This window comes from Phocoena sinus, chromosome 9 (assembly GCF_008692025.1).
Source record: "Phocoena sinus isolate mPhoSin1 chromosome 9, mPhoSin1.pri, whole genome shotgun sequence".
Lineage (NCBI taxonomy): Eukaryota > Metazoa > Chordata > Mammalia > Artiodactyla > Phocoenidae > Phocoena > Phocoena sinus.
In genome coordinates, this window is record NC_045771.1 from 99,926,341 (window position 1) to 99,998,429 (window position 72,089).

At 43.2% G+C, this 72,089-nt stretch overlaps 2 protein-coding genes across 2 annotated transcripts; both read right to left on the reverse strand.

Moving 5' to 3' along the window:
- Positions 1–1,906: 1,906 nt before the first annotated feature.
- On the reverse strand, positions 1,907–4,757 carry MRPS24 (mitochondrial ribosomal protein S24). Its single transcript, XM_032642816.1, has 4 exons — positions 4,691–4,757; positions 4,535–4,603; positions 4,291–4,402; positions 1,907–2,331 (listed from the first exon to the last, which is right to left on the reverse strand). The coding sequence occupies exons 1-4, from the start codon at positions 4,727–4,729 to the stop codon at positions 2,048–2,050; spliced, it is 504 nt and encodes a 167-aa protein (XP_032498707.1). The 5' UTR covers positions 4,730–4,757; the 3' UTR covers positions 1,907–2,047.
- Positions 4,758–12,565: 7,808 nt separating this feature from the next.
- On the reverse strand, positions 12,566–45,442 carry LOC116759270 (up-regulator of cell proliferation). Its single transcript, XM_032642814.1, has 5 exons — positions 45,129–45,442; positions 30,327–30,397; positions 17,833–17,865; positions 17,572–17,610; positions 12,566–15,869 (listed from the first exon to the last, which is right to left on the reverse strand). The coding sequence occupies exons 1-5, from the start codon at positions 45,140–45,142 to the stop codon at positions 13,276–13,278; spliced, it is 2,751 nt and encodes a 916-aa protein (XP_032498705.1). The 5' UTR covers positions 45,143–45,442; the 3' UTR covers positions 12,566–13,275.
- Between the last annotated feature and the right edge of the window lie 26,647 nt (positions 45,443–72,089).

Consider the following 72,089-nt stretch of genomic DNA (forward strand, 5'->3'; position numbering starts at 1 on the left):
GACATAGAAAGACAGAATATGACATCACTTACATGTACAATTTAAGAAAGCTAAATTTTTAAAAACAGAGTAAAAGTGATCAGCAGGGGATGAGCGGGTGGGGGGACAGATGTTAAGAGTACACATTTACAAGTAGTAAATAAGCCCTGGAGATATAATGCTTAGTACCAAACAATAGAGACAAAAATATTATAATCAACAAACTTGCTAAAAGACTATAACAATTTTTCCAACTACTAAAAAGAAAATTTTGTAATGAGATAGAGGTGCTAATTATTGCTACAATCACATTAAAATATAACAATGTCCTTAAATTAACATGTTGTACACCTTGAACTTATATAACTTTACCTGTCCAATGTATTTCGATTAAATTAAAAAGGATCAGGGTCAAGGTCTGGATGAGTCAATATCAAGGCAAAGGTGAGCCTAAGGGTCACAGTCAGGTATAGGATTGGGCCAATGTCAGGTTGAGGATTTGAATAAGATTCAGTACGTGGGTGGATCTGGGTCATGAGGGTCAGGGACATAATCGAGTCCAGCTGAGGTTCAGTCAAGGTCACAGTCAGTGTAAGGGTGAGGGTCAGAACACCTGGTCAGAGTCAGTATTATGATGCATAACGTGCAACAGGGTGAGGGTCAAATTCAGATGAAAAGCCAGGTCCAGGATCAGACGGAGTGTGAGGGTCAGTGTGAGAGTGAAGGTCAGAAGGGTCAGGGTGAGGATCAAAGTCAGGTTCAGGTTGAGGTTTGTCATCCGGGTATCAGGGTGAATCTCAGGGTCTGAATGACAACTTCAGGATTGTTGAGTCTAAGAACAGGGTCATGGTCAGGGTCAAGAGTAGGGTCAGATCTGTGTGAGGGGCAGGGTCTGGGTGATGGCTGAGTTTCAAGGTCAAGGTCACAGTCAAGGTCATAAGAGTTTGGATGAGGCTCATAATCTGTCAAAGCGAGCATCAGCGTTACCAGTTAGGATGAGTTAGGGTCACCGTAAGGGTCGAGACAGTGTTAGGATGAAGTCTTGAGTCAAGTTTCTGACTGCGAGTCAGGGTTACATAAATGTGAGAGACACAGGGTCAGGGTCATGGTGAGTCAGTCAGCTAGCACTGGAGACAGGATCGGGGCAGGGTGGGGCCTGGTTGGCACCCTCAGGTAAGAGTGAGACTGAGGGTAAAGGTCAAGTTGTGGGTAGGATCAGGGACAATCAAGGGTTAGGATTAGAGTGGGTGTGTTAAAGTTCAGGGTCAAGTTAAGGGTACCAGGATCATGGTCAAGGTGAAGGTCATCAGTGTCGGGGTGAAGCTGAAGGTGAGCAATCCTGTCCCAATTCCCAGCACCATGTGTGGCTTTTGCAGATGCCACTTTCTGAAATGTTCTTCCTCCATTTACCTGCATATCTATATTCCTCACCTGCTTGGAGCCTTCAATGCGGCCGAACCCTCCCTGTCCCCTCCACTGAGATACAAGTATTATGAAGGCAAGGATCTTGGAATGGAACGTTTTGGTCATTGATGGGTTCCAAGCTACTCAGAAGAGTGTCTGGCACAGACCAGGTGCAGTTAAGCTTGTTTAATAGATGACTGTGTGCTACATTATTTCTGGGGGAATAAAAGTACATCTGGAATTACAACAAACTGTACACAGTAGCTTTCTCTGGGGTAGAATTACAAGTAAGCTTCACGGCTGGTTTAATACATGTCCACGTTGTTTTATAATCTCCAAAAATGGCTCTTTCCATTTTAAGAGAAAACAAAGAACTTCAGGTAAAGTTCCTGACACAGTGATGGGCACAAGATACTCACCGAACCATAGCTATTGCCTAAACCTCAGGAGCTGGCAGCCTTCCTGGGAACCCTGGAGCATCCTCGAAGAAACCCTATTCTAGTTCTCTAGGCAGACCAAGAAGCAACACAACATGGAGAGTCTATTTATTCAACAGCCAACTTTGAAGACAAAGCCTCAGTAGCCTGAGGGGACGCATTTCCCCCGTCTCTACTTCAGTCCTTTTGCACAAGTTTCTGTCCTTTGCAGGCTACAGTGGGTTGTCCTAGATATACTTATACACAACCTTTGAGGGCACAGTCTGGAGGTGCAGGTGCACGGGACACTTGTAAAAGTGGGACAGCAGAGTCTCACTGTAGCCCACAAGGAAGTAGAACTTATGTGCAGGTAGCTGCCTCAGGACCAGCGCACAGATCTCCACCTGGTTAGCCCGGCGCTTTAGAACAAGCTGGTCGGCCAGGCAGCCTGGGAAGGTGCCCAGCATAAATTTACGAAGGAAAACATCTTCCACCGTTCTCTCTGCAGCATGGTCCTCCCCATCCAGGTTACCTGAAGAGAGAAGGGCACCATGGTGAGTTGGCCGAAACTCCAGAGGTTAACATCCAAGAGCACTGGGCACTCAGTTCCACACCCCACTCCAGCCTCTTCTCCTTTCTTCTGTAAGTGGCATAACGCTCTAAAGTTCAAAGAACATTATTCCAATAATCCCCAAACAAATCCTGTGAAGTACGTGTTTTCATTATCCTTGTTTCACAAAAGAGAAGAATGAGGCCTTAGGAGGGCAAAAAACGCAGATGATTCTTCTATGAAGACAGAGAGTGCCCCTCTCCTTTCTTGACTGCCTTATAGAAGCACTGGTCACCCACGGACCAGAGAGATGAGGCCACCAACTACTACTTTTTTTTTTTTTTTTTTTTTTATTTATTTATTTTTGGCTGAGTTGGGTCTCCGTTGCTGCTCGCGGGCTTTCTCCAGTTGCGGCTCTTCGTTGTGGTGCCTGGGCTTCCCACCGCAGCGGCTTCTCTTGCTGCGGAGCACAGGCTCCAGGCGTGCAGGCCTCAGTAGTTGTGGCTTGCGGGCTCCAGAGCGCAGGCTCAGTAGCTGTGGCGCACGGGCCCAGCTGCTCCATGGCACGTGGGATCCTCCCGGACCAGGGTTCAAACCCATGTCCCCTGCATCGGCAGGCGGATTCTCAACCACTGCACCACCATGGAAGCCCTACCAGCTACTTCTGACACGAGGGATGTGAGCTCTCTCACTGACTAGAGCCACGGCCTCAACCAGTGGATTCTCGCTGTGGACAACGGAACCATTGCACCTCTTTTAAAAGTCTCCACACACACACCCAGACCTTAGAACTAGAACTTGAAAAGGGTGGCGGACAGAAATCCGTATTTTAAGGTAGCTCTCTAGACAGGTGTATCTCAAACATTCAAGTTGAGAACCCTCATAGTGAACAAAACACTGCTGACCCTCATCAACTCACAGTATTTATGTTCTGTAACGTCACTCGTTATGGTCTATAAAATCACCACGAACAACGAATTAGCAAATGCTAAACCACTGCTCCTGGTGGAAATACAATTAGGTTTCTGCAAGCCTTTGGTTACCATATTTTTATCAACAAAGTGATGTGTAGCCTTATTTTCTTTTTTTGTTTAAAGACACCTACAAATGGCTGATTAACACTGCACTCTCTCCCAACAGCTCTGTAACTCATGCCTGAAGGAAGCTTTTCTAACAATCATGCCACGTAAGGTACATCACAGTCTTCTTGAAATTAGGAACACGAGACAGCACTTCAGCATTACAGGCTATTTTAAGGCAGTGGAATCACCAACAGAAAGTACAAAACTCGAAAACATGGCACTCATAGATCTCGAAAAGGGTACTTGTTTACAGCATGCGAGCTGAAACTAGAAGGCAGGGCCCTGATCAACCGCAGCTGGGAAGGTGCACGTGGGGTGCTTGCTCTGCCCACCTCTGAGAATGAATGTGAAAGCACCTAGAGTAGTCAAATTCACAAACACGGAATCTGCAAATAACCCGGGCAAACTGTACATACCGGTAGTGAAAGATTCAATATTCACAAGTCTTCCGGGTCATCGAATTCCAAGGGGTTTCACTCTTTTCACTGCCTCTGGGCTTTTTTATATCCGTAAATTACACATAACGGGCAGCGACGCAAAACAACTGTCTTTAGGCATGCAAACAATTTCTGTGGAAGTTCAACCGAACCCTTGACCCGCATGGAAAAAGCGTTTTGCGTCCCTTTCAAATACATTTTAACGATCCTGACCACATATGTCTATTTTACTCCTCTTTTGAAAGCGTCTGACTGATTCCTGAACTTCGCGTTGAGTATCGAGTTAAACAAAATCTCTGACACATGTTCACGTCGTGTTTATGTGACAGGCACAACTAAGAACGCCTTCCCTGGGGCCAGGGGTCGGGCCCACAGCACGTCCTCGTCCCCTCCCGCCACCGCGACAGGCATCGTCCCCTCACCTGTGTGCAGCGACAGCCAGCCCTTACGATGGGCAATGTGGTGCGGCGCGTGGGCCTCCTCGTAGGTCACTGGTTTGTCCCCCTTGCCCACTCGGACTCGGGCCGCCCGGTTCTGGAAAGAAAGAGGGCCCGTGACTCGCCGCGACCACCGACCCAGGGCGCACCCTGGATTACACCCTCGCCCGCAGGTCCCACTCTCCGAGGTCGCGGGCGCCCAGACCCAAGGCCTCCACGCCGCACTTACCTTGGCGCAGGCCGCGGAGGTGTGCAGGGCGCGCCAGACGCATGGCAGCTCCCGGTTCCAGGACAGCACCTGTAGGGAGAGTGGGGCATGAGACCAAAACTAGGGCTCCCCGCGCCCCCGCCTCAACCGCCGGCCCCGCCCGTGCCGCCCACTCACCAGCGGCCGGAGCCTCAGACCGCAAACGGGCGCCGCCATCTTGGGCCGAGCGGAGGGCGGGTCGGGGCGGGGCGGCGTCGGGGTAAAGGTCAGGCGCGGGAGGCGGACGCACGGGCGAGACCACACGCGAGCCGGCGCGGGGGTGCGAGCGTCTCGGCCGGGCGGGGCCGCATGCAGTCCGCGCCGACCTGCTGTGGGCGGCGGCGGGGGCCCAGGCTCCGGGCTTGCGAGGCGGGCTGTGTGGGGCCGGGAGGTGGCGGGAGCTGGACTCTGAGCCTCCCCCCGCAGCCCTGGACACGTCTTGCACCCCTCCGTCCTGCCCCAGTAGTGGTTTGCGTCGTGTTTCAGATCCGGAAGGTGGATGTTGCGGAGCGCGAGTTTTCGTGGCCCGAGAGCTCGCAGCGGCCGGGCAGAGAGTGTCTTGGCGTGGGGCGGGCCGGAGGAAGGGGGCGCCCACCGCCCCGACTGTCGGGGGAGCGGAGCGTTTCACCACATCCTAGAAATTAGGCTGCTGAGTTCTGTCTCCAAATAATATCCTTTAAAAAACAGAAGAAAAGAAAAGAAAGAAACACCCAGACTTTATCCACAAATAGAGAGGAAATATGTTTCGGTTAAAACTTTACCTAGTTCTTGGGAGGGGCAAGATAGGGGTAGGGGATTAAGGAACACAGCCTGCAATGTAAACAGAAAGAGGCTACAAGAAAATACTGTGCAACGCAGGGAATATAGAAAATTTTTTAATTTTATAGTAAGTGAAGTATAATCTATAAAAATATTGAATTACTGTATCGTACACCTAACATAATATAAACGAATATAATATTGTAAACTCACTGTACTTTAAAAATCAGCCAGTTCTTAAAAGGATGGGTTATGCAGAGGGTAGGGTTTCATATCTGACCATACCCTAGTGTCTGGCCCTTGAGGAAGGAAAATTTTAAGGGAGAAAGGGCTGATGGTCGCTTAATTCCTGGAGATGTTACAGAGCCTGCTGTACTCAAACCAAAGCATCGCCACTGTAATTTGTATCCAGTAATTATTGTCAGAGGGAAAAATAGCAACACTGGATATCCTAGTTCAGAACTCACACATAGTAATGGAAAAAACGTGGACCCTGGATTCAGGCTCAGGTGTAACAATCTTTGTGCAATTGAGCCTCAGTTCCATAATCTGTATAATGGGTTTTGTTCATAATACCACTCATAGAGCTGTTATTAGTTCTGTTAGGTTGAATCATGTGAAATTGCCAACGTTTGGCCATTTTGACTTAATCATCCACCCTAATGCTGCTTACATACTGCTGTCATCTCTGTGGAAGGGAAATGGAGGCAAAGGCAGACAGTGAGCCGCCTCAGATCACACTGGGGAAGGTCCAAGAGGGACTCTTGGCTTCAGTGCAGTACATTTTCCACGGTCAAGATTCCTCTGACCATTTGGAGCTGGTTTCTCCAGAAAGGGACAGCGTCTTTCATGTCCGCTCTACTAGGAATATTTTATTTCTAAAATTTAAACTGTGGCCTCCAGTTGTTCTGCATATTGGATAAGGGGACAAAGCAGGAATAAGATGTTCTCCAATCACAATACTATCCGAATGTAAGAACTCTCAACTTTAACTGAAGGACCCTTTTTTAAACAAATTATTTATTTTATTTATTTATTTTTGGCTGCATTGGGTCTTCATTGCTGCGCGCGGGCTTTTCTCTAGTTGCAGAGGGCAGGGGCTACTCTTCATTGCGGTGCGTGGGCTTCTCATTGTGGTGGCTTCTCTTGTTGCAGAGCATGGGCTCTGGAGCGCAGGCTCAGTAGTTGTGGTGCACGGGTTGAGTTGCTCTGCGGCATGTGGGATTTTCCCGGACCAGGGCTCGAACCGGTGTCCCCTGCAGATTCTTAACCACTGTGCTGCCAGGGAAGCCCCTGAAGGACCCTTTTAAGCTGGTAGTCATTTTTTCTTTTTGAAGTTTCCGTAAAGTTTGATAATTTGATAAAATTTTGTGGATGTGCTCCAAAGTGGTGAGGAACATGGAATCTGGTATCTGAAATACAGCTTCCTGGCTTTGCAATTTCAGCAAGTGGCTTGACCTTCCTGAGCCTCAGCTTCTCTCATCTATAAAATGGGGACATGATGATTGTTGTGAAAACCACACTGTAAAATGCCTGATGCAGTGAGCAGCTCATGAATGTTTTTTTAAAAAAAGGATAGAGTCCCTGCTATCTGCCTCCTCTTAGGGAGATGAACCAGCCATTGAGGGTCTGTGAGAACTCACTGGAACACCACCAGAGGAAAGGAGAAGAGGCTGGCTTTCCGTGCATGTGACAATGGCATGGACTTCTATCGTAGCAGCAGCAGGCAGTGCTGTCCAGCTGAGCAGGGGCTGTCGTGCTTGGGGTTCAAGTTTTGCCCCTCTTCCTTAGGCCCGAAGAGTCTCCCAGGAATTCCAAACTGATCTAGATCTTTCATTGGCCTTTTGCTTATTATTTTTGTTTTATACTATGCCTTGTTGCAAAAAGGGTTTCACCTGGTTCCTTGAAGGGGGGTGGTGCAGAATGGGGGAAGGGGGTCACGTGAATGTGTTTGCATGATTTAAATAACTTAAAAGCGCATTTTAATGCATTAGTATGAACTGTTACATTGTTTTAAATCACCAATAGAAAAATTTTAGTAGGATATTTACTTCTGTTTAGCAAAACGCTAACAGTGTTTTTCTGCACTTTTTGCTTCTCGCATCAATCCTGTAAAGGAGGCAATATTGTCCAGCTTTGGCAGATCAGAAGACGGAGGCTCCGAGGCTCCCCTGGGGTGACAGAAGTAGCCAAGGGTAGCAGCCTTCTTGTTCCAAAGCGTGTGCTCGTTCCACATCTGAGGTTCCACTGCACCACTTGGTTCAGAACCGTGCAGGATGGAGGAATGGGCTGTGTGTCTGTGGTTGGACACAGACCACTCAGGACTGGCCCTGGGGGGACTTCCTGGGCGTGGAGAAGCCACATCTGGGAGCAAGGGACTCACATGAAGAGGCTGCCTACTCCCCTGCTGGGGGCTCCAGACCAGAGCCTTGAGGAGACAGGGATGTCCAGCTGTTTATTCTCACACATGAGCCCCTGTGCTCTCCTCACGATAGCCAGGAGGGTCCAGACTCCCGCTTATGCTCTCAGAGCAGCGATTCTCCACGCCGGCCGCACGTTAGAGCCCATCGGGTCCCACACCACAAGGACAGTACTGGACAGAGGCGTGGCGCCTGTCCTTTTTCAGTGCTCCTTAGATGATACCAATATACAGCCAAGGTTGGGAACCGGCGTCCTGAACTCCAGGTTTATGTGGGAGACCCCCAGAACCTGATCCGTAGAGACCCCTTTGCAGGAGAGGGCTATTGGATGGTCCTTACAGCCCTTTCCTACCACTAGTCCTGCGAGGACATCACAGCTCTTAACTCTGAGGGGACTGGGCCACAAGACACATAGGGGGCTGCTGTGTGGTCTGGATTTTTTTGAAGACGGTCTGTCCCGAGGGCTCACCTGTATCAAAGGATAGAACACTGGACAGGCTGTGGGGTGACACTGTGCGAGAGGGAGACTCTGGGCCTACCTGGGCTTGCAGAGCACGGTCCGGCCTAGAACATAGTGTTTGTTTCCTGGAACTCACCAGAATCCAGCCTCAGGGAGCGCTGCCCCAGGCCGAGACGTCTGCCTTCCTGTTGGCGGTGAGATTAGTGGAGACAACTCCACTCATGTTGGTGTTCACGAGACGGACTTATTCTAATTCGGAACTGCTGACACTTCACATTTTGTAATCCTATGGGTTGGTTTTTTTTTTGTTTGTTTGTTTGTTTTGTGGTACGCGGACCTCTTACTGTTGTGGCCTCTCCCGTTGCGGAGCGCAGGCTCAGCGGCCGTGACTCACGGGCCCAGCCGCTCCGCGGCATGTGGGATCCTCCCAGACCGGGGCACGAACCCGTGTCCCCTGCATCGGCAGGCGGACTCTCAACCACTGCGCCACCAGGGAAGCCCTGTAATCCTATGGTTTTTATATTACTCTTGCTAATTCGTTTTCTCCTAATAACCAACACATTCACCAAGAAGAATCCGAGGTTCTCGCAACCTCGATTCCGGGAACTAAGCCAAACAGCCACTGAGACCAAAGCAGAGTCTTGAACTGTCTCCTCCCTTGCATAGGCAGCCCAGGGGCTCTTACCCCATGTTCCCCTTGAGCTCCTGCTGCGTCCTCCTACTCCCACTCTGCTTCTGCTGAGGCGCAGGAAGAAGGGTCAAGTCCCAAGCTATAATTACCGACTTCAGCTTTGGCGCGCTGAGGAGGTCCAGTCTCCCGATAGTGGAACCAATTAGAAGCACCCTTTGCCACACTGGTACCCTGGGCTGAACGTCACAACTCCAGGGCTTGGAGTACATGGACAGGAGGAGTGGGCCTCATGTGTGACAGCCATGGAGACCTCATTCCCTGATTCTCAGATGCTGTGCTAGACCTGGACACACAAAAATGGGCTTGATACCCTTCCTTCCGATGGGGAACACAGAGAAGCAGGCAAGCAAAAGGGTCTTAGATAAGGACCATGACAGGAACACATAAAGGCCCCTGACTCCCTTAGGTGGTAGAATGGAGGTGGGGCTGCCATCCAAGTCCGTCCTGAAGAAGTGCCAGCCTAACCAAGAACAGGTGGAAGGAGGCCCCAGGCAGACAGAGCATGAATGAAGCCACGGAGTCCAGAGTGTGTGGGTCCTGTGGGTGAGGGGTGGAAAGTCACAAAAGCCAGGACCAAGGGCACCTCGGCTCTCTCTTCTGTGGTTCTGACTTACTGGTACTTGTAAGGCTGCGCTCTGATGTAATTTTGTTGAAGTTTTAGGAACTCAGGATAGGTGTGTAGCGAAACTCATTTTTTTATTACTGGCTCAGAAAGAGAGAAAGGATTTTTCTTTACTGTGCTAATTCACATCTGAGGAGCTGGGGAGAGCTACCAGATCAAGTTTACATTGGTACACATTTCTCAACACCAGCCCTGCTAGATAATGTGTTTCAGTAAATCTAAGATAACGTCGATTAGAAGACATTACTTGATATACCATTAAGAAAGAGAAACAGATGCAAATTAATTTTAAGATACCACTGATCGATTACAAGATGAATCCTGTTTGGCCTGTTAAAATGTCTGAGGTCGATGTAGAAGGCACACAGCTTCCTTTGCACGAGCCTCATGGGTGCACAGACGCGTAGGCACAGCTTCGGGTGCCTTACTTATGTGCACAGCCCGGCTCCTCCAAAACCAGCTTTTGCGCACTCACCCCAGAGCAGGTGCTAGTAGTGGGGAGTAAGGCTTAGAGAAGTTGAATGACTCGCTCGAGGGCCGTGTAATTAGCGGGAAGCAAGACCAAGGTCGGAACCAGGCCTCGAGTTCCATATGCTGACCGAGCTACTTCCCATCTCTAGGGAGAGGGACAGGGGCCCTTGTGCCCAGTCTTCGACTCCCAGGCCCATTTACTCCAAGATCACTGACGTGGTTCCTGCTTTCACCAAAGTTCCTGATCCCCCTGGGAGCAGCCCAGCCACCCTTCTCTCTGAGAGGCTGTCACGTCACTAAGCTGGGCTCCAAGGACACTGCTGCCCAGTAGCCCCATGGCAAGTTCTGTGCCTTCTCAGACCCTAAGATGTCTTCAGGTCTGACGTAGGGGGACCCTCTGGCCGTGGTGAACCCGGGAATGGCTAGGGTAGACTGATGTTCAGCGTTCTGGGCTCCAGGGCACCAGTCAAGACCTGGGTATTGTGGAAATTTAATTACAAGAGCGGCACTGACCTCAGGGTCTGAAGGTGAACCCCTCTCGCAGGTCATGGAATTCCACATCAACCCCTAAAAACGGGTGATGCGAGCACCATAACTGACTCTGGAAAAATCAGTGCTCCAGGGCAACCTTTCCTGTTCCTGCACCTGACAGAGGCAATGGTCTGTGGACACTGCGCAGGCAGTTCCAGAATTCCTCAGTCGCTTGACTGTGGGTCCTCCACAGCAGTCCTGCCTGGGGCTGCCCGAGGGCGACCTCTTGCTCAAGGTCTGTTACGTTCAGTCTTCAGACTGGTCTGTTTTCAGAACTTTAAATATACTGGGCAAATGTTGGATGTGATTTCGTAGTTTCTTAGGTCCTAGGATACATGGAATAACTTCCCTGATTACTAAGCAGTTATTAATCGATCTTGGATCCTGCATCCTTTTGAAAATCTGTTGAAAGCTATGAACTCTTCCTCCCCTCTCCCTTCCAAAAAAAGCACACACCTGATTTTCAGGAACGGAGTGACTGAACCTTATCTTTGGACAATGGACCTTAGGAACCACTAAAGTAGGGAGCCACTAAAGCTGGCTTCCCTGTTTCAGATTTCAGGGATAGCTTGAATCAGTTTTTAAAGGAACTGGTTGATAGTCAACAATTGTTAAGAGAGATTTCCAGTGCCTGAACTTGGGACCCAGGAATATCCTGGGTGAAATTCCTACAGTGCTAGAGAGGCAACTGGGTAGTTTTCATGGCTCTAGGGGGAAAAAGTAAAGAGAGGTATTGGTATTTCCAGGTGAACCAACATCTTAATATTTGTGTTATTTAGTGATCCACGAAGAAATGAATATGTAGTGCCTGAGGATTAGACACTCTTTTTGAGTTTCAGAAGTGAAAAGGTTTAATGTGAATTTATTAGCAAAAGATTAGGTTTTGGGCTTCCCTGGTGGCGCAGTGGTTGAGAGTCCGCCTGCCGATGCAGGGGACACGGGTTCGTGCCCCGGTCCGGGAAGATCCCACATGCCGCGGAGCGGCTGGGCCCGTGAGCCATGGGCACTGAGACTGTGCGTGCGGAGCCTGTGCTCTGCAACGGGAGAGGCCGCAGCAGTGAGAGGCCCGCGTACCGCAAAAAAAAAAAAAAAAAGATTAGGTTTCCTGAGTTCCAGCACTTCTTCCAGCCTCCGTTTCACACATCAGAGCCAGGTTCCCGGAACACAGGGGCAACTTTCTGAACATCAGGGGAGCAGTAGTTGGAGCATCCTGGGGCCAGAGAAGGGCCTGACAGCCTTGGAACCCAAAAAAGGGTTCCAGTCCAGGGGGCTCCCTTTCCGAGTCTGGGAGGAGGAGTTCAAGGAATAGAGAGAAGCTCCTGGTTACCACCCGGGGGACTGATTTTCCTGGAATCACAAAATACAGAGGGGAGGAGGCCCTAGGGCCCAAGCAGAGATTCCCAGAACTAGTGGCACAGCCGGGACTGGGGTCTGAGGCACAGAGAGGTGACCCTGGCCCTTGGTAAGGGCCAGAACAGACAAAGGTTCCAGCTGGAGACTCAGCAGAGGAGGAGCTCCACGTTCTGGCTCATGGTGTCACGTGGGCCACGGATGATGCCAGGGAGGAGGCCTGGCCCTGGAGGCACGGAAGTGAGACGAAGGGCTGACACCCAGGGGCAAGGCTGGGGGTGAGCCCGGAAGCTGTGGAAGTTTGGGGAAGATGAACGGCCGGGAAGCTGAGACACAGAGCTGAGGGCACCGGCGTCCCCATCAGCTCCGCTCTGCCGATGCAGGTCTGTGGGCTGGGCAAGCTGCTTAACTGCTCTAGGCCTCCCTGCCTCGTCTCTAAAACGGGGTAACGATGGAGGTATTTTGGAGCCCCTGTGAAGATGCTTAGTTCGGTTTTCCAGTAACAGCCTGAAGAATGGATCTCTGCTTAAAGAGAGGGGACGTGGTGGCATTTTTAAAGACCCCTCTCTCAGGTGTCCACTATTTCAGATGTTCTAGTAAGCAACCCCCTCAGACAGACCCTGTGATCCTCTTGGAGGAAACAGAAAAATTAAGGCACAGAGAGGAAACCGCCCGTTACTATCATTTGTGCGCTCACTAGTTGCATTCCTTCAACACACATTTATTAAGTGCCTGCAGTGCGCCAGGCCCTGGGGGTACAAAGCTGGGTAGTGCACAGCCCCTGCTCTCAAGGAGCTCACAGGTCTAGGGGAGAGGCAGACACGTGCACAGGTAAGTCACGCTGTGCGGCAGAGGTGCGAACGGAGCGCTGTGGGCGCACGAGAGCCGACAGGAACCCCTCCTGAGGCAGGGTCGGTCAACACTGAGTAGCACGGTAGCCCCTGCCCACGGCAGGCCCTTTCCTCAGTGGGCAGGACCAGGTCACCGAGGCCGATGCTGAGGCTCGCTGGAGGGAAGGCCTACCTCTGCCTCCTCAGGGCAACGCCCCAACCCTGTCCCCGGTACCAGCTGCCCGGGCTGCAGCGCTCAGGAGCCACTCTCCACTCCAGAGGCAGAGAACGGGGAGCAGCTGTACGAAAGGCCAAGCCAACAGGGGCCTCGAAGTTCAGAGACAAAGGACAAGTTACTGCTTGTGTCTACCCCTCCTGCCCCAGGGTTCTTATACTCCCGAGAGCATCTCTGAGCTGATCTGTGAGGTTACATCCTTCCCTGACACTGCGTGGGCAACTCCAGACCTGGGCCCCGTCCGTCACTTGGCTCCCCTCTCAGGAGCTGGGCACAGCCCCACGTGGACACCCCCATCGGAACAGGCTGCTCGCGGCGGGCCTCTGGCAGCTGGACTCCTTCTCTTTCGATGCTTCACAGCCGTCGTACCAGCTCGATGAGCTGCTGAATGTTCTTGTTTTGGTTGGACAGGCCATTCCGGATGTTTTCCAGCAGGCATCTCTTCAGTTCAAAAATGGCCTCACTGTACCCCAAGCTCACAGCGGCCATGGGGGGCACTCCATGCCACAGGCCAGGGATGTGCCAAACGTGCTGCCTCTCAGGGTCACAAAAGGCCAGGCCAGCCAGCGTCCGGATCCCGCCACCCTGATGCTCCATCTGCACCGTGGCTCTGCTCGCATCCCTGGGCTCGTCCAGGAGCTGCTTCCTCTCTCTCGGCTTGGAGCCGGGGGCAGACGCATCCTGCAGGCTCTGGTACACGAACTGATAGTTGGGCATGTGCCCTGTTTTCTCCAGCCTCAGAAACGCATGCAGAATAGCCGGCGGAATGTCCCTCGTTTCAGCTAAACTGACCACAGTGACATTGCTCAGCCCCATAATCAACGTGGCCAGGGAAGCCTCTTGCTCAAACCTCTCCCCTGCCTCGGTCAGGACTCCGCCTATCAAGCCCCCGGAGTGGATTACCAGGATGTGGTCACAGCCCAGGTCCTGGCTGAAGCTCTCGGCCACCGTCAGGAGCTGCATGAAGGCCCCTCGAGGACCACGGCCCCTTCCCGTGGCAAACCGCAGCCCAAACATGGTGTTGAGGAGGGTGGACTTGCCTGTGCCCGGCACGCCGAGCACCGACAGGACGACCAGGCGCGACCTCCTCTCCAGGCGGACGTGCAGCTCCTTCAGGAGCCCCGTGACCCAGCGCAGGGGGGTGCTCAGGGTGTTCCCATCGATCAGCTCCAGGGGGAGCCCCTTCAGCAGCAGTTCCAAGGCCAAGCCTGGGAAGTGCGCGAACCGCCTCTGCCCCGCCGGCAGCTTCCCGGCCTCCACGAGACAGCTTTCGGCCTCGTAGAACTGCCCCATCTCCCGCAGGAAGTGTTCCACCCCCAGGGGCTCTGGCCAGAGGGGCTCGCTGAAGTCCACGGCCCCGCGGTGCTTTGCTCTCAGGGTAAGCATCGTCTCCGGAGACGCTCTCGGCCGTGGCTGGGCCGCCCGGGCCAGCCCCCACTCCATCCACCTCAGGAAGTACTGCTTCTCGCCCAGAGAGGGGCTGCTGATGCCCGAGATGAACTCCTGAAGCCCCCAGGCAGGGTCGTGGCCATTCTGCTGCGTTCGAAGTTCCAGCAGCCGATGTCTCAGCTCAGCCCTGCACCTCTCAGGAGGGTCCCCAGCCCACTGGGCCTGGCAGAGCTCCCTCTCCACCTGGGCCGCCTTTCTCCAAGGGTCCCCCTGCAGCCGCAGCTCGGCCCGGCGGTAGGCGTCCGAGTCCTTGATCTTCCTGGTGATCTGCTCCATCCGGTCCTTCGCCCGCTGGCACTCATCGCAGTCCTCGTCGACCTTCAGCCCCAGCTTGCGGGCCGCATGCGCCATGTCCTCCACGGACACCCTCCGGCAGGGGGCCCGGGTCACGTGCGCCACGATGGCACGGACCCGGCGCACAAAGCCCGCACTGTCCGTGCTGCTGACCTTCACCAGGACGTGCGAGGGGTCCATCTTCAGCACGGGGATTAACCTGTTCAGAAACCGCAGGTTTGTGTTCCGTTTCCCGCGGTAGGGGCTCAGGATGAAGTAGTATTTCGTGGCCGACCCCTTCATGGAGTACAGCAGTTTGTATTCCTTCTTATTGATGTTGTCAGTCAAGATGAACACGGCCGAGGAGATTTCTGTCAAGAGCTTAAACTGCAGCCAGTGAGAGCCGATGTCACCTCTCAGGTTCAGAAAGGCCACGGGCTCCGGGAAAATGTCCAAGTCCTCCCTGCCACTGGGAAGAAACCAGGAAATTTCCACCAGCCCATCTGCAATCTCCCGGGGGTTGGTGCCCAAGTTCAGATCCCGATGCCAGAAACAGTCCCGCTGCCTGTGGCCAGGGCTGAGCACGGCGTTGAGAAGCTGGGACTTGGAGTTGCTGCTGACCTCCATGCGCACGAAGGCGAAGGCGGGCGCTCGGGACAGGACCACGCTGTCTTCTCTGAAGCTGCCCACCGCCCTTGGGGGCTGTGACCCCCATGTCCGCACAGTCCCCCTCATGGCCCACAGCAGAAACGTGTGGTAGTGGTTTTCTGGGTCGGGCAAAACGAGAGGGAGTGCAAACTGGCAGAGGGACATCTTTAGCACGATTTCTTGTTGCAGGAAACTATCTGAGGAAAGCAGCAGGGCACAGAGAAGGTCCAAGGGGTTCACAGGCGTATCGGGTGTTGGCAGCTCGGAGAAGGAATAGATGTCCGCAGAGATGTCGTCGGCCGTGTCCCAGTAGATGATCTCCTCTTCCACCTGGCTCTCCTTCTCCGCAGGCCTGGTGTCCGGGGGTACGTCCAGCACCATGGTGGTGTTCCTGGCTTCGGCGTTGAGGGCCTGCAGCTTCCTGAGGAAATTCCAGGGCAAGTCTTTGGGAGCCTGTGGAGCCCAGTTCTTCATGCTATCACTACTGATCTGCAGGGAGTCCTGGAGGCTGAGTTTCTGTGCCTGGTACATCTCTAGTCCCAGGAGGGACAGCATTTCTTGTAGTCTGCTCCTCTCCACTGTGGAGAGAAATGAAGATATCAGCGCTTACCCTGCGTGTCAGGGACCCAGGTTAGAGGTGGGGAGGGGAGAGCCCAGCCTGGCGTGTAGGAGGTGGCCTCCTTCAGGGTAAAATGCAGGCACCCCAGGCCACCTGAGACCAAGACAGAAGTAACATCACCCACCCCAGATCCAAGTGGGGTCGGAAACATGTGACATGAGAGAGGGAAGAGAAAAGGACGTCTGGGGGCAACTGTTAAGAATTGGGAGGAAATATCTGGTTTCTCGTGAAACCTCCGAGATTTAGCAACACCAATCCCAAGTTTAATTGGCTAGAGTGAGCAGCTGTGCACCCTAGATGTGGAACACAGGCCCCATTCTCTGGCCACGCCTCCGCTCTCTCCAAGATACTCCCGTGCTTCCGGCCCAGCAGTGGACTCCCTAACCCTGTCACCAGGAATTCCCCACAGGGGACACACTCACTGATTCACTGTGGTTTTCTGGTTAATGTTCTCTGCTCTTTACAGACAAGTTGGAAAATGTGTGAAGGAAACAGGGAGTTACTACTGGGTACAGAGTAACAGAAATCACAGATAAATAACATTTTGCAAAACTGAAGCCACTGATAAAAATACTTGGTAGAGATTATCACAAGTCTGTACTTATTTGTTCAGATTTTCAACCATAACATCCAATACAGTATGAATTCTTACAAGCACTAGATGCTCAGAACAGTAAGGCCACCTGCAAAGCTTTCATCCACCGACCCCGTTCTTGGCCACGGCATCTTACCAATTTTCACTGCATATAATTAGTAAGCTTTAAATGGTAAGTCTATTAACAAAATAAATCAATACAAATCCTGCTGAGCTCCAGGATTCTCTCCATCCTCTTCTCGAAAGAGGAAGCTACTAGGCCCGTGCTGCTACCTTAAATGTGGATGTAAACCACAGGAGGACGTGCAGGTGATCAGCCCTCTTCTTGTTTCCCAGGAAGTCATATGATGGGTTCGGGACCGTGCCTGGTGAACGGCAGGACTCAAAGCACCGGAAAAGAGGTGTCTCGTTCCCCTGTAGGGGTCCACTTGCTGCCTAATGTCTCTCTTCAGAAACTCCACCCTCCACAGGGGCTGAGAGAGTTCTACGGGCTGTGCCACCACCCCAGAGAGTACAGGAGCTGGCAAACTTGTTGCAGAAACTAAAGAACTCTATGGGGAGGGAGACTGTAGTAGAAATCCATCATATAAGTAACTCGGGTTTCTGAGTGTTACCTGCACGAAAGCAGGGACACTGTTTTTCTTATCCAGACAGAGAACAACTGTTCTTATGTAGCATGGTAGCTAAGTGCAACAGGGAAAAGCCAGAGCAAACAAACCTATTAATATATGCACTCATGCCCAGTCTGGGACCCTTGGCGGATCTATTATTGAAACCACTGGATCAGACGAAAGATTCCCAAACTTGGATGTGCTTTAGAATCACTTGGGGAACTTGTTAAAAATAAGATTTCTGGGCTTTACTTCCAAAGATACAAACTCTCTGTGTTAACTCTGTATGGTAACAGGTCCCCAGGGAGTTGTCTCTCTGGCAATATTATTTATGGCACATAAAGGGTTAATGGACTAGCAGTGATTTTGATGCAGTCACAGGGGTTGGAACTACCGGCCCAGGTGATGTCTTCCTTCAATAGGACAGGCAATGAGAGCAGAGAGAAGAACCATACCTGTTGGAAAGTCACTGTCCTGAGCCTCATTCGGACCATCTAAAAAAAGCAAAGGAAAATGAAGTGTCAATCAAATCAGGTGGCTTGAATTGACACAAATTAATTTAAGCTAAACTCAGAACCCTCTCTCTTCCTTACTAAGGTAGCAACTTCTCCCAATTGTTCAAAATCTAAAATCCCACTTATTGTTCACTTTGCCCTCTTTCCCCAGTCCAATCTGGTGCCAGATCCTGTAGTTTCTCCCTCCATAATGAAACTCACCATCATCTCCTTCCATTTCTCTCCATTCCAAATCTGGAAGAAAAAGACACACGCACACAGTTAGTTTCATCAGCAAGTTAGGACCCTTCTACCAAAAAGTTCAAGTGAAGATATGGTAGCTAATGTTTATTTTGAGTACTATTATTAGCTTCGGTTTTTCCTACGTAAATTTCATTTGTTGACAACCCCAAATATGACACAAAGTTGTAATAGCTACACACAAAATAATGATTTGCTCTAGGATATACTCCTTGTAAAATTTACTAAATTTTGTGAAAATATAAATAACTTCATGAAACATACATAGATTAATCTTTGATTTTAGAAACTATTTAAAATATAAGTTGATATAAGTTCTTTGGTTTAATTTCAAGATTACCTCCTACAAACTTTATTTTTATTCTAGCATAAGGAGTTCCTGTTATCACTTAAAATGATGCACACATATGGGGGGAGGGCATAGAGTGGGGAATAGCTATAACTCACAAGTAGATGTACTTGTTCAGAGTCTCTAACAGCATAATGTATTCATCAACACTAAGTACTTTTAATTACTGAATTATTTAATTTAGTGCTTTTCAGATATTTACGTCGGGAAAAAAGACCGTAAAACTCTAGATTTGCCAGCAAAAGGGGAATGATGGGAGCAAGACTTCTCTGTACATATTTTTATTGTTTCAACTTTTGATCCAAGTAAAAGTATCACCTATTTCAAAATTTAAATTGTATTTTTAAAAGCTTATGAATCAGGAAAAAATTCTGACAGTTTCAGACTTATTCTCTCATGATTTCCATATAATCAGATAGATAAACAGTTCAGTCTTCTTTGATGACATCTCTGGGAGATACACATGAAGAGCTGGAAAGAGAAAAACGAGAAGAGGCAGGGGGCTTTGGAGAACATGAGCATGAACATACTAGAGAAGACACAGATGATTATACAGATTGAACCGCAGTGTTGAGCAGTCAAAAGATTCTTTTATTCACAGTGGACAAAAGACATCACAAGAGTTTTTCCAAGGAGCCTAAAATGCCATCTGAGAAGGTACAATGGTTAAAGACGAGAATGGGACACCTAGAGAAGCCTGAGATGGGATCGAGGTGGCTCCGAGAGAGTAGTTTTGAGCTGGAAGCAAGGAATAAACTTCAGACCCAGAGAAGACAGGGCCTTGCTTTGCTAGTAACAGGAGATAGCTCTGATTTGGAACAGAGAGATAATAGGTACATAAAGTTAAGGATGCACAAAGTGGCCGAAGGTCACACTGTCAGACTAAGAAAATTGCTGATATGGGGTGGGAGAGCTCTGAGTAGAGAGCACTGGGAGCCATGATAACCACTGGTCACCAGCAGACTACAGAAGAGGAGGCACAGAGCTTCAGCCAAGGACACAAGCCAGCAGCAAATACAGGAGGCCAGCAAGGGCTTGGTACTGTGGGCCAAGGTCTCCACTATATTTTCTGTTGGACAAGAACTGGTCAGGGTGGGACAGGCTTGGGTTCCAACCCAGTGGGGATGTTGGGCTCAAATGGAACACAAGGGGCAGAATGTGGACAGGACCTACCGCTGAAAATGAACTCTAAGTGGGGCAATTAAAACCATCTCAGCCATCAAATTGAATGACTGTTTTTTTCAATTATTAAAGTAGCCAGTACTCACGCTGTAGAATTTTTCACCACATTTTGGAATGTTTGTTATTGGGCAGTAAATGGACATTTAAGACACTATTTGACACCTTGGGGCTGTTAGTGTTAAGAATGAGCTATGGACACCGACATGCAAAAGAATGAAGTTGAACTCCTACCTCACACCATATATAAAAATTAACTCAAAATGTATCAGTGACCTAAATATGAGCTAAAACCATAAAACTCTTAGAGGAAGACATGAGGGTAAATCTTCATAACCTTGAATTTGGCAATGGATTCTTAGGTATGACACCAAAAGCACAGGCCACAAAAGAAAGAACACGTAAACTGGACTTCAAAGTAAAAACCTGTGTGCATCAAAGAACATTATCAAGAAAGTGAAAGACAACCTACAGAGTGGAGAAAATATGTGCAGATCATATGTGATTGGGTCTAGTATCTAGAATACATAAAAAACTCTTACAACTTCATAACAAAAAAGACAAAAAAAAACTCAATTAAAAAATGGGCAGGGCTTCCCTGGTGGCGCAGTGGTTGAGAGTCTGCCTGCTGATGCAGGGGACATGGGTCCGTGCCCCGGTCTGGGAAGATCCCACATGCCGCGGAGAGGCTAGGCCCGTGAGCCACGGCCGCTGAGCCTGCGCGTCCGGAGCCTGTGCTCCGCAACGGGAGAGGCCACAACAGTGAGAGGCCCACGTACCGCAAAAAAAAAACCCAAAAAACAAAAAACAAAACAAAAAAAAAAATGGGCAAAGAACTTGAATAGACATTTCTCCCAAGAGATATACAGATGGCCAACAAGCACATAAAATGATGCCCAAATTCATTACTCACTAGGGAAATCAAATCAAAACCACAGTGAGATACCACTGCACACCTACAAGGATGGTGATTTTTAAAAAGGGATGGAGGGGCTTCCCTGGTGGCACAGTGGTTGAGAATCTGCCTGCCAATGCAGGGGACACGGGTTCGAGCCCTGGTCTGGGAGGTTCCCACATGCCGCGGAGCAACTGGGCCCGTGAGCCACAACTACTGAGCCTGCGCATCTGGAGCCTGTGCTCCGCAACAGGAGAGGCCGTGATGGTGAGAGGCCCGCGCACCGCGATGAAGAGTGGCCCCCACTCGCCGCAACTAGAGAGAGCCCTCGCACAGAAACGAAGACCCAACACAGCCAAAAATAAATAAATAAATATGTAAAAAAATAAAAAAAAAAGGGATGGAAAATAACAAGTATTGACAGGATGGGGAAAAACTGGGACCCTTGTACCTTTCTGGCGGGAGTGTAAGTTGTGCAGCTGTTGGGGAAACAGTTTGGCTGTTCCTCAAAAAGTTAAACTCAGACTTACCATTAGACTGAGTAATTCCACGCAGGGGTGTATACCCAGAAGAAGTGAAAACAGGGACTCAAACAAGTACAGGTACATGCATGTCCATAGCATCACTGTTCACAACAGCCAGAATGTGGAAACAACCCACATGTCTGTCAACAGATGAATGGATAAACAAAATGTGGTCTATCCACGCAATAGAATATTATTCAACCTTAAGAAGGAACAACATGGACGAACCCCAAAACACTATGCTGGGTGAAAGAAGCTAAACAAAAAAGGGCCCATATTGTACGACTCCATTTATAGGAAAATACAGAATAGATAAACAAAGGCTTAACATAGGTTGGTGGTTCCTATAGGGACTGGGAGGAAGGAGGGATGGGAGAAACTGCTTAATGGATACACAGTTTTACTTTCAAGTGATGGAAATGTTTTGGAAATGAATAGATAAGTGGTGATTTCACAACTTTGTGAATGTACTAAATGTCATAGGATTATTCGCTGTAAATTGCTTTTTTCCCCAATATTTTTCCTTTTTAAAAATTGTGTTAAAATACACATAACATAAAATTTACTATCTTAAACATTTTTAAGTGTATAGATCAGTGGCATTAAGTATATTCACATTGTTGCACAGCCATCACCACCATCCATCCCCATAACTCTATTCATCTTGTACATACGGAATTCTATACCTATTAAACAATAACTCCTCAATCTCCCCTCTCCCCAGCCCCTGGCAACCACCATTATATTATACTTTCTGACTTTATGATTTTGTCTACTTAACTCACATAAGTGGACGCATACATTATTTATCTTTTTGTGACTGGCTTATTTCACTTAGCATAATGTTCTCAAGGTTCATCCATGCTGTAGCATACCGCAGAATTTCCTTCCTTTTAAAGTTTGAATAATATTCCGTTGTATGTATATACCACATTTTGGTAATCCATCCATTCACTGATGGACACTTAGGTTGCTTCCATGTTTTAGTTATTGTGATTAATGATGCTATGAACCTGGGTATACAAATATCTCTTTGAGACATTGCTTTTGATTTTTTTGGGTATATACCCAGATGTGGAATTGCTGGATCATATGGTAGCTCTATTTTTAATTTTTTGAGGAGCCTCCATACTGTTTTCCACAGTGGTTTCACCATTTTACATTTCCACCAACAGTGCACAAGGGTTCCAATTTCTCCACATCTTTGCCAACCCATGTTCTTTTCTGTTATTTTTATAGTAGCCATCCTAATGGGTGTGAGGTGGTATCTCACTGTAGTTTTGATTTGCATTTCCCTAATATAGTTAGTGACGTAGAACATCTTTTAGAGTGCTTATTGTCTATTTGTATATCTTCTTTGGAGAAATGTCTATTCAAGGACTTTGCCCATGTTTGAATCAGGTTTTTTTTTATTATTAAGTTTTAGGAGTTCTCCATATATTCTGATAGTAATCCCTTATCAGATATATGATTGCAAGTATTTTCTCCCACTCTGTGGGCTGCTTATACTCTGTGGATAGTGTCTTTTTGGTGCACAAATTTTTAAAATTTCCATGAAGTCCAATTTGTATATTTTTTCTTTTGTTGCAGGAGCCTTTGGTGTTACGTCCAAGAAATTGTAGCCATATCCAAATTCATGAAGCTTTTGTCCAATGTTTTCTTCTAAGACCGAGTTTTCAGTCTTACATTTAGGATTACATTCATCCATTATGAGTTAATTTTTGTATACAGTTTTAGGTGAGTCCAACTTCATCTTTTGCAAGAGAATACCCAATTTTTCCAGGACTATTTGTTGAAAAGACTGTCCTTTATCCATTGAATGGCCTTGGCACCCTTGTCAAACATCATTTGACTGTATATGCAAAGGTTTATTTGTGAGCTTCCTATTCTGTTCCATTGGTCTGTATATGTCTTTATGCCAATATCACATTGTTTTTTTGTTTTTTTTTTTTAAATAAATTTATTTATTTATTTATTTTTGGCTGTGTTGGGTCTTCATTGACACGGGCTTAGTTGCTCCGCGGCATGTGGGATCTTCCCGGACCAGGGATCGAACCCGAGTTCCCTGCATTGGCAGGCGGATTCTTAACCCCTGCACCACCAGGGAAGTCCCGAGAGTATCACATTGTTTTGATTACTGTAGCTCTGTAGTAGGTTTTGAAATCAGAAATTGTGAGCCTCTAGTTTGTTCTTCTTCAAGATTGTTTTGACTATTCACTGTCCCTTAAGATTCCATATGATTAGAATGAATTTTATATTTTTGCAAAAACTGTCATTGGGTATTTGATAGGAATTGCACTGAATCTGTACATTGCTTTGGGTAATATTGACATTTTAACAATGTTAAGTCTTCTGCAGGGAAAGGCAAGATAGGGGTAGGGGATTAAGAGGTACAAACTACTATGTATAAAATAAATAAGCTACAAGGATATATTGTACAGCACAGGGAATATAGCCAATATTTTATAATACCTATAAATGGAGTATATAACTTTTAAAAATTGTGAATCACTGTTGTACACCTGAAATTTATATAATATTGTAAATCAACTATACCTCAATAAAACAAACAAACAATATTTAGTCTTCCAGTCCATGAACTTGGTAACTCTTTCCACATATTTATATCTTCTTTAATTTGTTTGAAAAACGTTTTATAATTTTATTGTACAACTCTTTCACCTCCTTGTTTAAGCTAATTCCTAAGTATTTTATTCTTTTTGACACTATTGTAAATGAAATTGTTTTTGTAATTTCCTTTTCAGGTTCTTCATTTTAGTATAAAAATGCAATTGATTTTTGTGTGTTGGATTTGTATCCTGCTACTTTGCTGAATTCATTTATTAGTTCTAATAACTTTATGTGTGGATCTTCAGGATTTTCTATGTATAAGGTCATATCATCTGCAAAGATAATTTTACTTCTTCCTTTCCAATTTGGATGCCTTCTTCTTGCCTAACTGCTCTGGCTAGAACTTCCAGTACTAGATAGAATAGAAGTGGTAAAAGCGGGCATCATTCCCTTATTCCTGATCTTAAAGGAAACGCTTTCTGTTTTCACCATTAATGTTTATTGTGGGTTGTTCATATAAGTCTTTTATTATGTGAAAGTAGTTTCCGTCTCTTCCTACTTTGTTGAGTGGTTTTTTTGTGTGTGTGATGAAAGGACATTAACTTTTGTCAAATGATTTTTCTGCATCAGTTGAGATGATCACGTGGGTTTTTTTCTCCTTCATTTTGTTGATGTGGTATATTACATAGGTCTATTTTCATATTGTTAAATCATCCTTGCAATTCAGGAATAAATCCCACTTGGTCATGGTGTATCATCCTTTTAATATATTGCTGAATTCTGTTTGAATATTAGTGTTTTGTTGAGGATTTTGGCATCAATGTTCATAATGGATATTGGTCTGTAGTTTTCTTTTCTTGTAGTGTCTTTATTTCGACTTTGGTGTCAGGATTACGTTGGCCTTAGGAATGAGTTAAAAAAATGTTCCCTCCTTTTCAATTTTTTGGAAAAGTTTGAAAAGGGTTGGTATTAGTTCTTCTTTAAATGTTTGGTAGAATTCACCAGTGAAGCCATCAGGAGCAGGGCTCTTCTTTGTTGCAAGGTGTTCTTTTTGTTTTAATTATTGTTACTGATTCAATCTGCTTACTCGTTATAGGTCTACTCAGATTTTTTATTTTTGTGTGATTTAGTCTTGTTAGGTTAGGTCTATTCAGATTTTCTGTTTCTTTGTAAACTTTGTGTTTCTAGGAACTGTCTTTCACCTAGGGTTATCCAATTTGGGGGCATACGATTGTTCATAGTACTCTATTTTTTATTTCTAAATGTCCCCACTTTCATTTCTGATTTTAGTAATTTGAGTCTCTTCCCTATTTTATTCTTAGTCCACCTAACTAAAGGTTTGTCAATTTTGTTGATCTTTTCAAAGAACCAACTTTTGGGTCACTGATTTTCTCTATTCTCTATTTCATTGACCTCCACTCTAATCTTTATTATTTCCTTCCTTGTGCTAGCTTTGCATTTAGTTTGTTCTTCTTGTCCCAGTACAACTTAAGGTTGTAAAGTTAGGCTGTTTATATGAGATGTTTCTTGTTTTTAATGTAAGCATTTATAATTATGAATTTCCCCCTCAGTACCACTTTTGATGCAGCCCATAAGTGTTAACATGGTGTGTTTACATTTTCATCTATCTCTTCTTAACTATTTTCTGATTTCCTTGTGATTTCGTCTTTGATCCACTGGCTGTTTAAAAGGACGTTGTTTAGCCTCTGCAATTTTGTGAATTTTCCAGTTTACGTTATTGATTTCTAATTTCATCCCACTGTGGTCAGAGAAGATACATTGTGTGATATCTGTCTTTTAAAAAACCACTGAGATTTTACTCTGTGGTCCTACATATGGTCTATCCAGGAAAATGTCCCATGTGCTCTTAAGAAGAATATGTATGCTGTTGTTGTTGGGTGGAGTGTTCTGTATAAGTCTATTAGATCTAGTTGGTTTATCGTGTTGTTGAAGCCCTCTATTTCCTCGCTTATCTTCTGTCTGGTTGTTCTATCCATTATTCTTAGTGGGGTATTGGAATCTACAACTATTATTGTAGAACTGTCTATTTTCCCCTTCAATTCTGTCAGTTTTGGTCTCATATATTTTGATGGTCTGACATTAGGTGCATAAATCTTATAATTATTATATCTTCTTGCTGTTTTGAAATATTTGTTAACATGTAATGTCCTCTGTCTCTTGTAACTGTTTGTGATTTAAAGCCTATTTTGTCTGAAATTAGTATAGCTGCTGCCATTCTGTTTTGGTAATTATTTGCATGTAATATCCTTCTCCATCCTTTTACTTTTACAAGTTTGTGTCTTTGGATCTCAAAGGTGAGTCTCTTATACACTGCATATAGTTGGACCATGTGTTTTTATCAATTCTGCCAATCTCTGTCTTTTGATGGGAGAGTTTAATCCACTTACATTTAAAGTAATTACTGATAAGGAGGCACTTATTTCTGTGTTTGTGCTACAGAAACAAATTTTCTACGGACCTATAGCTTTTTGTCCCTCATTCCCTGCATTCCTCTCTTCTTTTGTGTTTAGTTGACTTTTAAGTAGTGAAATGTTTGAATTCCTTCTTGATTCCCTTTTGTGTATATTCTATAACAATTTATTTTGTGGTTGCCATGGGGATTACATTTAATGTCGTAATGTTGTAACATTCTAATTTGAATTTATAGCAGTTTAACCTCAACAACATACAAACACTCTGCTCCTTTACACTCTGTCCCCACTGCTTTTGGCTTTTGATATCACAAAATTACATCTTTATATAATGCATGCCCCCCAAACATAAACTAATAACTCTTTAAATGCATCAGTCTCCTAAATTACATACAGAACAAGATTTGGAGTTATAAACCAACAGTAATGCTAGCTATTACATTGATTTTTTAATTTAAATATATTGGTCTCTTAAATCATTTAGAAAACAAAACATGCAGCTACAAACCATTGTTACAATAATACTATCTATTATAATTGCCCATGTATTTGCCTTTACTGATATCTTTATTTCTCCGTACAGCTTAGGGTTACAGTCTAATGTTCATCTTTGCAGCACACCCTTGAGCACTTCTTCCAGGGCCAGTCTAGTGGTCACAAAGTCCCTCAGCTTTTGTTCATCTGGGAATGTCTTGATTTCTCCCTCATTTTTCTTTTTTAATTAATTAATTTATTTTTGGCATTGGCAGGCAGAATCTTAACCACTGCGCTACCAGGGAAGTCCCTCTCCCTCATGTTTGAAGGACAGTTTTGCTGGATACATGAATCTTGGTTGACAGGGTTTTTTTAAAAGCACTTTGAATATATCTGCCTACTATCTTCTGGCCTCCAAAGTTTCTAATGAGAAATCTGCAGATAATCTCTTTGAGGATCACTTGTATGTAATGATTTGCTTCTCACTTGCTGCTTTCAAAATATCTCCTTTTTCTATTTCTTTTAAAAATGTAATGATAATGTGTCTTGGTGTAGGTCTCTTTGAATTCATCTTACTTGGAGTTCATTGAGCTTCTTGAATGATTACATGTATGTCTTTCTTTACATTCAGGAAGTTTTCAGCCATTATTTCTTCAAATATTCTCTCTGCCTCTTTCTTTTCTCCTTCTGGGACTCCCACATGATTATCTTGGTCCTTTTGATGATGTCCAGTAGGCTCTATGTGCTTTTCTTCAATCTTTTCTCTTTCTGCCCCTCAGCCTTGATCATTTCCATTGTCCTATCTTCAAGTTCACTGATTCATTCTTCTGCCTGCCAAGTGTGCCCTAGAATCCTGCTAGTGAATTTTTCATTTCAGTTATTGTACTCTTCAGCTCCAGAATTTTGTTTCGGTTTATTTTTAGGTTTTCTATCTCTTTATTGATATTCCCATTTTGTTCACTCACTGTTCTCCTGACTTTCTCCATATCTTCCTTTAGTTCTTTCAGCATCTTTAGGATTGTTGTTTTAAAGTCTTTTTCTAATATATCTGCCATAGTCTTTTCAGGGACAGATTTTGTTGATAGATTTTCTTCTTTTGAATGGGCCATACTTTCCTGTTCATTTGTATGCTTTATGATGTTTTTGTTGAACACCTCTGAATGTAATAATGTGGTAACTCTGGAAATCAGATTCTTCTGCCTTACCCAGGGTTTGCTATTGTCATTTTGTGTCTGTTTTTTTGGTTTTGATTGTTGTTGGCTGTCTCTGTGCTGAGGATCAGCCTAAGGTGTAAACTTAAGGTCTTCTCTGGTCTTTTCTGAGCATTTTCCTGGAAATGCACAATCACTTTCTAATTTTCCCCATATATGCAGTTGTTTCTTGGTGGGGGTTGTTATTTTTTTAGTTATTTATTTTTATTTTTGGCTGTGTTGTGTCTTCATTGCTGTGCGTGGGCTTTCTCTAGTTGTGGCGAGCAGGGGCTACTCTTCATTGCGGTGAACAGGCTTCTCATTGCAGTGGCTTCTCTTGTTGTGGAGCGAAGGCTCTAGGGCTTCAGTAGCTGTGGCACGCAGGCTCAGTAGTTGTGGCTCGCGGGCTCTAGAGCACAGGCTCAGTAGTTGTGGCGCATGGGCTTAGTTGCTCCGTGGCATGTGGGATCTTTCCAGACCAGGGATCGAACCCGTGTCCCCTGCATTGGCGGGAGGATTCTTAACCACTGCACCACTAGGGAAGCCCCTATGCAGTTGTTTTTGAATTTTCTAGTCTTTAATGTGTGCCTTACAAAAAAGGAATAAGCAAAAAATGATGCAGAGAAGGTGTTGGCCTTTTAATTCCCCAGTAGGTCACTTCAGCTGGAGGGGGAGGGGCTTGCAACAATGTTTGGAGGTGTGACAACTGCTGCCCCCCTCTTGGTCTTCACTTCTGTGATCAGAAGCAGCAATCAGCAATTAGAGCATAGATACTTGATATTTGGAGGGCAGGGGTTTTTTGCCCACCCTCATTCCCACAAGCTGTGTCGGGGTGCTCTAAGATTGTGTGCACAGCTGCCTGCCACTTGGCTGGGAGTGGGAGATGGGTAGCTGCTACTGTGTTACGAGCTGAAACTGACCAAAATTAACTGCAGTTTACCCTCTAATTCTTCCCCTGGAAGTGGCAAGCCTTCGACAGATTCTAGAGTTCCAGAATAATTACATCAGACAGATTCTGCCAGCACAACTGTTGTCCAGGTGGGGAGAGGGATTCCTGGTGCTTCCTGCTGTGCCATCTTCCAGAATTCTCTTTAATGATTGAAAATAAATTTTTTTGAAGAATGAGTTGTGAAGTAATTAGAGTCCTCAGACTTGAGATAAGGCAAATACATTCTAGACGATGATTATATAAAGCACAAATCAGGCAAAACTAACCCTACATCTATGCTTCTGGAAGTCTGGAGAGTGGTTACCCCTGGCAGAGGCAGGGTAGGAAGTGATCAGAAGGTGGACTTCTTAGGTGATGGTTTTTGTTTGGCTTCTTCTCCTGGATGCTTGTCAACATAGGTCAGTTCATGTTTGTGAAATTTTATCAAGCTATGCACTTACAATATGGGCACTTTTCCATATGTATATTATACTTCAATACAACTTTTTTTTTAATCTTATAGGTTGAAGAGCTTACTTTAAGTCTTAAAAATAAAATATGTACTGAAGAGGGATTCACATACCTCAGAAAGAAATTTTTTAAAAACAATTACACAAGGCTTATTCACTGGAGAGACACACAAAGATAGAATTTGGGGGATGGGCCAGAAGGTCTCTGAGCCTCAGTTTCCTCAAATGAAACAAAGGACCAATAATAACTACCTTATTAGGCTGTTGTAATAGGGCAGCCTAGCTCACAGTAGGCCAGTAAGGTCGTTTCTTTTCCTCAGCCCACTCTCAAATTTTCTTGCCTGGTTTTCTATAGTAATGCCCTCTAATAGAACATCTTGTGATGGAGCAAATGTTCTACTTCCTACTTCTGCACTGTTAAACATGCAGCCACTCGCTGTATGGCTACTGAGTACTTGAAATATGGCTAGTGTGAATGAGGAAGTGAATTTTTTATTTTGTTTAATTTTAAAGTGTGTGCCTAGTGGCTAGTGTATTGAGTAGCACAACTCAAGATCTTGAGACACTGAAGGGCTTTGGGCAATTACTGCTTGATCCCAACTTTGCTATGAGCCTTGACCAACTGGCCATGAACTCCCATAGTGCCAACCTTCTAGAATTTAAGTTCCATGAAGACCAGGACTTTTGGCCATTGTATTCACTATTGTTGCCTATATTCACAATCCCTACAACAAGGCCAGCACATGGTAAATAGTCAATAAATATTTGTTTGAATGAATAAAATAAAACTGGATTAACCCAAACGTATTTGCATATTTTTGTGGGGTTATTTTTGCATAATGCTATTAATATCCAATAGAACACATTCATTGTGAGAAGCACCAAACTAATGAAAGATAGATCCAAAATGAGTTATTAAGAGAAATTAAGATGTCTAGAGTGTGGCCACCACACCTTAAAGATGAAGTCATGAGGGGCAGCTACAGCCCCACCCCCCCAAATCCCCAAAGAAAGAAAAACCAGCTTATAAGGACCATGATCAGGAAGACTACAAGTCCCAGTCTCCTAGGGACAGCCCCAATTCATACCTCTTGCCCCAACAAAACACACTGTTCACTCTCAGGTGTGCCCAGTTTAGAAACTAGACAGTTGCCCTCAACACAGCTCAGAATGGCAGGAACAGCAACGTGCTGAAATTGGAGTGATGTGCTCCCGGTAAAACTGTGTGGTAAATACCTTTTTAAAAGTGAATCCTATTTTGAATACATGAGGGAAGCTTAAAAGACCCTTAAATGGGTCTTCTTGTAAAAGGGAAAATAAAAACCTTATGCTTATTTATTTTGGAGGTCCATGATCCACAGCCCAGGGTGTTGCTGGGATCCAGAATCCCAATGGGCCAGAAGAAACAGATATGCTTCCGAGTGGACAGAAGCCCAACTTTACCTGCAATGGCCACAGCTGTTCGTCTCTCAGATGCTTTTATTTCTGGGGCCACTTCTCCCAAATCTGAGTGTCTGAAACAATTTCAGAAGAAAATTATAATTAAATTAATGAAATACCACTTTCACCTATCAAATTGGCTGCACATCAAAATCTCCTGAGGAGCCTTTAGAAACTACAAATCCTGGTTACACTCCAGATCCTCGAAACTAGAATCTCAAAGCCAGGCCTGGGCATCTCTGCTTTTAAAAGTGCCCACGCTGGTCTAGAAAAACCAGCACTCTCAAAAACTGTGAGACAGAGCAAACAGCCGTTCAGAAAAACATAAAACTATACATATCCTTTGACCAGCAATTCCACTTCTACCCTAAGGAAATAATTAAAATTTAGTTACAAATATGTTGATGACAACTTTATATATAATAGTGAAAAACTGGACGCTTTTTTCTTTGGCCGTGTTGGGTCTTCATTGCTGTGCACGGGCTTTCTCCAGTTGCAGCGAGCGGGGGCTACTCTTCGTTGCAGTGCACAGGCTTCTCGTTGCGGTGGCTTCTCTTGTTGCGGAGCGTGGGCTCTAGGCGCGCAGGCTTCAATAGTTGTGGCACGTGGGCTCAGTAGTTGTGGCTCGCAGGCTCTAGAGCTCAGGCTCAGGAGTTGTGGCGCACGGGCTTAGCTGCTCAGTGGCATGTGAGATCTTCCCGGAGCAGGGCTCGAACCCGTGTCCCCTGCATTGGCAGGCAGGTTCTTAACCACTGCGCCACCAGGGAAGTCCCCTAGATGCCTTTTAAATCAAAGTACAATAATAGGAATTATGGTACAGTCTTATTCTGCAATCATTAAAAAATATTCTATGGATCCCATTTTGTGGACGAAAAGATGTATGATATGTTATGGAACGATGTTAATGATATGTTCATTAGTGGGGGGAAAGTCAGGTTATAGAAGAGTATGTACAGCGTGATTACTATTTAATAAAACTATGTCTATTTATCTATAGGTGTATACAGGGAGATCTAGAAGGATGTTCATCAAAAGTTAATAGTGTGGGCAGGGAAAAAAAAAAAAAGTATTGTAATTTCTGGGCTTCCCTGGTGGCGCAGTGGTTGAGAGTCCGCCTGCCGATGCAGGGGACACGGGTTCGTGCCCCGGTCCGGGAAGATCCCACATGCCGCGGAGCGGCTGGGCCCGTGAGTCGTGGCCGCTGAGCCTGCGTGTCCGGAGCCTGTGCTCCGCAGCAGGAGAGGCTGCAACAGTGAGAGGCCCGGGTACAGCAAAAAAAAAAAAAAAAATTAATTCAGGATCATCCCTCCCTGCCCACACTATTTTTTTTTTTTTTTTTTGCGGTACGCGGGCCTCTCACTGTTGCAGCCTCTCCCGTTGCAGAGCGCAGGCTCCGGACGCGCAGGCTCAGCGGCCGTGGCTCACGGGCCCAGCCGCTCCGCAGCATGTGGGACCCTCCCGGACCGGGGCACAAACCCGTGTCCCCTGCATCGGCAGGCGGACTCTCAACCGCTGCGCCACCAGGGAAGCCCCCTGAATTAATTTAAGTAGGCTTGATAAAGTATAGTCTATTTAAGAATAAACTATTTTAGGTATATCATAGGAATGAGTAAATGTGTTGATTTCATCAGAAGTCAGGGTTCCATTGTTGAAGAAAGGGTGTACAAATAAGGAATGGAGGAAGTTAGAAAAAGAATTCACAAAGGTGCACTGGAACTGGCGGTACTGGTGTGTACTCGTGATTTCTATATGCATGCTCGTTGTATACATGTGTATCCATTTGTGTAAACGTGCATACATTTCCTGGCTCTGTCCACTGAAAGGGCCATGAAGCAAAGACACTATAGTACCAGTGAGCATACCAAGCAGCCTTTAATACCATTCCGCACTAACAGATACCAGGTCTCCTTGGAGAAATTACAGATTCCAGGGCTGGAGCAGCAAAAGAACAAGAGGAGCCTGAGCATCTTATTGCAGAAACTTAGGACGTGCTCAAAAAAAGAAAATGCCGGGGCATGTCACAGGACACAGGAGCCAGCTTGAAGGGGCTCCCACTACCACGTGTGAGTCAATTTGGGCTTGAATATAATTAAATATAGTAATCAATTTAACACCATTGAAAAACAGGTATTAATGAGCCCGTATAGATAACAAATAGATAAACAAACGGGGGGGCGGGGGGATGAGGGCTCTTGTTTATAAGAGAATGCTAATGTGAAGGGTGCTGCAGCTGGCACAGCACCACTTTCAGAATCATCCTAATCAAGAATGGTGCAAGCTAGCAATGAATGCCAATTCTTGCAGGAAAATGTTGACAAGGAGCAAGATACTTGCCCAGGCTCAAAATGTTTCCTCACAGATTGCTTATTAGGTGCTAGGAGAAAAATAAAACCTAGCAGTTATATACTTGGCTGGGTAATCAAAGCCAGTGACCATGGGGACAGATGGCTATGTGTGCCCCCAACTGTGGTACCCTGAGGAAGGACACATCATCACCCATACAGCATTCTGGCTGAGGATGTAGAACCCTGATCTCATCATAAGGACAAACCCAAAGTGAAATGTTATGCTAGAGGGGGAGAACAATATTATGTCAAAGTATGAATGTCACAAAAGAAAAAAAAAAAAGATTGAGGAAATGTTCCAGATTAAGGGTGCTAAAGAGACAAGAAAAAATGCAATACCTAACCCTAGACTAGATCCTGAACTAGAAGGAGACATTTTGGGGTCTACTGACTGAATTGAAATATAGGTGCTATCAATGTCACGTTTACTGATGTTGATAATTGTGCTGCGGTTATGTGAGAGAATATCTCTATTCTTAGGAAATAAGACACTGAAGGATTTAGGGATAAAGGGTGATGATGTATGCAAGTTACTCTCTAATGGTTAAGAAAAAAATTATATACATGTGTATTTATGTGTGTGTGTGTATACACATGCATACGCATGGAGAGAGACAGCAAGAGAGAAAGAATGATAAATGAGAATGGTAAATGAGCTAAAATGTTAAGAACAGGAGATTCTGTATAAGGGGACTTTTTAATTTTGTAATTTATCTCTAAGTAGAAATTATGTCCAAATAAAATGTTTTAAAATTAATAGTGGTTAGTTATTTCTGGGTAGTATGATATCCGTTTATTTTGTCTTATTTGAATTTTTTAAATAGAAGAGGCATGTATTGATTTAATAAAACGAAATGAGCCATTAAAGTAATGCTGTTAGTCCGGGTCAGGACCAGAATCAGATATGTGTGTGTCTCAAGAAAACTTGGTAATCTGGCACCCCTTCAAACCAATGTTCTTCCGAGAGTGTACAGGTTTAAACTTTAGTTTGTGGCAGGCCCCCTCAGAGACAAGCAATCCAGTTCCATTTAATTCATCAGCAAAAGAACTGTTTTGTGTTAATCAAATCCACCCTCCTGGAGGAAAGAAGGATTTCAGGACGCTTGGTTGTTATTCCAGCATGTTCCCCGAAGGTCTCATCCTCAGCCCTCTCTGAAAGGAGTTCCAGTAACCTCAGTGGTCACTGTGTTAACGGCTGTTTTAGCCACTTTATCAGTGCAGAGTACTAGGCAACTCTCTGACTTAATCTGACCCTGATGCTGATAAAAATGGGACTTTTCATTGTCTTCTCTTCATTTTTCTGCAAAGAACATATATTGCTTTTGTAATAAGAAAAAAAGGTAACCTTAAAAAAAGAAAACATGACTGGTTAAAAATAGTTTCCCAGTGGGGAAGAAGCAGGCCCGGCCTGGTGGTGGCATGGAGCCCTGTGCTGAGACCCAGGTAAGACAAGGGCAGAGGACAGGTAGTTATACCCAGGGCGTTGCCCGGCCTCTTCCCACTGCACACAGGCTCTCAGGACACACTAGCCAGAATTTCCCAGGAGAGGAGCTTAACTCCAACCCTATATTTTCCATGCAAGAAAGCAGAAAACGAGAGTGAAATTATCACAGGGACAACCCTGAGTTTGTGCTAATTTCTGAAAATATACATATAAATCTGTTCTTGATTCTTGCCAACAAAGTTCACACCTATTTGAGTCTCTGTGTTGTAAACTGGAAGCAGAGCCAAGTCTTGCAAGAGAGAACAGCAATGGAACGTCACCTTTGTGCAATGCTTTTTAATTTACAACTCTGCTTTCAATACCTTTATGGCCTGAATTGTGTCCCCTCAAATTCCTATGTTGAAACGCTTTTGCATATATGGCCTTTAAGGGAGTAATTAAGGTTGAATGAGGTCACAGAGGTAAGGCCCTGATCTGATGCCACTGGTGTCCTGTGAGAGGAGGAGACCCCCAAGAGCTTGCTCTCTCTCTGCAGGTGCACAGAAAAAGGCCAGGTGAGGACACAGTGAGACAGTGGCCATCTACAAGCCAGGGAGAGACACCTCAGGAGAAACTGAATCTGCCTGCACTGTGATCTGGGACTCCCAACCTCCAGAACTGCAAGCAACAAATGTTAAGTTACCCAGTCTGTGGTCCTTTGTTATGGCAGCCTAAGCGGCCCAGCATCACCAAGCTAGGAAGCACAGGGCCAGAACCCGAACATGAATCTTCTGGTTCCCTTCTGGCTCATTATTTGTAAGGCTCAGATAGGTTTTAGGTAACATAATTATAGCTGGTAATTACAAAAACCATAAAAAACAGCCCATCTGCCAACTCCAAGTCTTGCCAAGCCAGCTCTTGCCTCCACAGGCAGACAAGACCAAGGGAGTGAAAACAAGCAGTGCTTCCAATGGGCCCAGACGTGAGCAGAGCGGCCTTTTACAAAGCAGTTTTTGAAAACTGCGAATGTCTTTTTCTGATTCCAAAAATAAGACAAATATACAGAAAAGTACCAAGAAAATGCCTTTGCTCTTTTGAACAATTACTCAATATGTTAACCAATCCTCCCCCACCCCCGCCTCCTACTTCTGACCTATTCATCTTGCTGTAAGCTCATTGCATTAATCGATATGTAGGACTACTTTCTCTGCGTCCCGTTTTACTTCCTCATTAAGGGCTATTTAGATTTTGGTCTTCTCCTGAGGCCCGTGTTGGTCCTTTCAAGACCCCAGGGCATAGAGCCAAAAGTGGAACCCAGTGCAGGCCCTGCCTGGGGGCCACCAGCACAGAGGTCCGGCCCGGGCATGGGGTCCTGGTCTCCATGCTGCCCAGACCTGTAGCCTCGGTGCTGTGGCATCACGGCTCAACTTCCCTTCTGGGGGCACCACCCCACACAGACTTCTCTCCAGGGCAAGAAGCGATCTGAATGCCACCCTGAGGGCCAAGTGTGTCTAACAGTTCTTTCTCACGAAGTTAGGAAGCAGACATCCTGGTTTGTGCACAGGGCTCCCTTCAAGTCTGGCAGGCAGAGTCAACAACCTGACAGCCCTAGGCCATCCGCCTCACTGGCTGTCAGTCCTAGGAGACAGGGCAAGGCACACTTTCCGTGTCCTTCATTCTCTTTTTCCATTGCACAACAGAATTACCTGAGGAGCTTTCCTATTTATACCTGGAGACTCTGATTCAGGAGACCCATCTCTGAAAGGGAGATGCCTGCTACCACCTCAGAGTTGGGCACTCCTTGGACAGTGCCCCTCAAGGCCAAGAATAAACTGTCCAAACCTTGCGAGCAGGGCTAATTCCTAGCAACAAACCTGGCTCCTTCATTGGGTGGCGCCAATAAAACAAGACGGCATAGAAAATTTAACAAAAGGAGACTAAATATGGAGCAGTTGCTTACCGTAACGTAGTTGACAGTATATTATTAATAACTTCGGATAATAGTTTGACCCAATTTTTGCTGTTTGATGCTAATAGCTTTCAAGATCTTCCCCTTCCTGACCTGCCCCACATCTGGGCCAGCAGACAAGAGAGCCTGAGGGCTCCTTTCTTTGGTGTTAGCTAGGGACCGTCACCCCATTACAACACCCCAAACAAAACAAAAAACAAAACAAAACCTGAGGCCAGTTGCTCTACCCAGAAAGCCTCACTAAATTAGTAATAAACTTTTTCAAACCCTCTTGGTGGGTTGAACTGTGTTTCCCCATAACATATGTTCAGGTCCTAACTCCCTGCTATGAATGGGACCTTATTTGGAATAAGGTCTTTGCAGATCTAATTAGTTAAATTAAGATCATGTCATACAGGGGTAGGGTGAGCCCCTAATGCAATGAATGGTATTCTTATAAGAGGGAAATTTGGATACACAGGGAGAAAAACATGTGACGATGGAAGTGGAGATTGGAATGATGCATCTACAATCCAAGGAACACTGAGGATTGCTGGCAGCCACCAAGGGGTAGGAGAGAGGCTTGGGATAGACTCTCCCTCAGAGCCTCCAAAAGGAACCAACTCTGCTGACACCTTAGTTTCAGACACCTGGCATCCAGAACTGTGAAAAAAGATTTCTGTTTTCTTTAAGCCTCCCAGTTTGTGGTACTTTGTTATAGCATCCCTACCAAATGAAGACAATGTACGTGTGGCTCTTGACAGCTGTATTAGTTTCTGCCTCTCTTGACATGGGTTCTCCCCTGTATGTGTCCACATATCACTCTTTTTGAAAATATTTTCATTTATTTATTTTTTTGGCTGCATTGGGTCTTCGTTGTGTCATGCAGGATCTTCGTTGCGGCACACGGGATCTTTTTGTTGTGGCGTGCAGGCTCTTTGTTGCAGCGCATGAGCTTCTCTCTAGTTGTGGCGCATGGGCTTCAGAGCGTGTGGGCTCTGTAGTTTGCGGCACACGGGCTCTCTAGTTGAGGCACATGGGCTCAGTAGTTGTGGCACGCGGGCTTAGCTGCCCCGCGGGGTGTGGGATCTTAGTTCCCCGACCAGGGATCGAGCCCACGTCCCCTGAATTGGAAGGCAGATTCTTTACCACTGGACCACCAGGGAAGTCCCATGCCTGTGTCTCTTCTCTGCCTCTTTTAAGGGCACCAGTCACTAGATTTGGGCCCACCCTAACCCAGTGCAAGTGCAACCTTATATTGAGTAATCACATCTGCAAAGAACCTATTTCCAAAAAAGATCACATTGACAAGTACTAGGGGTTAAGACTTCAACATATGGTTTGGAGGGAACACAATTCATCCACAATATCGAAGCCAAAACTAGGGGCCATCCCACCTCTGCAAGGCGACCACGTGCTCTGAAAAGTTTAAAACTCACTGTGCAGCAGTGGGGACTGGCTGAGAAAACATACATGAAAGGTTTCCATCAAACAGCACATGAGGACAAGTAGATGTCAGTTATTATAACGCAGGTAATAGACAAGCACCGTGAAGCCTGGCATTTAGTCCCTGAAACGTGCTGGCACATGCAAGGAGCGTGGCAGAGGGACCCACTGCAGTCCTGCTTTTATGCACCTAGAATTTCCTGAAGGCAGGAGAGGCAGCACACTGGGAAAGGATACACCCCTCACATGTCAGGCAAAGGTGTCCTGCCTACTGCTGTTACCCCTCCAGCAGGATCCTGGGGCAATAATCATTGCCACACCCCAACCTAAGAGTGTTGCAAGGACAGAATCAGTGTAATGAGCAACAGGTCTTGGTCCCAGGTTCGTGCTATGTAGATTCACCATACAAGAGGAAACAGCTCTAAAATGCTGCCCCAGTCCTCCAGGAGTTTATACTAGGGTTAGGCTGGAGAGATACTATGAACACTCATTATATGAACTCCACAAAATACAGGTATGTTAATCTTTAAAACAAAGCTGGCCACCCCTGTCCTGCACACCTAATCAGGTTGCTATAGGGACCCAGAGATATTTACACATGTGAAGCAAGTTTATATAAAGCAGTGTTCTCTTGGATTTATCCACACATTTATTTCCCGCTAGGAACTTTTCTAGGAGTTTGGGATATATTGGCGAAGGACATAAATGTCTCTGCTCTTAGCTTACATTCAGTGAGGGGGGGGGGGGAAACTGACAAGAAACAATTTTTGAAAGTTTTAAATAGAAGATACACTGGGAGGTGTTAAGTGCTCTGGAAGAAAGAAAGAAAGTGTAGACTAGGATCAGGGTACCGGGCATGTGGTGAATGGGGGCACAGACTGCTGTAATTAGGTCAGGGTGGGCCTCCCGGAGAAGGGGACATGCAAGGGCAGGCTTGGTAGGAGAGGAGGGCGTAAGCCACACGGCCCCCTGGGGAGAGCGTTCCAGGTGCCATGCAGGCCCGGAGGGGCTCAGGGATCAGGGCGGGGGGGGGGGGGGGGGGGGGGGGCCGGGTGCGGGTAGGCCGGTGCAGCTGTTATGGAGTGAGCGGGACGCAGGCAGTAGAAGAGGCCGGGTAAGACCGAACTTTCTGGCTTTTATTCTGGAGAATGGGCTGCATGCAAGTCGACATGCCTGTTTGATGTTGAGAACAGATTAGAGAGGACAAAGATCAGACCTGGGTGGCGGCACCAGAGGCGACAACACAGGGCTGGGCTCTGAAAGTCTCTGTGAAGGACTGGACAGAGTGTGTGAGAAAGACAGTCCAGGAAACCTCCAAATGCTCAGGTTCAGTAGAGCTGCCACTGTCTCGAACGGGAAGTCTGTGGATGCGCATGACGGGACCCCGAGCAAGCTAGTGCTCGTGTTGTGGCCCAAGACCCGTGCACGACCTCCGTGGAGATGCCGAGCGGCACAGGGGCCGCAAAGGGCTGGGGCCGCAAAGGGCTGGGGCCGCTTAGGGAAGGCAGCGCTCCACAATGTATCCAAAAGACCACTGTTGGCTCCCTTCCTTCAGACACACAGTCTGCCCACAACAAAGGCAGAAGCACCTTGCTATATTTATCCACGATAACAGAAAGAAATGGTGATGTGGAAAAACTAAGAGATCAACTGGAAAACTGCTGTGAGCAATGAGAGAATTCAGTAAGCTGGGGACATACAAAACATTTTTTTTAAAAACCCAATTGCCTTCTTATATACAAACAAGTTTAGCGATGTGAAAGGAAGACTCCCATTTAGAGTAACAACAAGAAAAACTTTAAGAATACACATATAAATGTGCAACCTCTATATGAAAAGAATTTCTAAATACTAAAGAATATAAAAGACTTGGACAAATGAAAAGCCATATCCTTTGGGGAAAGAAAGTTTCACTATAATTTTAAAGTCGATTCTCCCTAAATTAACCAATAAGTGAATTTAGGTTTGAAAACAGAGGAGCTGATTCTATTCAGAAATATTTGTGCAATAATAATCAGGAAAATTCTGAAAAAGAACAGGAATGAAGGCGGACAAAACCTGCGAGACAGTAAAACATAGTACAAGCCACAAGTAAGTAAGTTAAGGCTGTAGCACTGGTTCATGAATAGACAGAGTTCAGTAAAAGAAGAGCCCAGAAACAGGCCCAAATACAGGTGGGAATTTTGTCCCTGATCCAGGCAGCTCTAAGCATCTGGATTATTCAGTTACAACAACATGGAAAAAATAAAGGTAAATCCCTACTACTCCTTTCACCAAAATGAAAACGACCTGGATCTAAGAGGTAAATTAGAAAATGAAACCAAAAATGCACTGAAAGAGATATTAAAGACTTAAAACAAAGATCTCAGAGCAGGGAAGGCTTCATACAGTCAAAAGGTAAGTAACAAAGGAAAAGCATTTGTAACACAAACAATGAAAGTCAGTTTTCTCAATGTACAAAGATCTACAAATCCATGAGAAGGAACCAAGAATCTAAACAGAAACAAAGTAACAAAAGACATCTCCGAAAGGCATTCTGGGTTTAAAACAGAACAAGGAGGAGGACACCAATCCACACTGTGCCCTGCCTCCTGGGAGGATGCTTCTCTAAGGATGCCACTTTCTCGGACAGGAACAGGGGGCAAGGTGCCTGAGATTTCATTTATGTTCCTCTTATACCTTTTGAGCTTTTTACCATATGCATATATTACTTGTTTTTAGAAGTAAGGCAACTAACAATTTTATAAAAAGTTACAACGCGGAGAATCTGGGACAGAACCACCACTTCTGAACTACATGCAGGTGGTCTCGCTCAGAATATATAGCCTCCCGGAGGGAATTCTTCTTTAAAAGAAAGAGCGCATCTACGTTATTCCACGTTCAGCCGTATTTCGTCAAAGCGTAACTGAAAGTACAACCGCTCTGCTAATACAGACAAACCAAGTGAACCCATTCTTGTTTCAGTTTCATCCCGAGCGGGCCGGAGAGACAGTGCATGTGCTTTGAGATCAGAACAAAGTACTGAGTCCAACATTTTTGTTGTGCCTCAGTAACCAAATTTAAACCGACTATTCATAATGGGGTCATTTTGCATCAAGTTCTAACTTAAACTGCTTGGGTGGGCCTCAATTTCCTCACCCATACAATACGGATAATAACAGTACTTACTACAGCGTTGTTGTCGCGAAGATTCAGTAACATAAGCAAAAGTGCTTAGGACAGGGCCTAACAATACACTCTCTGGAAGCAGGCGGGATCTAAATTTAAAAGAACATTCCCTTGGGCTGTAAAGCCCCTGCCAGGGGCTCCTGGCTGTGGATAAGAAGAGGCTCTCCTTGAGCTGGGGGCCAGGTTCGCTACACGGCACTCCATCTGATGACGCAGTGGCACATCTGCCACCTACAAGGAGGTAAGTGGGCTTTGGTGAGCTGCTCTGCAGAGCCAGGGATGGTTCAGCTACAACACCCCTCCCAGTTCTCTCGTTTTCTCCAGTGGGGACACACTGGGGTGGTTGCGGGCTCACTGGGCAACCCTAGATCTACTGGGGAAAAGCAGAGTCTGCATCCCACTGGCAAAGCCATGTGTGTTCTCTGGAAGCCACAGCAGCTCCTGAGCAGAGGCCAAGGGCTCCCGGCTGGACCTCACCCAGGAGCAGTTACATACCTTGCCCGACTTGCTCAGTGTCTCCTCCCCACTGTGTGATCTGTGGGCCTCTTCCTCCCCACCCCTGGCCTGGCAGGAGGACCCATCCTCCACCCACTGTGAAAAGCTTGGAGCTCTCGTGGCCCATTTGGACCAGGCTAGGCTTCAGCGGGAAAGCTGAGCCCTTCCCAGAAGGGGAAGCCCAGGATCCTTTCCCTGCCCACACAATGTTGGTGTCGGGAGAGAATCTTCCTGGACAGGGAAGACGAAAGGTTGAAGTTAAGTCCGGGGTACTTTTAAATGTCCAGTGGATGTTAATGGGAGTGCTTTCAGTTCCAGGGGAGATGAATCCTGAGGGAGTGGCCAGGAAGGCAGGTGAGGTGCTTGGTGGGGCTCCTTGCCTCCCATACTTTGACTCCAGGACAGGTCTCATTACATCCCTCCTGGCCCAGTGCAGAGACTACTTAAGTGCTACAATGACCACATTTTCTGAAACAAAAACCTGAAGGTAAGAGTTTACTTAAGGATGTGGATGGTTAGAATTCGATGTTCACAACCGGATCAAAGAAATGAGGACTATTTCTGAAGGAACATAGGAGTCAGGGAGGAAGTTTCTATCTTTGAACATGGGGTGAATAAAGATGCCATTGGCTTCCTATTTCTCGACTCAATAATTCTACCAGACATGCAAAACTTTTAAAGTCTGATGTCATCACATGTTGGGAGGTGGAGAGAGCCCTTAAAATATGGTGGTGGAAGGGGAAGGTGGTACAGTCATTAATAAGCATACTTTGGTAGTATGAGCTAAAAAAATGGGCTGGCCCTCTGACCACAGTTCTTTGTATCTACTTCAGAAAACCACTTGTGCGTGTCCAGAGGGAGACACCAAGTGTGCAGCATTATCTTACAAAGAAAACTGAAAACATTCTTAACTGAGTAACATAACCATGACCCAGAATATTATATAAATGTCAAGTTTTAGGGAGATCTGTTCGTTGTTCTCACATGAAAAGCATTTCAAAGCATATTGCTGGGTGAATAAAGCAGGCTGCAGGACAGTATGAGTCCATTTACGTAAAAAAGGCGCAAATAAGTGTTTAAGGTGGCAAATTTTACGTTATGTGTAAAATAATCAATTTAAAAATCTGGGGGAAAAACAGAGCAAAGAACAAATATAACATGTAAATGCAATAGAAAATGTCTGTCGGGACACCTGCCTAACTTAGACAGGGAGGTTGGCGGGTAGCAGGGGGGGACTCTAGCTGTATCTGTAAGGATGTCTCTCTGATAAAAATAATGGCCTAATTTAAAAGACCCCAAAATGTTTCAAGTGGTGGTCTACAGAAAGTCAGACTACACTTGATTTTTATTCTCTGTTTTATACTTTCTTTGTTTTTCAAACTATCTACCATTAACAATCTGAAAAAAATATATATTTTGCACAGTTAACTAGGTTTGCTATCCCTCTAGGTGGGTATGGATGGATGACTGTAAACTTGTTATGGCTAGGAGGCCCTTCGAGGCAGGCTACAGCTGATGAAGACTATAGACCTTGGTCCCCGGAAAATGCACACGGACCCCAGTGCTGCATACGGCTTCAGGGAATGCAGGACCCTGGAAGCCCACCCAATCGTGTACCCCAGGTTAAGAACCTCTGATTTGGACATTTAAAGCTGCAGAAATGGATGCGATCATGCAGAGAACGTGTGCTAGGTAGGAATTAGCAGAGATGGGCTACGGAACCCAAGGAAACCCCAAGAATGAAGAAGCAGGCAGAGTAAGGAAGAGATGGAGGCCATAAGGAGTGGAGGCCGGCAGAAGAGGGTAGACGGTAGCAGGCTGAGAGCGGTAGCAGGCTGATGAGCTCCATCTCCCCAGTCCCCTCCGCCTCTTCCATACTGCTGTCACATGGATTCCCCAAGAGCCTGATGACAAATATCCTTCAGTGAACAGTGGGCAGTAAGCCCACAAAAGGAGGCCAGGTCCTGTAATCTGGCCCTGCCTCCATCTCTGGCCTTGTCTCTCCTTAATTCCAAACACACTGGGCTGTGAGTCATCTCAAATATATCTTTTCCTTTGATGCCTTCATTCTTGTCCTTTTCTTTTCCATAAGGCCTAGCACATTGGTAAGCTCCTCAAAAACTGTCAGAATTTCTTCTTTCCTTCCCAACTCTCTTACGGAAATTGTCACTTAGAAAAGAACACCAGATTTGGAGGCTCCTCCGTGAACAGCCCAGCACAAATCACGGCTCCCCTCCCATCCCTGCCCTGAATCTCTGGACTTGTTCCTGCAGCACCTAGTCTTCTAGGCTGAATGTCTGCTGACTTGGAGAGGCCAAAGAAGCTTAGGAAACCAAGTCTCCCTGGCTAGACTGGTCTACCAGCAAAGCCTGCGGACATATGGAGACGAAGACTGTCCCCAAATTTGTATATACCATAATAAGTACATAGTTCGTTCCATGAAACGACATAAAGTATACTAAAAACGCTGTGACCTCAGCTTTGCAATGGGTACCCCTCAGAAATAAGTACCAACTGCAGACTCATGAGACCCCTCAAAAATAGTCGGGACTGCAAATATCAAATCTGCACTTACAAGACCTTCCACAGAGACACAGTTTAGGGACTACTGGCCCACAGAAGGGCACACCAGTCGAGCATTAAGTCCGCCTCTGACTTAATGTAGTGGGCTGGGATGCCCAATGCACCATCATTTTTTAAAGGCTTCACGGCAGCCCCACACAGGCTCAGCCACCCACTACTGCCTCCGATGCGCCCAGCCTCACCCTTTCCCGACACGAGGGCCAGGAACCCAGTGGGACCTTGAACCTCTGGGTGACAGCCTGGCCTTCTGAGGGATGAGCTGTTTATTCTAATTACAAGCTCAAAGTACTGGGTACTTCTGACTGCTCCTCCCTAAACCTAGAAAGACAGCAGGTAGATGGGAAATGCCCATGACTTGGCTGGAGTCAAAACCCAGCTTGCTCCATCAAGGCCCACTGCACTGAGCCAGTTCACTCCAGTGAACTTCCCTTACCTGTAAGGGGCCTGATATCCATCTTCTCTGCCTCTCAGCCCACCATTCCCCCGACCCCACCCCGTGCGCCAGTAAAAGCCCTCTGTGATGTGCAAGGATGTGCAGCGAATTGCTACCATAACCACTAGGTCTGAGACACACTGAATGGTGGACAGCAGTCAAATGAAGCCTGTTACCAACTAAAGCAATGACCTTGAGACTAATTTTCCTCCTCTGTGAAACGTAGCTGTTGCATTAACTCTTGTCATTCCCAGCTTTCACGACTAAATTAGCAAAACAAAAAGTAATCATAATGAATTGCTGAGGTTTTATTTTGCAAAAAAAATTTTTTTTTTTAAATTACAAACTCAGTGGGTCACCATCATTTCCTAAAAGAAAGAACATTTTCACACCAGGACAGTGGAATGGAGGTGATGTCAGAACAGGGGCAGCCACTGTACCCGGCCCCGCGGCCCAGCCCAAGCTGGAGGCCCGGACCAGGCCGAGGCAGGGTCTGCCCCGGCCCCTGCTCCGGACGTTCGGGGACATCCAGGCTGCATCCCGACGGCGGTGAGAACCCAGCATCAACTCCAACGCGAGCAAGCGGAGAAAACAGATGCGGGAGGCAGGGCGGCAGACGCCGGGCGAGCACCAGACGCCGCGGCTCCAGGCCGGGGGCGCCGCTGGGAGGCGGGGGGCTGCCGCTCCCGCACGCCCTCCCGCTCCGCCCGCCCCCCACCGCCGGCCTCCGCGCCCCGGGCCCCGGAGCCCGCCCCCGGAGCCGAGATCCTCATCCCGCGCCCCCAGCCCGCCTCCGCCCGGGCCGCCTCCGCCCGAGGTCGGTGGGAGAGGGCCGCGGGGCCTGGCGGGCGGGCGAGCGGGCGGGGGTCCGGGGCCGCAGGCCGGGGAAGGCCGCCAGCGGCGGCCCGCAGCCCCCACCCCGCAACCCCCCCCACCCCGGCGCGGCCGCGAGCGCCGCACTCACCCGGGCGACGCCATGAGCGCGGCGAGGTCTCGGCGCTGCCGCCGCCTCCGCTTCCTCCGAGCTGAGCGACTCCGCCGGGGAGGGGCCTCGCACCGGCCGCCGGCCGCCCGCCCGGGCAGCTCCAGGCGGCGGGGAGCGGGGAGGGCCCCGGGTCAGCCGGAGACGGGTGTGAGTGGGCCCGGAGCCGGAGGAGAGTGAGGCCGGGTATCGGCTCCGAGCGTGCGGGGTGGTGGAGACTCGGGGAGGGGGCCCGGGGTCGGCCTGGAGCGGCCTGGGGGCGGCGGGGGCGCGGGCGGCACGGGGCTGGCACCGGGGACGGGGGCGGTCCGCGACCCGCAGCCCGGACCCGCCCACCTGCCCAGGTGCCCAGGTGCCCGCAGGCCGGGACTCGCCGGGAGGCGCCTTCGGTGCCGCAACGGCCGAGAAAGTGCCCCGGGGCCACGAAGCAGCTGCAGGACCCAGGTGAAGTCACCACCTCCCTGCGGTATGAGTTTGATTTCCTTAAGAAAAGCCTTTTCTTTAGCTATGGAGGACGAGGCGTTATTATTAGTAAGCAAAACGATAACTTTGCTATATCTTACTTGGTGTGCTGCCTTGCCCGCGTTGCTGGCCTCTCAGAGCCGGTTACACATTGTAAAAGGTGTGTCACATCACACTGTGAAGCCCTAAGGACTGTGGAGGCACTTTTTATTATCCTTTACATTATATTATTTACCAATAATAATGAGTCTGTAATTCCTGCGGTGGGTTTCACAGCGTCAGCGATGGGTACTTGAGCCTCAGTTCCTGTCTCGGCAAAATGAGTTTTCAGAGATAAGTGAGCTCTTGTAAGTAAAAACACTTAAAAAGCTCTGGATAATGAAAAACACTGTTGATCACATTTCTGTGTTATATTAAATATTATTAATAATCATTATTATTTTTACTACTAATAAGAACAAGAGACAGCAACGCTGTGGCTGAAAGCCTTGGCTCTGGAGCCAGACTACCTGGGTTGAAATCTGAACTCTTACCAATTACCAGCTCTGGAAGCTCAGGCAAGATAGAAGCTCCCCAGGGCTGTAGTTTCCTCAGTTGAAAAATGAGGATAATAGGTCCCTTCCTCTCTCTGAGGACTGAATGAGTTAATATTTGTAGAGTGATTAATACATTGCCTGGTAAATGGCCTCTTAACCTCCTGGGAATCCATCACATCCTTCTTTCCTTCAGTAAAATGGAATCTCAGAATTGCTGCCTTGAGTTCAGAAGATAATGCTCTGTAAATGTGAGCTGATAAGTAAAGCCACGGGGGTTTGTGAGACCCAAAGTAGGTATAAATCTAAGAGGACCAGGGTTAAGGAACAGTTTGGGGAGTGGGCAACTGCTAAAAGGCCTGATTCAAGGCAGTGATGACTGCCATTGGAGTGGGGGAGGTCAGATACTTTTTAAAAATAAGTTGTTGGTTTTAAAACATGTTTTGAAATAATGAATAGTGTTAATTCAATGAAATTATTCTTCTTCAATATGAGTTTTACTAGGTATGTAGCATTTCACTGCATGGTGGACCATCTTATGTTTTAACCAACCCCTATTATTAGACAAAATTTTGCTGCCAGTGTTTCATTATTATAAAGAATGTGGACAGTAAATATTCTTATAGCCAAAACTCCCCATATACATCCATGAGTATTTCCTTAAGCTGAGTTCCCAGGAGTCAGATGATACTAGTATTTTAAGTCTTTTCAGATACATATATAATCTCTGTATGTGTTTGTGTACTTATACACACATACACAAACACACATATACTAATATACATATATACATATACTTACATATATACATACATGTATACGTATACACACACGTATATATACACACACATAGAGACTGCTGTCCCAGTACGGTCACCAACACTGATGATAGTGCCAGTTTGCCAAAAGTCTCAATAAATTTCACAGTTTCTATCACTGCAAATTTGATAGGTTAAAAAACCGTATTTTGGCAAAATGGCAGGCTAGGAAGTTCCAAGCTCACCTTTTCCCACGGAAACATGAAGAAAACAACCAGAAGCTGTCTGAACTAATTTTGTAGCGTCTCTAAAAAAGTTAAAGGTTTACAGCAACCAAGCAAACATTCAAGCAAGAAAAAGCCATCCTAAAAGTGACAGCAAAGTTTTGTGGCATTTTCACTTGCCATCGCCCCACTCCGTCCCCAGTGTGGCAGTGGTCTTGTTCTTGAGAAGGTAGCATCCTGTTTCCCAGTCCCCACATTCCTGTCACCTTGAACTGGAGGGAGCAGAGCAGACCTTATTTGTATACTACCTGACCTGTAAGAAATGGTAAAGGTAGTCCTTCAGTTTGAAAGGAAAGGATGCTAGACAGTAACTCAAAGCAGTATGAAGATGGAAAGATCTGACAAAGAAATACATGGGCAATATAAAAGGCAGCATTACTTTAATTTTGGTAGCAACTCCACTTTTTTATTTCCAACAGGACCTAAAGGACAAATGCATTAAAATACTTATAAGTTATAAATCTATACTATTGGACACACAACATATAAAGGTATAATTTGTGACATTAATAACATGAAGGGGAAACAGAAATGTATAGGAGTAGTAGAGTAAAACATGTCATTACAAAAAAAAAATCAGCTGAACACAAAAGAAGGCAGTAATAGAGACAAATACTGTAAGACTTTTTTATTAAGTAGCAAAGTGACAGTAGTAAGTTCTTCCTTAAGTGTAGTTACTTTAAATGTAAATAGATTAAACTGTCTGATCAAAAGGCAGAGAAAGGCAGAATGGATTAGAAAAATGATCCAAATATATACAGTCTATAAGAGACTCACTTTAGCTCTAAAGACAGAAGATTGAAAGTGAAAGGATGGAAACATATTCCCTGTAAATATTAACCAAAAGAAAGCTGGGTAGGCTATACTAATTCAGACAAAATAGACTTCAGTTTAAAAACTTACAAGAGATAAAGAAAGACATTATATATTAAAAGTTAATCCAACAAGACAATTATAAACATGTATGTATCAAAAAGAGCCCCAAATATAATGAAGCAAACATTCACAGAATTGAAGGGAAAAATCATTCCACAAAAATAGTTGAATACTTCAATAATCATTTTCAATAGTAGATAGGAGAACCAGACAAAAGATCAATAAGAAAATAGAGAACCTAAACAATACTACAAGTCAATTGTACCTAACAGATGTCAACTGAAAAAAATGCACATCCTAAAAGCTGACAATTGTGTTTTATTAGGACTTTCTGAGGACTTAAGCCCAGAAGACAGCCTCTCAGATAGCTGTGAGGGGCTGCTTTGAAAGGGTAAAGGAGGAACCAGGATACATAGAAGTTTTGCAACAAAAACCAGGTAGTTGGAACATCAAAAGATTACTGTTAATTAAAGAAAATCCAGACATCTCAAGTTAATGAATTTAGCACTTTTCTATGTATGGCAAGATGCAAAACTACGGACTCATTGAAATCATTCCTTTGACGTTCACCTTAACTATCTAAGGCCAGTATCCTGTTTTTAACAATCCTGAATTTCCTCAGGGTACACAGTCTGGGACGGCTGCAGGGGCTGATGGCTTGGTGGCTGCAACACACTTTGTTTACTGTTATGGCAGTCCACACAGACATATACAGAACACTCCACTCAATAACAGTAGAGTACACATTCTTCTCAAGTGCACATGGTACATTGTTTGGAATAGACCATACGTTAGGCCACAGAACAAGTCTTAATAAATTTTAAGAGACTTAAATCATCTTTAAAGATCTTTAATGAGACTACAAAGTTACTTTTCTGATCACAGTGGAATGAAACTAGATACCAAAAAAGAAGGAAAACCAGAAAATTCACAAATATGTGGAAATTAACACACTCTTTAAAATCCAATGGATTAAAGAATAAATCATAAGGGAAATTACAAAATACCTTGCTAAAAATAAAAACAATATATCAAAGCTTATGTGATGCAGCAAAGTCAAGGCTAAGAGAGAATTTTATACCTGTAAACATCTATGTTAAAGATGAAGAAAGATCTCAAATTAATAACCTAATTCTACGTCTTAAGGAACAACAGCAACAACAGCAAAATGAAGGCAAACCAAACTCAAAGCTAGCAAAATGAAGGAAACATTAAAGTTTAGAGCAGAGAAAAAATAGACTAGAGGATAAACAATAGAGAAATATCAATGAAGTAAAAAGTTGATTCTTCGAAAAGATCAGCAAAATTAACAAATCTTTCGCTCAACTCACTAAGAAAAAAGGAGGGAAGACTCAAATTACTAAAATCAGAAATAAATGTGAGGACATTACTACTGATTTTACAGAAACAAAAATAATTTTAAGAGAACATTATAACAGGTGTACACCAACCAACTGGATAACCTAAATGAAAAAAAATAATTTCCTGGAAACACACTATCAACTATAACTCAATAATGAAGAAAGAAAAAATCTGAATGAATCTATAACAAGTAATGACTTTGAGTTGGTAGTCAAGAAACCTCCCAACAAAGAAAACTGTGGACCTGGTGGCTTCACTGGTGTATTTCACCAAATATTTAAAGAAGAACTAAGTCAAATACTTCTCTAACTCTTCCAAAATGTTAAAGAGCACCTCTGATTTTATGAGGTCAATATTACCCTGATACCAAAGCCTGACAAAGAAACTATAAGAAAACTACAGATCAATATCCCTTATGAATATTGATACAAAAATCCTCAACAAAATACTAGCAAACAGAACACAGAAACATAGAAAAGGATTATACATCATAACCAAGTGAATTTATTCCTGGAATGCAAGGATGCTTCAACACATGAAAATCTATCAATGTAATATATCACATTAATATGATGAGGGAAAAACACCACATGATCATCTCAATTCATGAAGAAAAAAAAATTTGACAAAATTCGACAATCTTTCACAACATAATACACTAAAACTAGGAATAGAAGGAAACTTCTTCAGTATGGTAAAGGTCATATATGAAAAACCCAAAACAATGATGAAAGTCTAAAAGTTTTTCCCTAAAATCAGAAACAAACAAACAACAACCACCAAAAACAAGAATGCTCTCTTTTGCCACTTCTGTTCATCATAGTGCTATAAGTCCTAGAAAGAGCAAATAAGCAATAAGAAGGGGAAAAAAAGGCATCCAAATCAGAAAGGAAGAAGTAAAATTATCTCTGTTTGCAGATGACATGATCTTCTATGTAGAACATCCTAAAGACTCCACCCAAAACTGTTAGAACCAATATATGAATTCAGTAAATTTGCAGGATACGAAAGTCAACATAAAAATCAGTTGCATTTCAATACACAAATAAAAACCTATCGAAAAAGGAAAGTAAAAAAAAAAAAAATCTCATTTATGATAGCATCAAAAAGAATAAAATACTTAGGAATAAGCTTAATCAAGGAGGTGAAAGACTTGCACACTAAAAACTATAAAACATTGGTGAAAGAAATTAAAGAAGACACAAATAAATGGAAGGATATCCCATGTTCATGGATTGAAAGAATATTGTTAAAATATCCATACTACCCAAAGTGATCTGTAGTTTTAATGCAATCCCTATCAAAATCCCAATGGCATTCTTTACAGAAATAGAAAAATAATCCTAGAATTCACTTGGAACCATAAAAGACCCTGTATGTCCAAAGCAATTTTACACAAGAAGAACAAAGCAGGAGGCATTACACTTCCTGATTTGAAAATATATTACAAAGCTATGGTACTGGCAATAAAACAATGGAACATAGTAGAGAGCTCAGAAATAAGTCCACACATCTACAGGCAACTGATCTTCGAGAAGTGTATCAAGAATACTGGGAATTCCCTGGCAGTCCAGTGGTTAGGACTCTGTGCTCTCACTGCTGAGGGTCAAGGTTCAATCCCTGGTTGGGGAACTAAGATCCCACAAGCCAGGTGGTGCAGCCAAAAACTAAATAAATAAATAATACAAAATTGGGAAAGGATAGTTTCTTCAATAAACAGTGATGGTAAAACTGGATATACACATGCAAAAGAATGAAGTTAGATCATTGTCTCACACCGTATAGAAAAATCAACTCAAAATGCATTGAAGACATAAACGTGAAACCTTTATACATAAAACTCTTAGAAGAAAACATGAGAAAAGCAAAATATTGGACTTTGCGATGATTTATTGGATATGACACCAAGAGCTCAGGCAACAAAAGCAAAAATAGACAAACAGAATTATATCAAACTAAAAAGCTACTGCACAGCAAAAGAAATAAATAACAAAATGTAAAGGGAAACTATGGAATGGAAGAAATATTTGCAAAAGACATATCTGATAAGAGGTTAATACCGAAAATATAGAAGGAACCGTTAAAAATTGGGCAAAGAACCTGAATAGACGTTTCCCAGAAGAAGACAAACAAATGTCTTCTGTTATACAAACAGGCATATGAGAAGGTGTTCATCAGGGAAATGCAAATAAATTAAAAAATGAGATATCACTTCACACCTGTTAGAATGGCTATTACCAAAAAAAATTAAAAATGAAAGATAACAAGGATGGTGAGGATGTTGGTGAGGATATTGAGAAATGGGATGCCTTGTACACTGTGGCTGGGTATGTAAATTTTTGTAGCCACTATGGAAAACCTATGGAGGTTCTTCAAAAAGCTAAACATAGAAATACCTTATGATCCAGTAATCCCACTTCTGGGTATATATCCAGAAGTATTGAAGTCAGAGTCTCAAAGAGATATCTGAACTCACATATTCATTACAACATTATTCACAATAATCAGGATATGGACACAGCCTAAATGACTGTCAATAGATGAATGGGCAAAGAAAATGTGGTATATAAATACAGAATATTAGCCTTTAAAAAGCAGCAAATCCTGCCATTTGGAACAACCTGGATGTAACTGGAGGATGTTATGCTAAGTGAAATAACCAGACACAGAAAGACAAATCCTGGGACCTCCCTGGTGGTCCAATGTTTAAGAACCCACCTTCCAACACAGGGGAAGCAGGTTTGATCCCTGGTCAGGGAACTAGGATCCCACATGCCGCGGGGGCAACTAGGCCCGCACACTGCAACTACTGAGCCCGTGTACTCTGGACCCTGTGTGCCACAGCTACTGAGCCCACACTCTCTAAAGCCCGCACACCACAACTAGAGAGAAGCCCGCGTACCAAAACGAAAGATCCAGCATGCTGCAACAAAGATCCCATGTGCCACAACTAAGACACGACGCAGCCAAAAAAATAAAAATAAAAAGACAAATATTACGTTATCTTACTTTTATGAGGAATTTAAAATAATCAAATTCAGAACCAGAGCATAGAATATTGGTTACCAGGGGCTGATAAGAGGGAAAAATAAAGAGGTGTTGGTTGGTGAAAAGGCACAAAGTTTCAGTTACAGAAAGTGAGTAGGTTCTGGAGATCTGCTACACAACTTAAGGCCTAAGTAAACAATAATATATGGTATACTTAATCTGCAAAGAAAGTAGATCTTACGTTAAGTGCTGTTACCACAAAAGAAAAAGAAATGTATGATAGGGCTTCCCTGGTGGCGCAGTGGTTGAGAGTCCACCTGCTGATGCAGGGGACATGGGTTCATGCCCCAGTCCGGGAAGATCCCACATGCCGCGGAGTGGCTGGGCCCATGAGCCATGGCCACTGAGCCTGCGCGTCCAGAGCCTGTGCTCCACAACAGGAGAGGCCACAGCAGTGAGAGGCCCGCATACCGCAAAAAAAAAAAAAAGTATGATAAATATATAAGTAAACAAATAAATAAATAATAAAATTAATAAATGAATGGAGTGAGAGGAAACTTTAGGAGGTGATGCATAAGTTTATGGCCTTGATTGTGGTGATGATTTCACAGGTGTATACTTATCTCCAAGCTGATCAAGTTGTATACATCAGACATATACGGCATTTTTAAGACAATCATACTCAATCAAGAGGTTAAGAAAAGGTCAGCTGCATTTCCATACACTAACAATGAGTAATCACTAAAAAGAAATTGAGAAACCAATTCTGTTTATATTAGCATCAAAAAGAAAAAATATTTAGAAACAAATTTATCCAAAAAGGCAAAACATGTGAACACTGAAAACAACAAAACAATATTGAAAAACATTAAAGAAAATATAAATGGAAAGACATCCCATTTTCATATTGGAAATCTTAATATTGAGATGTCAGTACTAACAAAGCAATCTACAGATTCAATGAAATCCCTATGAAAATTCCAAGCATTTTCTACAGTAATAGAATAATCCACCCTAGACTTCATAAGGAATCTCAAGGAACACTGAATAATCAAAACCGTTTTAAAATAAAGTACAAAATTGGAACTCACACATCCTGATTTGAAAACTAATTACAAATCTACAATGATCAAAACAGTGTAGTACTGGCATATAGGACAATGGAATAGGATAAAGAGTCCAGAAAATCTCAAATATATTGTCATATATATAATTGAAATATATTTGATTTACAGTATTGTGTTAGTTTCAGGTGTACAGCAAAGTGATTCATTTATATATATATAATAATCATTTATATATATATTATGTATAATATATTTTTTTCTGATTATTTTCCATTATAGGTAACTACAAGATATTGAATATAGTACCCTGTGGTATACAGTAAATCTTTGTTGCTTATCTATTCTATGTAGAGTAGTTTGTATCTGTTAATCCCATACTCCTAATTTATCACTCCCCCCTTCCCCTTTGGTAAATATCAGTTTGTTTTCCTATGTCTGTGAGTCTCTTTCTGTTTTGTATATAGGTTCATTTGTATTATTTTTTATATTCCACATGTAAGTGATAGCATACAATATTTGTCTTTTTCTGTCTGACTTACTTCACTAAGTATAATATTCTCTAGGTCCACCTATTTTGCTACAAATGGCAATATTTCATTATTCTTTATAGCTGAGTAATATTCCTTTATATATATATATATATATATATATATATATCACATTTTCTTAAGCCAATTGTCTGTTGATGGGCACTTGGGTTGTTTCCATGTCTTGGCGTGGGGTGCATGTATCTTTCTGAATTATAGTTTTTGTCTTTTCTGGGTATCTACCCAGGAGTGGGGCTGCTATATGATAGCTCTATATTTAGTTTTTTAAGGAACCTCCACTGTTCTTCATAGTGGCTGTACCAATTTACATTCCCACCAACAGTGTAGGAGGGTTCCCTTTTCTCCACATGCTCTCCAACAGTTGATATTTGTAGACTTTTTGATGATTGCCATTTTGACCTGAGTGAGGTGATAACCCATTGTGATTTCGATTTACATTTCTCTAATAATTAGCGATTGTGAGCATCTTTTCATGTTGCCCATCTGTATGTCTTCTTTGGAAAAATGTCTATTTAGGTCTTCTGCCATTTTTTTCATTGGGCTGTTTGGGTTTTTTTTGTTTTATATTTAGTTGTATGAGCTGTTTGTATATTTTGCATATTAACTCCTTGTTGGTTGCAACATTTGCAAATATTTCTCCCGTTCTGTAGGTTGTCTTTTCATTTAGTTGATGTGCGAAAGCTTTTAAGTTTGATGTAGTCCAGTTCATTTACTTTTGCTTTTATTTTTTTGCCTTGGGAGACTGATCTAAGAAAATATTGCTACAATTTATTTATGTTCGAGAATTTTATGCCTGTATTCTCTTCTAGAAATTTTATGGTATCATGTCTTGTACTTAGGTCTTTAAGCCATTTTGAGTTTATTTTTGTATATGCTGTGAGGGAGTGTTCTAATTTCATTGATTTACACGTAGCTGTCCAGCTTTCCCAACACCACTTGTTGAAGAGACTGTCTTTTCTCCGTTGTATATTCTCGCCTCTTTTGTCACAGATTAATTGACCATAGGTGTGTGGGTTTATCTCTGGGCTCTCTATTCTGCTCCATTGATCCATATATCCCTTATTGTACCAATATCACACTGCTTTGATTACTAGAGCTGTGTAGTATAGTCTGAAGTCCAGAGGACTATGCCTCCGGCTTTATTCTCTTTCCTCAGGATTGCTTTGGCAACTCTGCGTCTTTTGTTGGTCCAAATAAATTGTAGGATTATTTGTTCTATTTCTGTGAAAAATATCATGGGTATTTTGATAGGGCTCACATTAAATCTGTAGATTGCTTTGGATAGTATGGCCATTTTAACAATATTAGTTCTCCCCATCCAAGAGCATGGGATATCTTTCCATTTCTTCGAATGGTCTTCATTTCCTTTATCAATGTTTTAGACTCTTCAGTGTATAGTTACTTCACTGCCTTGGTTAAGGCAGTGAAGTAACTTCCTCAGAGAGGCCTCGCCACCCCCTGCCCACTGTGGACCCGCTGGTACATGTGAGGTGATGCTCTGTCCTTTCCCACAGCGCTCACCACCTTGGCAATGACTGGATCTCCACTTCTGCCTCCCCAACCAGGTGGTGAGCCCCCGGAGGGCCAGGCTGGCTGTCTTGTTGACAATTGTGTCCCCAAAGGCAGTGAAGTAATGAGTAATAAGTATTTTATTTTTTTGGACATGATTTTAAGTGGGATTTTTTTGTTTTGGCTGTCTCTTTCTGACATTTCATTGTTAGTGTAAAGAAATGTAACAGATTTCTGCATATTAATCTTGCATCCTTCTACCTTGCTGAATTCATTTATTCTAATAATAGTTGTGTGGACACTTTAGGGTTCTCTATATGGAGTATCATGTACTCTGCAAATAGTGACAGTTTTACCTCTTCCCTTCCAAATTGTACTCATTTTATTTCTTTTTCTTGTCTGATTTCTGTGGCCAGGACTTCCAGTAGAAGTTGAATAGAAGTGGTGAGAGTGGGCATCCTTGTATTTTTCCTGAATTTAGCATAAAGGCTTTCAGTTTTTCACTCTTGAGTATTATGTTGGCTGTGGGTTTGTCATAAATGGATTTTATTATGTTGAATTATGTTCCCTCTATACCCACTTTGGTGAGTTCTTAATCATGAATAGATGTTGAATTTTGTCAAATGTTTTTCTGCATCTATTGAGATGATCGTATATTTTTTGTCTTTCCTTTTGTTAACGTGATGTATCACATTGATTGATTTGTGTATGTTGAACCATCCTTGTGAACCTGGGATGAAACCCACTTGGTTGCAGTGTATGATCATTTTGTTTTGTTGGCTTCAGTTTGCTAATATTTTGTTGAGAATTTCTGCCTCTATAATCATCAAGATATTGACCTATAATTTTCTTTTCCTTTTTTATTTTGTTTTTGTTTTTTTAGTGTCTTTGTCTGCTTTTGGTAACAGGGTGATGGTGACTTCATAGAATAAATTTGGGAATGTTCCCTCCTCTTCAACTTTCTGGAATAGTTGGAGCAGGATAGGTGTAAATTCTTTGTATGTTTGGTAGAATTACCCAGAGAATTTGTCCAGTCCTGGAATTTTGTTTGTAGGGAGTTATTATTATTATTATTACAGAATCTATTTCACTTCTAGTGATTGGCCTGTTCAAATTACCTGATTTTTCTTGACTCAGTTTTGGCAGGCTATATATTTCTAGAACCTTGTCCATTTCTTCTAGGTTGTCCAATTTGTTGGCATATAACAATAGTATTCTCTTATGTTTATTTTGTATTTCTGAGGTATATGTTGTGATTTCTCCTCTTTCATTTCTTATTTTGTTTATTTGGGTCCTCTCTCTTTTCTTCTTGGTGAATCTAGCTAGAGGTTTGTTGACTTTACCTTTTGAAAGAAAACCAGCTCCTGGTTTCATTGATCATTTTTATTGTTTTTAATATATATTATTTATTTCCACACTTATCATTATTATTTCCTTCCTTCTGCTGACTTTGGGTGTTGTTTATTCTTCTTTTTCTAATTCTTTTAGGTGGTAGGTTAGGTTTTGTGTTTGAGATTTTTCTTGTTTCTTGAGGAAGGCCTATATCACTATGAACTTCCCTCTCAGAACTGCTTTTCTGCATCCCATAGATTGTGTAATGTTGTATTTTCATTGTCATTTGTCTTGAGGTATTTTCTGATTTCTCTTTGATTTCATTGTTGACCTGTTGGATTTTTTAGTAGTGTGTTGTTTAGTTTCCTTATGTTTGTTATTTCCCCATATTACTTTTTGCAGTTGATTTCTAGTTTCATATCATTATGGTCAGAAAACATGCTTGTTGTAATTTCTATCCTCCTGAATTTGTGAGGCTTGTTTTGTGACCTCGTACGTGGTCCATCCTAGAGAATTTTTCTTGTGTGCTTGTAAAGAATATGTATTTGGATGTAGTGTCCTGTAGATATCAGTTAAAGCCAACTGGTCTATTGTGTCATTTAGGACCTCCATTGCATTATTGATTTAATTTCTGGAAGATCTGTCCATTGGTGTCAGTAGATTGTTAAAGTCTCCTACTATCATTGTATTATTGTCCATTTGTCCCTTTATGTCTGTTATTATTGTTTTAGTATTTAGGTGCTCCTCTATTGGGTGCATATGTTAATGAGTGTAACATACTATTCTTCCCTTTATCATTATATAATGTCCTTCTTTGTCTTTCCTTATGGACTTTGTTTTAAAGTCTATTTTGTCTGATATGAGTATTTCTATCCCCAGTTACCTGTCATTTCCATTTGCATGAAATACATTTTCTCATCCCCTTACTTTCACTCTGTGTGTGTCTTTCGCTGTGAAGTGAGTTTCTTGTAGGCAGCATATTGTAGGGTCTTTTTTTTTTTCAGTCAGCCACTCTGTGTCTTTTGATCAGAGCATTTAGTCCATCACCATTTAAAGTAATTATTTATTGGTATATACTTATTGCCATTTTAAACTTTGTTTTCCAGTCATCTTTGTAGTTATTTTTGTTCATTTCTTCTTTTTGTTTTTCCTTTTGTGGTTTGTTGATTTTCTTTTGTAGTATACTTGAGTTTCTTTCCTTTTGTTTTTTGTGAATGTATTGTCCGTTTTTGATTTGTGATTACCATGGAGTTCAAGTATGTTGACCCATACTATATATATTTGCTTTAAACCGATAGTTGTTCAACTTCAAACACATTCTAAAAGATGTACCTTTTTATATACCCCTTTGCCACATTTTGTGATTTTTATGTCCTATTTTACAACTTCATGTTTATTCTTTTGCTGTTAATTGTAGTTATCATCACTTCTACAGATTTTTTGTTTTTTAAGCAATCCTCAATCCTTTCATATGTTTGTCTTACCTATTGTGATTTCCCCTTTCCTCTATTCTTGTTTCTTTTCTTTCTTTTTTTAATATATTTATTTATTTTTGGCTGTGTTGGGTCTTCATTGCTGCGCGCGGGCTTTCTATTGTTGCGGTGCATGGGTTTCTCATTGTGGTGGCCTCTCGTTGCAGAGCATGGGCTCTAAGCGTGCAGGCTTCATTAGTTGTGGCACACAGGCTCAGTAGTTGTGGCTCACGGGCTCTAGAGTGCAGGCTCAGTAGTTGTAGCACATGAGCTTAGTTGCTCCGTGGCATTTGGGATCTTCCGGTACAGGGCTCGAACCCATGTCGCCTGCCTTGGCAGGAGGATTCTTAACCATTGTGCCACCAGGGAAGCCCCTTGTTTCTTTTCTATTTGGAGAAAACCCTTAAATATTTCTTTAGGCTAGGTTTAATATTGCTGAATTCTTTCAGTTTTTGCTTGTCTGAGGAATTCTTTATCTATCCTTCTATTCTAAATGATAATCTTGTTGGGTAGAGTATCCAAAGTTGTAGGGTTTTCCCTTTCAGGAATTTGAATTTATCGTCCGACTCCCTTCTGGCCTGCAAAGTTTCTGCAGCAAAATCAGCTGATAGTGTTATAGGCGTTCCCTTGTGACCTACTCTTTGTTTTTCTCTTGCTGCCTTTAGAATCCTCTTTTTATCTTTAAATTTTGCCATTTTAATTCTGATATGTCTTGGTGTGGGTCTGTTTGGGTTCACCTTGTTTGGGTTCTTCTGTGCTTCCTGTCCCTGGATATCTGTGTTCTTTTTAACACTTGGGAAGTTTTCAGCCATAAGTTCATCAAATACATTTTTGATTCCCTTCTTTCTCTTCTCCTTCTGGAACCGGTATTATGTGTCAGTTGACATGTGTTGTATTATCCCATAGATCTCATATATTGCTTTTTTTTTTTCTTTTGTCTTTCTGTCTGCTGTTCTAGCTGGGTGCTTTCCATTATTCTATCATCCAGATCACTTATTCGTTCTTCTGTGTCATTTTGTATGTTATTCATTGCTTCTAGATTGGTATTTATCTCAGCAACTGAATTATCTAATTTTGGTTGGTTCATCTTTATAGTTTCTTGTTACACTGATATGCATTTCTAATGATAATCTTTCTTAATTCCTTTAGTATTTTTAATACCTCCTTTTTAATTGGGTTCTAGTAAACTGAGGTCTATTTCATTATTTGTTCTTTCAGGGGATTTCTCTTCTTTTTTTTCTTCTTTTTTTTTTTTGCGGTATGCAGGCCTCTCACTGTTGTGGCCTCTCCCGTTGCGGAGCACAGGCTCCGGACGTGCAGGCTCAGCGGCCATGGCTCACGGGCCCAGCCGCTCCGCGGCACATGGGATCCTCCTGGACCAGGGCACGAACCCGCGTCCCCTGCATCAGCAGGCGGACTCTCAACTACTGTGCCACCAGGGAAGCCCCTCTTGTTCTTTTAATTGGGAATAATTCCTCTGCCTTTTTATTTTGCTTAACTTTATCTCTATGAATTTAGGAGAAACAGTTGTCTACTGTAATCTTGAAGGGGAACTTCTATGTGGGAGCATCCCTGTGTAGACTGTGTGTGTCCAATATTTTTGGTGCAAGGGCTGGTTTTGGTATGGATACCAGCCACGTCTTTCCTCCGAGTGTGCTGGCTGTTATCCCCTTGATAGGGGGTGTGGTTGGTGTTTCAGTGTCTAGAGCCTGTGCTGGATATGAGGTGGTTCTTTCTCTTTGTTCATGGCTGTCACTGCCCTGCTGGGGGCAGGGTCCATTTCCCAGTTGGAATAGAAGCCTTGAGGGTTGGGTTTAATCAGGCTCTGTTACCCTCGAGTGTGTCATCTGCCCCAAAGTTTGTAATTGCTGAAGTAAGTGAGGCCTGTGTGGTCACAGCTAACCTATGGGTCACCCATGCAGGTGTCCATGGTTCCACTCAGAAGCATCCCAAGGTTCTGTTCCTTTCTCTGTTAAGTTCGTCCCACATTTAGTGAAGGGCTGTGGTGTGGAGTAGGCTGGGACTGGGGGTTGGGGCATTGTGGCTGCAGGAACTGAGGTGGCTGTGCTTCATCTGAGATCTGGGCTGCCTCTGTGGAAGACTTCTCCAAGGACCCGTCTGCCCCAGATCTAGTGCTAATCTGTGGTGTGGAGTGGGTGGGGTTAGAGCACTCATGCTACGACATAAACCACTGTGCACTCCTGCCCAGGGCCAGTCTGCCTGAGAGTCAGTGCTTAGCGTTTGTGCATTCTTATGGCATCCCCCAGTGTGTGCGCTGACAACGTCTGCCCAGCCAGGCTTGGTGCCCCAGTGCATGTGCTGACAATGGTCTCTGTGGTTCCACCCAGATCACACCCCAGGTGCCCTGGTCTGTCTCTGCATAGCTAGACTGATCTTTGCCCTGATCTTGTGCCAGGCTGTGGTGTGGAGTGAGCAGGAGTGGGGTATTCATCCTTTTGGACTGGGAAGTGTGGCAAGATAGCAGCAGCCAGTACAAAGCTCTCTCCACCCTGATTCTTATCAAGCCAACGTGCAGGCACTGCTCACAAGTAGAGTCTAGGCTTTCTCAGCCCTTCTATCTGTCTCAGCGGATTTCCCAGCAGACAAGGGGGCTTGTCTCCTCCCTGCAGGACCCCAGTACTGGGATGCCCATATTTTTAGTCACCCTGCTCCCCAGGGTGAGAATTCACCTATGTGGACTTCTGTTCCTTACAGATCCCTGCCAGGGGTGCAGCTTCTGACCCAATGCCTTTTTTCCCCATCCCGCACGGTTACATGGACATCTTTCTTCCAGCTTTGGCTGTATAGGAGGAGTTCTTTTGCCAGTTTCCAGTTAGTTTTCCATGATTATCGTTCCACGTGTAGATGTACTTTTGATGTGTTTGTTGGGGGAGGTGAGCTCCATGTCCCCCTACTCTTCCATCTTGGTCCCCCTTGGCCCAATATATTTTTGACTTAAGTACTAAGGCCATTTAATGTGGAAAGGATGGTCTTTTCAAAAATGGTGCTGAGAAAACTGAATATCCACATACTGAAGACTAAAGTTGGATTCATACCCCACATCATATACAGAATTACTCAAATGAATCTAAGACCTAAACATACAAGTTAAAACAATAAAACTCTTGGAAGAAACATAGGGGAGAAGCTTCAGGGCATTGGATTTAGCTATAATATTTTGGATATGGCACTGCAAGCCCAGGCAACAAAAGAAAAAATAGATAAATTGAGCTTCATCAAAATTAAAAATTTTTGTGCATCAAAGGACACTTTGAAAAGAGAGTGAAATGGCAACCTACAGACTGGGAGAAGATGTTTGCAAATCACATACCTGATAAGGCATTAATATCCAAAATTCATAAGGAAACCCTACAACTCAACGACAAAAAAACAACCCAATAAAAAATGGGCAAAGGGCTTGGCTAGCATTTCTCCAAGGCAGATATACTTATAGCCTCCGAGTATATGAAAATATGCTCAACACAATTAGTCATTAAAGAAATGCACATAAAAACAACAATGAGATCCCACTCCCCACGTACTAAAATGGCTACAATCAAAACAACAGAAAACCCCAAGTGCTGATGAGAATGTAGAGAAATTGGGACCCTCGGACACTGTTGGTGGGAATGTAAAGTGGTTCAGGCACTGTGGAAGACAGTTTGGCAGTTGTTCAAAAAGCTAAACATAGAAATTCCATATGATCCAACAGTTCAGCTTCTGGGTATATGCTCAAAAGAATTCAAAAGAGGGACTCAAACAGATACACACACACCAATATTCACAGCAGCAATTAATCACAATCGCTAAAAGGTGGAAGTAACCCAAATGTCCATCAACAACTGAGCGGATAAACAAAGTATGATATAAATATAAAATGGAATATTATTCAGTCATAAGAAGGAATGGAATTCTGGATCATGCTACCACATGGATGAAGCTTGAAAACATGCTAGGTGAAGTAAGGCAGACACGAAAGGATAAATATTGTATGATTCCACTTAGATGAGATAACAAGAACAGGCAAATTAATAGAGAAAGAAAGTAGATTAGAGGTTACCAGGGCAGAGGTATATGGGGAATGGGGAGTTATTGCTTAATTGTTACAGAGTCCCTAGAGATGATAAAAAGTTTTCTTTGGAAATAGATATAGTGATGTTGTGGTTGCACAACCTTATGAATGTAGTTAATGCCACTGAATTATACACTTAAAAATGATTAAAATGGTACATGTATATGTTACCACAAAAAAAATTATAAGAGAATCAATTACATATCTCAGAGTCTTTTAAATATATTGTTGAAATTAAAGGCTTGAAAGAGTGGATTTTAATCATCCGAAAATGCAGGCTAATAAAAAGAAACGAAATTGAGTTATTTGTAGTGAGGTGGATGGACCTAGAGTCTGTCACACAGAACGAAGTAAGTCAGAAAGAGAAAAACAAATACCGTATGCTAACACATATATATGGAATCTAAAAAAAAAAAACCAAAATGGTCATGAAGAACCTAGGGGCAAGACGAGAATAAAGACGCAGACCTACTAGAGAATGGACTTGAGGACACGGGGAGGGGGAAGGGTAGGCTGGGACAAAGTGAGAGAGTGGCATGTACATATATACACTACCGAACATAAAATAGATAGCTAGTGGGAAGCAGCTGCATAGCACGGGGAGATCAGCTCAGTGCTTTGTGACCACCTAGAGGGGTGGGATAGGGAGGGTGGGAGGGTGGGAGGGAGGGAGATGCAAGGGGGAAGAGATATGGGAACATATGCATATGTATAACTGATTCACTTTGTTATAAAGCAGAAACTAACACACCACTGTAAAGCAATTATACTCCAATAAAGATGTTTAAAAAAAGAAAAAAGAAAATGCAGGCTATATATTTGCTTTGACCCTAGTGCTATAAAGAATTTTAAAACTCTGGACAATTTAAAAAATATTAAACCTCTCCAACGAGTTTGTAAGAAAGTTAGGAATTCTCGGGTTCGAAACAAAGAAGTGAACCTAGAGAGCAACTTCAGCCTCCTTCTCTTTGGGGATCTTTGCCTTACCAAGTGAACATGAGTTTGGGTTTTCATAGGCTCAGGTGTTTGAGAAAGAGAAAACAAATCTCAGGACCCACCCAAGGCAAGGACTGTAAAAGAAGAGCCTCCATCCCTAAAGCTGCAATGCCAAAGGGCCACACACATAGTATTGGGAATGAAATAGAAGTAAACTGGCCTCCACCTCAGAGGAGAGTTGACTGTCTCCAATTTGGCTTAGGAGGATAACCTCTGAGAATATCAAAGTGATAAGTGATCCTCACATGAGTTTACAGCCTGAATTCATACTGTCTGGGTAATCTGAAAATTGAGAAGTAAATTTAGAGTAATCCTGGACTGGGAGTCCTTCCAGGAGCCTGGAAGACACAAACAGAAATCCTCTCTGGAAGAATACACATTTATTCCAGGCCTCAAAGAATTTCTGAAATAAAATTCCAAGAAAAATGAGCATCTGATAGTCAAAAATAAAACAAACAGAAACAAGGCCCCATGAATGCAAAAAAAAAAAAAAAAAGCTGGAACAGACCTTCAAGAATTTTAAATAAATGGAATTATTAGACACAGATTTTACAGTAACTATGTTTAACACTTTGAAAGAAATAAAAGATAATCTTGAATATATATACAAAAAATGACGAATGAGATTTGGAAGAGAATCAAAACAAAATATAATTAAAATCACAAGTGTAATGGATGGGTTTAACTGCAAATTAGACACACTGAAAAGAAACTGGTGAACTGGAATATAGAACTGAAAAGATTATCTAGAATGGAGCAAAAGGTCAAAGAGATGGAAAATATGAAGAAGGGTTAAGAAACACAGAAGATGGAGAAAGTTTAACATATATGTAATTGTGGACCCAGCTGGGAAGGAGGAGAAAATGGAGAAGAAGCAATATCTGAAAAGATAATGACTAAGAATTGATGAAATACAACAACTCACAGATGCAAAGAGCTAAACAAATATCAAGCAGAAGAAACAAAAAAAAAATCCATACCTGGTTAGATAAGAATGAAATGCGTAACACCAAAGAATGTACTCTAGGGAAGAGGAAAATTGGCAGATGGAATATCTGGGCTGCAAGAGTTAGTAAAGAGCACAGAAAATAGTAACTGTGTGGGTAAATTTAAACAAACATTGGCCTTAAAAACAAAAACAACAATAATAATGTATTTTAGGTTAAATAAAACAATTCTAAGGCAAGATTAGTAGGCAAAGTAATGGTGCCCCAAAGATGCCCACATTCTAATCCCTATAACCTGTGAACATGTTATGTTACATGGCAAAGGGAAATTAAGGTTGCAGATGGAACTAAGGTTGGTAATCAGATGATTTTAATATGGGAAGAGGAAATGGATCACTGGGGGAGGAGCAGTGTCCACCACAAGGGTCCTTAAAGGTAGAAAAAAGTTAAAAAAAAAAAAAGAGAAGTTCAGAATGATAGGATACAAGGACTTGACCTGCTGTTGCTGGATTTGAACAATAAGGAAGGGGCCCTGAGCCAAGATATACAGGCCACCTCTAGAAGCTGAAAAAGGCAAGGAAACAGATTCTCCCCTAGGGCCTCTAGCAAGGAATACAGCCTTGCCAACACATTGATTTTAGCTCAATGAGGTCTGAATTGAACTTCTGGCCTACAGAATTGGAAGATAATAAATTGTGTTGTTTCAAGCCACTAAGCTTGTAGTGATTTGTTACAGCAGCAGGAAAAAACTAATACAGAGAGTTAAAATACATGTCAACAATAGCATAATAGTAAGTGGAAGAAAAGTATTCTAAGACCCTTTAATCGATTGAGGGTGTAAATGGTGTGCAGGCAGCTCAATGCCACTTACAAGCCATTTCTGGACATTTCTTTCTGACTCCACATTCAACGATGCTAGCTTGAAATCAGCCATGATGGGAGCACTTACATCACAGAAATAGGCAAATTCTACAAACCAGATTTTTATTTATTATTTTAAAATTTATTTATTTATTACTTCTTGTTAAAGAGAAACAGCATATTTTAATTCTTGGAGTAAAAAAGTATTATAGCCCTAACCCTAACTTCCAGACTAATCTGGGCATGGGGGAGAGGGACATAACAAGGGGGAGATGAGAAAAAATACCAAATATATCCAAAATAGGGCAAGAAAAGGGAAAAATACATATAAAACAGGTGGGAGAATAAAAAGTACAAAGATGATTTTTGTAAATTGAAACATTAGTGATTACAATCATAAAAGGCAAAGGTTGTCAGATTGGATTTTTTTTTAAGTGTACTACGTGCTTTAAAGAGACACTTTTCAAGCACAAGGATGCTGAGATGTTGAAAGTAAAAGGTTAGAAAAAGATATTTAGGGAAATTCTAACCAAAAGAAAGTTGCTAAAGTTACATTGATACCAGACAAAATAGACTTCAAGGCAAAAATCACTACAAGTGATAAAGAGGAAAACTTCATAAAGTATTATTTCACCAGGTAGATACACAATTTTAAATATGCATGTGCCTAGTAATATAGCATTAACTATATAAAGTAAACACTGATACAATTATGAAGAGTAATAGACTAATCTGCCATCATGGTGGAAGATTTTAACACATTCAATACTTGAGAAATGCACAAAAAATCAGTTAAGCACATAAAACACTTTCACAAAAACTTGGCTTAAGGAACATTTTCAATGTACAGAAAATTTGCAATGATTGCATAATTCGCTATGTTCTTCACCCAGCATCCCCTAATGTCAACATCTGTATAACCATAATACAATTGTCAAAATTAAGAAATTAACATTGTTGCAATACCACACTAACTAAACTACAGACCTTACTCAGACTTTACCAATTTTCCCACTAATGTTCTTTTTTTTCTTCCAAAATTCAATCTAGGATTCCACTTTGCATTTAGCTGTCATGTTTCCTTACTTTCTTCTAATCTGTGACAGTTCCTCACTCTTTCCTTGCCTTTCATGACCTTGACATTTTTGAAGAGCACAGGTCAGGTATTTCGAAGAATGTCCTTCAATTTGGGTTTGCCTGATGTAATCTTGTAAGTAGACCGAGGTTACAAATTTTGGAGAATACCACAGAAACGTTGCTCAAATTTTTCCAGCTGTGACAATGGGAGCTCTTTCAGGTTGGCTCCTGTGTCTTTCTATGTGCTCCCATTTTTTTCTCTCATCACCATTGGTGTGTCACTGCTTCTAGGTCCTCTCAGCTGGCAGAACAAGGAAATATGTGAATGTTAAGTCATATATACACACATCTGTATTTTAAAATCTATCTGTAAAGATATGTATTTTTTCAGCTGAAAACAAGAAGTGTTGGCAAGGATGTGGAGAAATTGGAACTTTTGTGCATTTATAGTGGAAGTATAAAATGGTGTAGTCAGGGGCTTCCCTGGTGGCACAGTGGTTGAGAGTCCACCTGCCAATGCAGGGGACACGGGTTCATGCCCCGGTCCGGGAAGATCCCACATGCCGCGGAGCGGCTGGGCCCGTGAGCCGTGGCCGCTGAGCCTGTGCTTCCGGAGCCTGTGCTCCGCAACGGGAGAGGCCACAACAGTGAGAGGCCTGCGTGCCAAAAAAAAAAAAAAAAGAGACACTGATGAAAGAAATTAAAGATGATACAAATAGATGGAGAGATATACCATGTTCTTGGATTGGAAGACTCAACATTGTGAAAATGACTCTACTACCCAAAGCAATCTACAGATTCAATGCAATCCCTATCAAACTACCACTGGCATTTTTCACAGAACTAGAACAAAAAAATTCACAATTTGTATGGAAACACAAAAGACCCCGAATAGCCAAAGCAATCTTGAGAACGACAAACGGAGCTGGAGGAATCAGGCTCCCTGACTTCAGACTATACTACAAAGCTACAGTAATCAAGACAGTATGGTACTGGCACAAAAACAGAAAGATAGATCAATGGAACAGGATAGAAAGCCCAGAGATAAACCAACGCACATATGGTCACCTTATCTTTGATAAAGGAGGCAGGAATGTACAGTGGAGAAAGGACAGCCTCTTCAATAAGTGGTGCTGGGAAAACTGGACAGGTACATGTAAAAGTATGAGATTAGATCACTCCCTAACACCATACACAAAAATAAGCTCAAAATGGATTAAAGACCTAAATATAAGGCCAGAAACTATCAAACTCTTAGAGGAAAACATAGGCAAAACACTCTATGACATAAATCACAGCAAGATCCTTTTTGACCCACCTCCTAGAGAAATGGAAATAAAAACAAACATAAGCAAATGGGACCTAGTGAAACTTAAAAGCTTTTGCACAGCAAAGGAAACCATAAACAAGACCAAAAGACAACCCTCAGAATGGGAGAAAATATTTGCAAATGAAGCAACTGACAAAGGATTAATCTCCAAAATTTACAAGCAGCTCATGCAGCTCAATAACAAAAAAACAAACAACCCAATCCAAAAATGGGCAGAAGACCTAAATAGACATTTCTCCAAAGAAGATATACAGACTGCCAACAAACACATGAAAGAATGCTCAACATCATTAATCACTAGAGAAATGCAAATCAAAACTACAATGAGATATCATCTCACACCAGTCAGAACGGCCATCATCAAAAAATCTAGAAACAGTAAATGCTGGAGAGGGTGTGAAGAAAAGGGAACACTCTTGCACTGCTGGTGGGAATGTGAATTGGTACAGCCACTATGGAGAACAGTATGGAGGTTCTTTAAAAAACTACAAATAGAACTACCATATGACCCAGCAATCCCACTACTGGGCATATACCCTGAGAAAACCATAATTCAAAAAGAGTCATGTACCAAAATGTTCATTGCAGCTCTATTTACAATAGCCCAGAGGTGGAAACAACCTAAGTGCCCATCATCGGATGAATGGATAAAAAAGATGTGGCACATATATACAATGGAATATTACTCAGCCATAAAAAGAAACGAAATTGAGCTATTTGTAATGAGGTGGATAGACCTAGAGTCTGTCATACAGAGTGAAGTAAGTCAGAAAGAGAAAGACAAATACCGTATGCTAACACATATATATGGAATTTAAGAAAAAAGAATGTCATGAAGAACCTAGGGGTAAGACAGGAATAAAGACACAGACCTACTAGAGAACGGACTTGAGGATATGGGGAGGGGGAAGGGTGAGCTGTGACAAAGCGAGAGAGTCATGGACATATATACACTACCAAATGTAAGGTAGATAGCTAGTGGGAAGCAGCCGCATAGCATAGGGAGATCATCTCAGTGCTTTGTGACCGCCTGGAGGGGTGGGATAGGGAGGGTGGGAGGGAGGGAGACGCAAGAGGGAAGAGATATGGGAACATATGTATATGTATAACTGATTCACTTTGTTATAAAGCAGAAACTAACACACCATTGTAAAGCAATTATACCCCAATAAAGATGTTAAAAAAAAAAAAAAAGAATGGTGCAGTCATTGTGGAAAAAGTATGGCTGTCCTCAAAATATTAAACATAGTCTTAACATTTGATCTAGCCATTTTCCTTCTGGGTATATAACTAAAACAACTGAAAAGATGAACTCAAGCAATTGTCTGTAATCAGTGTTCATAGAAGCATTGTTCACAATAGCCAAAAGGTGGAAACAACCCAAATGTCCATCAATGGATGAATGGATAAACAAAATGTGGTATATATAGTCTTTAAAAAAGAATGAAATTCTGATACATGCTACAGTGTAGATATACCTTGAAGACATTATGCTAAGTGAAATAAGCCAAACAAAAAAATACAAAGATTGTATGCATCCACTTATATGAGGAAGCTTGAAGAGTTAAAAACATAAAGAAATGAAGTAGAACAGAGATTATCAGGGGCTGGGGGAGGGAGAATGGGGTGGCATTGTTTAATAGGTGCAGAGTTTCACTTTGGGATTATGAAAAAGTTCTGGAAATTGATAATGGTGATGCTTTCACAACAATGTGAATGTACTATTTCCACTGCACTGTATACTTAAAAATTATTAAAATAAGGACTTTTATGTTATGTATTTTTACCCCATTAAAAATGCATATAAAAAAAGGTCAAACTAATACCTCAGAATCTAATCCAGGGACTTCTCTGGTGGTCCAGTGGTTAAGAATCTGCTTTCCAATGCAGGGGACGCAGGTTTGGTCCCTGATCGGTGAACTAAGATCCCACATGCCGTGGGGCAACTAAGCCCACACACCGCAACTACTGAGCCCGCACGCTCTGGAGCCCACACACCGCAACTAGAGAAGCCCACGCACTGCAACTAGAGAAGCCCATGCGTCGTAACAAGGAGCATGTGCACAGCAACGAAGCAAAGACCCAGCGCAGCTAAAAATTAAAAAAAAAAAGAATCTAATCCAGCACAACAGCATAGAATTTTTCCTTTGTGTATCTGTAACTTCTTTCTCTGACAGTAAGAAACATGACTCTCGTTATCATAATATATATATATATTTACCTGTTTGTCATATATGTAAAGTAGTTTTAGAATTGCTAACCCATTTCCTGTGGGTTAAAGGATGTGAGAAATAAATTTAACAACCCAATTCAGTGTTTATTATACAGTTCTTTTGATTATTAGCCTTACAATATTCAGTCAGAACACTGTTGTTCAAAGTTATATAGGTTAGCTCTTTTCTACCCTTTTCAAGTGTGGAATGTCATACGTTTGTAATACAGTTAGATTCATTTGTCATACTCTGCTTTTCATCTTGGGTTTCCCCAACAGCACTGTTTCCCCAACAGACAAAAAGCAGTAAGTGTTGGTGAAGGTATGGAGAAATCAGAACCCTCATACACTGCTTGTGGGAATGTAAAATGGTACAGCCACTTGGGAAACAGTTTGGTAGTTCCTCAAAAAATTAAACACAGAGTTACCATAGGACCTAGCAATTCTACTTTTAGAGAAATAAATTTCTACTCAAAAGAAATAAAATCATAAATCCCCACCAAAACTTACAGACTAATGTCCATAGTACCATTATTCATAATAGCCAAAAAGTGGGAAAAAAACAAATTTCCATCACTGAGAAACTATATGTATATATAGTTTATAAACTATATATATAAGCTATATATATATATAAATTTGGCCATAAAAAGGAATGCAGTACTCATACATGCTAGAAAATGGATGAACCTTAAAAACATTATGGTAAGTAAAAGAAACTAAAGACAAAAGGCCACATATTTTATGATCCATTTATATGAAATATCCAGAATAGGCAAATCCATAGAGACAGGAAATAGATTAGTTGCAAGGGGCTGGTGGGGGGGTGGGCAGTGACTTCTAGTGGGTCTGTGGTTTCTGTCGGGGGTGATGAAAATGTTCTGGAATTACTAGAGGTTATGTTTGCATAATCTTGTAAGTATACTAAAAACAATGGAATTGTATACTTTTAAGTGGTGAATTTTACAGTATGTGAATTTTATATCGATTTTTTAAATTAACCATATATATGTCTATAAAGTCATTCTCAAAATGTTTCAGATTAAAACAATATGGACCACATCTCTGACCACAATGTAATTAAATTAGAAATTAATAAGACAACTTAATAATATTTCTATGTTTAGAAATTAAGAAACTCACTTTTTTTAAGTGAGGTTTTTTTTTTTGAAGTTAGTTTCTGATGTACACAAAAGTGATTCAGATATATATTCTTTTTAATAGTCTTTTGCATTATAATTTACCACAAGATATTGAATATAGTTCCCTGTGCTATACAGTAGGACCTTGTTGTTTATCTATTTTATATATAGTAGTTTGTATTTCCTAATCCCAAACTCCTCTAATTCCCTCCCCCTACCACCCCACTTTTCCTGTCGGTAACCACGTTTGTTTTCTATGTCTGTAAGTCTGTTTGTTTTGTAAATAAGTTTATTTGTATCATATTTTAGATTCCACATATAAGTGATATCACATGATATTTGTTTTTCTCTCTCTTACTTCACTTACTATGATAATCTCTAAGTCCATCCGTGTTGCTGCAAATGACATTATTTCATTATTTCTTGTGGCTGAGTAATATTCCATTGTATATATGTACATCTTCTTTATCCATTCATCTGTCAATGGAAATTTAGGTTGCTTCCATGTCTTGGCTTTTATAAATAGTGCTGCTATGAACACTGGGGTGCATGTATTTAAGAAACTCACTTTTAAATAAAGTTTGCATCAAAAGAAATTATAATGTAAAATATAATATATTGAATTAAATAAAAATGTAAAAATCTATTGATACCCTGTTTTAAGAAATAGAGTTCAAGGGCTTCCCTGGTGGTGCAGTGGTTAAGAGTCTGCCTGCCGAGGCAGGGGACACGGGTTTGTGCCCTGGTCCGGGAAGATCCCATATGCCGCGGAGCGGCTGGGCCCGTGAGCCATGGCCACTGAGCCTGCGCGTCCAGAGCCTGTGCTCCGCAATGGGAGAGGACACAACAGTGAGAGGCCTGCGTACCAAAAAAAAAAAAAAAAAAAATGGATTATTTTAGGGTAAGTTAATAAAATTGTCTCACAAAAAGAGAAAACCTGGATCGACCAACAAGTATGGAATAATTTGAAAATATTTTAACCCTAAAAATGATACCAGTTCAGCACTTTATGGAAGAGCTTTTACTACATCGTTTTATTGTGAGATCATTCTCTTACATTATGATCAGAGAATGAGAACAGAGAAAAAATGATGGAAATCTTCCAAACTATTCTT

Excerpts from the sequence above, each read along its gene's own strand:
- MRPS24 (XM_032642816.1), bottom strand. The coding sequence starts at position 4,729 with ATGGCGGCGCCCGTTTGCGGTCTGAGGCTCCGGCCGCTG. Across the intron at positions 4,604-4,690 it reads GTCTGAGGCTCCGGCCGCTG|GTGCTGTCCTGGAACCGGGA; the intron begins GTGAGTGGGCGG and ends CTCTCCCTACAG. Across the intron at positions 4,403-4,534 it reads CCTCCGCGGCCTGCGCCAAG|AACCGGGCGGCCCGAGTCCG; the intron begins GTAAGTGCGGCG and ends CTTTCTTTCCAG.
- LOC116759270 (XM_032642814.1), bottom strand. Across the intron at positions 17,611-17,832 it reads AGAAATGGAAGGAGATGATG|ATGGTCCGAATGAGGCTCAG; the intron begins GTGAGTTTCATT and ends TGCTTTTTTTAG. Across the intron at positions 15,870-17,571 it reads GGACAGTGACTTTCCAACAG|TGGAGAGGAGCAGACTACAA; the intron begins GTATGGTTCTTC and ends TTCTCTCCACAG.